We start from the raw sequence: 72,089 nt of genomic DNA, 5'->3' as shown, positions 1-72,089 counted from the left end.
GACTCACACTCATACTGCGGGACTTTGTCAACTCTCCAAAACCGAGAGAAGGGTGGTCCCTAGCCTGTGCTACCTGAATTGTGCCCAGGCATTATCTGGGAGGGTGTTTGATGCCAGAACCAGTACCAGAGAGCCAATTTAACTCTGTGGATGATTGGGTGACAGTAGTGGGTCTGTGTCCAGGCCTTGGTTAGTCTGCTGATATAGTCACTACCTTCTCCGTGATTACTACATACTTTACCTTCCTTGATAAAATATTTACTGAATAACAACAATAATAATAACAACAACCACAACAATAAACAACTATTACCTTAATAATTATCTGGGTAAAGTCAGGATGGCACTGGAACATGCAATTAGACAAAGCAGATAAGAAGACACTGCTTGGACTATGTAGGCATTCTGGTTTCGTGAATTAGCATGGTTTTGAACCACTTACCACCCGTAAGCTCATTTTGTGGAGTGATTTTCTTGACTGCAAGTTAGATTGCTTTTGAAGGACATTAAACTGGACCCTTGTCTCCCAGAGTGCACCACAAACTTTCCAACTCCTGCAGACAAGGTTCTAAAAAAAATTATGGTTTTTAATAGCTTCAAACCATTATTATTAAATGCAAACAAAAATTACAGCAATGAGTAAAAGCAATTGGTTTTTGGAAAACTCAAAGTGCAAAGATGCAAACATGGGAAAATGGTGAATACATACTGTGAGTGCTATAAATTAAAAAAAAAAAAAAAGGAAAAAGGAAAATAGGGTAAATACTATGATTTGAACTTATCAGTGACAGTGCAATGCAGACAGCTCCCACAGTTCTGAACATTACAGGCTACAGCTGTTTGTGGCTGTGGGTTTTCTGCCTGATGACCCTTCAGGAATCTGAAGAGCTAGAAGCAATATTGTTGCAGCAATAAAATCTTATTTGAGTTGGAGGGATCTGAGGTGGGCACTGCTGTGGTCAGTGCCTTGTGAGAAGGAGCTGTGTTTTGGGTCCTTGCTTTTCCAGTCTGACGACTCTTTGGAGGCCTGGGGATCCAGAGATAGAGCCACTTGAGGCTGCAGGATGGTGCCAAGGAAAGGAGAGAGTGGGAGGGAAGCTTCAGTGTAGCATGCTTTCCATAAGGGCTGCTTTTCTGTTCAGAATCACATTAATCTCCCTGTCCTTTCCCACTGACTCCTGGGTCATTGCAAGGTTTCTCAGTCAACTCCCTGCTCACAGAAAGACAGTTCTCTGCCAGTTCCTGGGCTGCATTTTCACATGTTTAGCTGCAGTTCTGAAAAGTTGTGAGTTCTCCAACCATTTCCTCACCCTCAGATTTTGCAAGACATTTTGATAAGGGAAATGTCTCTGAAAGCTGCTTTGTTAAATCCTGCTCATAGTTCAAAAAGTAACCAAGGGTTTGTTTTTCCCCCGGTTTCTATCACAAATAAACAATTCCCTCCTTAAAATGTCATCCTCATAATCTCTTGTCAGCCTCAGGAGACTGAAGGTAGTAAGTCCTTTCCAACCTATGTTCATATGCCTGGAAGTCCTGTTGCAATGAACGATCTTTGCATTCCAAAAGTCTGTGCAGTAAGCAGCCAACTGTTTCGAGTTGCTGATGATGTTTTTCCTATTGGTTTCTGTCACAGCAGTGGGTTGGCAAGAATAGACACCAGCTTTATCTTTATGTGCAGGAAATGTTGAGGTAGGATGAGGGCAGGACTATTTAGCCAAATAGGGAAGCAGGCGCTAGTTGTTCTGGGCAGATAAGTTAGTAACGGCACTGACATCTCTGCAGCTATAACTGAGTTATAATATTGGAGGATTATGTCACTGATCCATGGGCTCGGGGAGCAGGGAAAATGATTGCTTAGGAGGTCTAAGGGGAACAAAGCAAGATATTTTCTGTTGTTAGTCGCCTGCTGTTTTGAGTGACTGCAAAAGTTTAGCCATTCATTCTGGAGTAAGTGGAAGAGATGCAATACAGTGTTAGCTGAGCTTACATGTCCATTTTATAAACTTTTCAGGCACAAGGTTTGTAGTGAAATACATGAAGTTTGGAAATCCCTGCTGGGTCCATTTGCAGTTAATAAGACTTGAATACACTTTTGCCTGGTACCTGTGGTATAAAGAAAACACCTTCCATGGTCTTGCACTAATAGGAACTACAGGATGGAGTTTGAAAGCCCCTCCAAGGTACCTTAAAAGCACTGCAGTATATGACCAATGGAATGATTTTAAATGTTCTTCATCAACTCATTTATTCCTCGTTTGTGACATACTCAATGAAGGACACCATGGTAAAATTGCCTGTGTTGGATCCGGAGCTTTGGAGGGGAGCAGGGCAATGGAGGCAGAAGATCCTGCAGCAGGAGGAACATGAAGGGTCAAAGCACTGGCTGCGTAGCAGTGGCAGGAGAGTTGTTAAGGCCACTGGGTGCAACAGGGTAGTTATAGCACATCCCCAACTGAGTGCACAAAACAAGGGAGATGCGGGGAGGGTTGTAAACAGGGTGACAAGGAAGGGATGGAAATAACTAGGACTGAAACACATAAGTGTATGGTATAACCAATGGCAAAGTTTCAGATACTGTAGTCAAGGAGTCGTAAGATTTCCCTGAGCACACAAGGAGGCCATGGTAGGAGTGACTGGTCCCAGCCATACTCTTGTCATTCAGAAGTCTGTAACTGTTTTGCTGGGAAGTCATGTTGTTAAATCTGGCTTTCTGGACTAATTCCAGCAAGAAACATCTGTGTTTCAACCTATCTGCAGCTAATATTTAACTGTGAATTTTACAGGTATTTGAATTTATAATCAAGTATTTACAAGTCACAGACATTACGTAATACTTAATGCACAGTAGTAAGTGATGAAGATAGCAGGAACAGACTGGGATAATCTAGGCAGGCTATTTGAAAGCCATAGTGATATAGCCTGGGAAGTCAGACTTTGTCTTAATCTTATACTATGACATCTACCGTGATGACCAACTCTGTGCTGCTGCCAGGGTGCATTCTTGCCAAAATGCCCCTTGTTGCTTGTTGGAGAAGCCCATGCCCTGGGAACCTGGGATAAAATCAGGCAATGCCATTCTTCACTGGGATTGTGTATTATACTAGAATCGGACTCAGCACTACAGTGCTTGAGCTTCAGTTGCTAGAGGAAAATGACATAAGGACAGAAAGTATGTATGGAAGAAGTCCACCCGACAGCTCCAATATTACTCAGTTTCACTGTAGAAACCCCTTCCTATAATAAGGTTTTATTCAGAATAGCAAGGAGGTGTTTTCTTTTCAGTAGTGAGAACTTTAATGAAGAATGACTGGATGCAACAGTCCTACCTGTCTTCCTTTTCGTAGTATGTGATGGATGTCATGTGTACTTTTTCCCCACCCTTTAACGGTTTTCCTTTTGTGATGGGCTCTCCATTACAAGTGCAATATACTGGTGTTCAATTTAAAAAAAAAGACATTTTTTCACCCTAGGCCATAGCCTACCCCATTATAGTGAGTGCTCCTGATATGAACGTGTATCCAGACCCTACAGGTTGAGGTTTTTTAAAAGACGGAGATTATCCCCTCTTGCCTAGCAGAGAGGTGCTCTTTAGAAACAGAAACCAGAAGAAAATCTTAATCTTTCAATGCAGTATGTAATACCTAGAACCAGGTGCTCATTTTTTGGACTGCACCACTCTCCCTGCCCTGGCATTTTCCCATCTCTCTTCTGGATCACTTTCTCGCCATCAACTCACCATCCATCACTGCCTTTCTCCTAGCCTTCCAGCCATGGAAGCATGTCCTTGTAACTGCAGAACTAGTCTTTTGGACCTAGCAAGCAGAGTATCAAGGATTTCCAGTGAGAGGACAGGATCATATTTGCTCATTCCCCATTTTTGCAGTGTTTGGGCTTCTGAACTTCCTCTGGTTGCACATGATTAGAAAGAGTAGGTGAACTTTAAAAGAGATTCCTGTAGGCAAGCTGAGATCAGAGATTGCCATCTCCTTGTGGACAAAAGTGTGGTGTCTCAGTCCTAGAAAAGGAGTTGTGGAAGCACCATTTCTTCCTAAACATTTTAGGAGGACCTTTGTTTCTCATTGTGGTTTCTAGGTGTTTTGGGTTTGTGTGGAGGAGTTTTGGCAGTGGGGGAGATGCTGCAGGGCCGGCTTCTGTGAGAAGCTGCCAGAAGCTTCCCCGGCTCCAAGCCGGACCCGCCGCTGGCCCAGGCCGAGCCCGTCAGCGATGGCGGTAGCGCCTCTGGGAGAACAGAGTTAAGAGGGGAACCTGCGGTGAGTAGGGATTGGAGTGTGAGAGGAACCCCTGTGCAGACCCCGAGGGCAGTGAGGGAGGAGGAGGAGGAGGGGATGCCCCCGCAGCCCGCGGTGATGGCAGGCTGTCCCCCCCCAGCCCACGGAGGGGAGCGGGGGAGCAGATGCCCACCTGCAGCCCGGGGAGAGAGGAGCCCACGCCGGAGCAGGGGGGTGGATGCCCCCCAAGATGGCCGGGACTCCGTGGGGAAGCCCGCGCTAGAGCAGGCTGTGCCTGAAGGACTGCAGCCCGTGGGAAGGACCCACGCTGGAGCAGTTCACGAAGAACTGCAGCCTGTGGGAAGGACCCCACGGTGGAGCAGGGGAGGAGTGAGGAGTCCTCCCCCTGAGGAGGAAGGAGCGGCAGAGACAGCGTGTGAGGAACTGACCCCAACCCCCATTCCCCGTCCCCCTGCGCTGCCGGGGGGGAGGAGGGAGAGAAAACCGGGAGTGGAGTTGAGCAGGGAAAAGGGAGGGGTGGGGGGAAGGTGCTCTAAGGTTTGGTTTTACTTCTCATCATCCTTGTTTTGATTTGATTGGTAGTAAATTAAATTGATTTTCGTTTTTGCTCAAGTTGAGTCTGGTTTTTGCCCGTGACCATAAGCGGTGAGTGACCCCTCCCTGTCCTTGTCTCAACTCATGAGCCTTTCGTTGTATCTTCTCCTCCCCATCGCACTGGGGCAGGGGGGGGAGGAGTGAGCATGTGGCTTCGTGGTGCTTTGCTGCTGGCTAGGCTCAAACCACAACTCTAGGGATCTGAATTGTACGAACTTATTTTTTCTCATGCACTGCTTACATCTATACCAGAAGGGGAACTTGATCATCTGCTCATTTTTAGTTTTTAGAACAGTCTCTGGCAGATCTTCCCAAACAACCCCCAGCCACTGTTCAAAGCTTAGTAGGGACTGAAGACCACTCTTGGCAGGCAGTTTGGATGTACCTGCCATGCTTTGGAGGCTATGGGAATTCAATACTCTAGACATGGCCAGACAGTGTCTCAGAGCCAGAGGATGTGCTCTAGCACTGCTTAGTTCAGCTGTACAGAGAGATCTGACCTCTAGCAGTGGATCTTACCAGAGCTCAGTTAAAAGTGAATGATGCTGTGCACAGCACTGCAAAGCTGAACTGTTTCTCTTGGTCAGGAATGATGTGGCCCACAAAGGTCATGCAGGAAAATATGCAGAGAGTGAAAAACTGAACCCAGACTCTCCCAGCAATGCCCTGGCCAGCAGAGCCCCCTCAGAGCTTGGTGGTCTGAGCTCTCCTTTCCTGTCTTCCACTTTCCACCTCTGACCACAATCTCACCTGGTTCTCTGGGCTCTTACTGGGCACCCAAACGTAATTTGGTCCTGGATAAAAAACAGGAAGAAGGCAATGGGATACTAGCATTTCTGTTACATTACCAAAGTGTTACGATATTGCTGAAAGATGATCCATACCGCGTTGTGATCCATGACTAGAGTCTGCCAATGGTCATTTTACAAACAAACAAACAAAAAAAATTTAAAATAATTTTAAAATTTGACCTAACTACATGTTAATACAGTTTTGGAGCCAGTTACTATCTTTTGTCCTAGCATAAATTACTTTGCCGTGCCATATGTGAGTAGGGCTCTTTAGTGATATCATAATGAAAATAGCAGTAGTGTCACTGTAGTCCAGGGAATTGCTGAAGACAATAGGAAATGTTTTAACAGAGGAAGACAGCCAAGGAAAAGCTAGGTATGTGCACTGTTATGCAGAAAATGTTCCCATCTCAGCAAAATCCATGGCAGCAAAAAAACCACCCAAAACACCCAACCCCCCAAAAAACACCACCCAAAACCCCAAGCAAAACTAGGAAGCACTGAGGACTAAAACTTGCAGTAGGCTGAGGAAGGAAAAAGAGAAATGGAAGGTTTTAGTCAGAGCATCCCTTTGTAGCAGCATAGTACTCTGGAGAGAAAAAAGAAAAAAAAAGAAAACCAACCAAGTTTTTCATTGAGATTTTTAGTATTGTATTTTAGCTCAGATTTTCAGGGACAAAGTTCAATAACTTGTGGAATTCTTTGGATTATTATATAATCTGCATGTATCTGCATTATTATTAACAAGGAGCCAGCCACCAGTAGCAAATACTAGGAATCCCTGAATCCAGGTAAAGCCTATAGATAAAAGCTATCAGAGGAAACACTATAATAATGTTGTTGATCACAATAACAAGGGGACTACAGAGAGCTACAAATTTCTACATTTGGGATGGTCCAGCATGGAGGGGTGTTGATGAGGACCACACAGGACATGCCGGAGTGCTGCTCTCTGGTGTACAACAGGGGCACAGCAGAAAGTGGGGGATGAGAGCAGGAGGGACATCCCTGTACACATCCATGAAGAGCAGTTTTACTTTTTTTTCATTTCTGGCCAGAACACTTCACAGTTTTCATAACTGGAAAGATATAGCCTTGGAAATAATATGTATTTTCCAATTTATCCACAGTACAAGGCTGAAGACTAATGATGAAGGAAAACACATACCCATGGATGAGTCTCTTTTGGAATGCTTTCAGGAGGATCCTTTGCTAAGCCAGCTCCAGACACCAATCTCTTGGAGGCTGTGGACTGGAAGTTTGCTTCGCATCAATGTGAAGGTATCAGGCATTCCTCATGACAATGAACATGGCAAAGGCGTATTGCTTTATTGATGCTTATCTCACAAGGAAGGTTAACAAAAGTTTTCTCTAACCCAATACTGCTAAATTTCCGTTCATTACAATGAATTCTGCTCTGGGGTATTCTCACAATTTGGTTATTAACAGAGATGATAATAAAGCTATTGTGACTGTCTAAACCAATTCCTTCTTTATGTTCTGCCCACCATAAGTCTTCAACCATGATACAAGTCCTCTGTAAGTGTACCCATGTGGGTGTATAACTGTCACATTCCCAGTGTACAAATGGGACACAGGCCAACCAACGGGTGTCCTAGCTTGTCCAGCATCACACGGGAAAAGAAAACACCAAAATAAAAATAAAAACTTAAGCCAGCTATGTTCATCCTGAACTACATCTCAGTACTTATAAATGCAACAGCATCTTTTTTTTGGCAGCTGCCTCACCAGTGTGTAACCGAAGTCCATAATCTTCAAGTCCATATTAACATTCCCCAGGTGCCTCAGCTTTGGTTTTGGCAGCACTGGGCAACTCCGTGGTTAAATCATCCCTGTGCCCTGACAGAAGGCACAACTTAAACACTCCTCTGCTCAACCTGCTCTCAGCCCACACCCTACAGAATGGGCTCCAGGCAAAATGCGGTCATTCCCTGTCTTTTATCCAACACCACTGTCACTTTAGTGCTTACAGAAGATGTGGAGGCCCCTGAGAGTAGTACGCCAGCCACCAGGCCTTAGCGTGTTTTGAAGGTTATGTGGGAGGATGGAGGGGATGGAAGGAGGGCTAGCTGTGCTCCGACGGCATACAGGCAAAACCAGCTACATGAACTGAAGAGGGAGCACAAGGGGATTCTCCTGGAAGGGCTATTTTTAGCTTCATCTGGATCATGTTAAGTATTCACTGGCATCCGAGACTCCCTTTCTCCCACTCAGTGATGTTACAGGGCCATATTTGATCCTTCCAAAAGTCCTACGCAGAAGAAAGACTTGAGCAGTGATAGCCTTGATTTCAAACAATTACTGTAACTAATGTCTCGTCAGTAGTGACAAATGAGGAGGAAATGATATTTTCCTAGCTGTGAAAAAAAGACTGGTCTAGATTCAATGTTGAACTGAGCCCTGGCTCCCCAGGTCCACAGCAGCGTTTAGAAATGTGAATCCTAAATAGGAGGGATGTTCTGGTTCCAGAGGAGCAGGATTTTAGCCACATCCCCCCCTTGTTCACCCATTTTCTATTTAGCCATATCAGTCAGTTTTCTATTAAAGTGGCGTGGATTTGACAAATCATTCTGTTCTTGTGCATCGCTGGGACTGAACTGCCTTTTCCAATAGTGCAGGCCAGTGTTTTTCTGCAAACCTGTCTTCCTTCACTGAGGAGGAATCTTTCCTGTCTCTCTATAAATACTTTTGCCACCATACTAGTCTGTATTAATTAAGAATTCTGGATGATCCTGAATGGAGCTTGGCAGGATGAACCTGGATTTAGCAGACGCAGAATGACTACAGAGTAAATCAGAAAGAAAACACCCTTTTCTAGTACAGTCAGATATTACTTGTTTCCTCATGAAAAGGTAATGTGTAATTTATTTCCAGTGATGCAGGAGAAAAAAGGAACAAAAAAAGGTACTTTTTTTTTTTTTTAAATAGTTTAAAAAAACCCAAAATTGTTCCCTGGGCACTGGCAGGTCACACATTTTAGTTTACTACGTTGCTGCTCCCATACCTGATAAAGTGCAAATAGATCAAGGAAGAGAAAGGTGCTTCACAGCATAAATATTTTCTGAAGCAGGAACTTTAGATGCTGCGAACAGACTGTGACTCGTATAACACTCCTGCAGGTTTCTAGAAGCCTGGATACTCTATACTTTTTTGTAATACACCATGTTTCCATAACACAAAGTGCTGAAAAGTACAATTACTGCAGTGATTTGTATTTACATAGTTTGGACTATGAGTGGGGCTGAAAAAGAGTGGTAGATGAACTCCTTTTCCAGTATCTGTAAAGTGGGGTTATTTGGCACTTGCTAGGGATGAATATTCCATACTGAGAATTTAAAACTTTCCGTAATTCTTACATATATAAATTGAAATTTTGACACCTGCCCTGTAAAGTGCAAGTGCAAGGAAAGGACTCACAGGCATAATCATCTTCCATATATTTTTGAACATTCGTATGACTTTTCCAAATAATTGCTCTCTGAATTTTATACATTGTTATACCAGGTGGCAAACTGCAATGGAATAAACTGTGTAGTACCTTGTCATGTAATGGGAAAGCGTGCAATACCTAGCGATAAATCCAATAAACTCTACACCTATCACCTCCTGCTTTTGAGTGGGTTATTTACTAGACTATCTGGACTGGGTTTGTGTTTTCTGTCTGCAGGCTTCATAGGCTCTGTCTTCATTGTGCGCAGCAATTTGTAGCATTCTGTCATGCCAAGATACTTGTGTATGGTTTTATCAAGGGTGACAGTGATTTATTCAAAGAAAAATTTCTGCCTACATTTCGTGGTGGGTTTGGCAATCCTCTCTTTTCCAAACTTGCCATATCCTCCAAGAAAGAGGAATTAGGTTTAAGAGGCTCTGCAGCTGTTTGGCATCTGATATTCAGAGCTTATTATTATTAGCGATTTGTGATCTCTAACCAGTCAGATCACTCCTTTCTCTAAACATTTTTTACTTTATTTTTTTCACAGGGAATGTAAAACTTTCCTCCTTTAAAGTCCAATGAAGGGAGGTGAAGACATTTATTTTTCAAATGTTAATAAAATGAACTTTATATTATTATTTCAATGACTGATTAAAAATATTATTTATACCATACGAGTGCTTCTATGCATATTATAGGGTGTTTCATTTGTGATCCAGTTGAGATAGAACAGCTTCATTTCACTTAACAGTCCTACAGAACGAATCCAAATTATTCACAGAACCCTATGCAATATAAACAGAAGTACCTCCGAGTAATGTATACATTTATGGTTTTCCATTCTATGGAAAAGAGAGATTTGTGTTTGCAAGGATTCAGGGAAGCCCTGTGACTTGTATTAAGCAGGAGGTCAAAATAACTGATCACAGTGGTCTCGTTGGTCTTATACTCCATGAACCTATAATGAGTTACACCTTGCATAACTCATGCAGGCCCCATTCCATTGGCTCCAGTGGTAGTGAACCCACGTAAACTGGTGGAGGACTTTGCCCAATATTGTCTCTTTCTCTCCATTTACCAAAATGGGCAAGTAAATCTTGCTTATTGAATTACCATGGGTAGGTTCTGAGCAAGTTTCCCCATAGATTTTGTTAATGCGAATCAACTGTTTTTTTCTGCTCATGCAGAACAACCCCCGTGTGCTGAGCTGTGCCATGCTCAGCACTGGCCATAAGCCACCAACGGGTAATGTAGTCATGGAATTGAACAGAGGTCAGCAAGCTCAGTTTTCTAGGTAAACATTTGTACAGATCTCCAGCTCCAAAGGTCAGTGTCATTAACTGCGTTATTTGAAATCACAGCTCATTCAAACTTTTTTTCTCAATATGGATCTGAAGTAAAGTTTCCTTTGCCATGTGCTTCCTTGGAACATGCTTATGCTGGAGCCTCGAGTTGGTACTGGGGTCATCTGGATTACATATTGAGTGATATTTACTGCTGCAGATAATTGCAGTACTTTGCTTTTTAACTCATCTTTCATCTGGAAATCCTTCAGGAACTATACAAATGTTAGTGAGGTATGAAAAGGCTCCTGAGAGGTAGGGGACCATTAATTTAAGTATTCTACAGATGAATAAATATTGCAGACCCCAGGGTTATGAAGCAGTCTCAATTCCTAGTCTCTTGCCATATCCGCTAGATAATATTATGGAAAAGACACCAGGTTAAACTAAAAAGTCTCTACTAAAAAGTCTTTTTGGTTGCTTTTACATCATTGTGATGCTGATGACTTCAGTAAGCTTTCACTGGAGTCTTTTGGTTGGTTGCATCAGTGGGTCCTAAACAATGATCATTGTGTTAAAAATCCTCATGGAAAACTGATTTTTCTATCTGGTTCTTTGGCTGTTTCACTTCTTTTCCAGGACACTCTGTTCTGTACAACGCAGAGGTGCTTCCAAGATGACTCTCATGCTCAGAGGTACTCACGGTGCTCCCAGTTTGCCGCCAGTGGGTTTTTGGCCAGTTGTCCCAGCCCACAGAACTGGCAGAGTATGCTCAGAGCTATTGGCCAGGAACCCAGAGCCATTCCCAATGTAGAAAAATAGTCCTTAAAAAACAGTCATCTGGCCCCTACATCTGAGCAACAGTTTCAGTGCCATGCTTGTAAGAAGTAATTCTCATTTCCATCAAAAAGTTTTCTAGCTAAAACTAATTAGATTATGGTTGCAATAGGGTTTGTACCAACTGCTCAAAGACAGCCTAGCATGGCCCATTAGATATGGTCTGGGAATCCAGCAAACTGATTGCTACTACTGGCATATGAGTGTTCATGGGAAAAAATAGTCCGAGTTTTTTGTTCTTTTAACTCCTGTGTCTGTCCAAAGCGAGTAATTACATGGACACCATTTATAAAGCACCTTGAGATCTGCAGAGTACTATTCTAACAGCTGGGTGTTATTATTAGTCTGTTCGGTTGATGTTTTATACTATAGCCATGGCAATGGTATATCTGAATGACTTCCAAAGGTAAAAATAAACAATGTGGTTATTTAAACATTATTTCTCCCATAAAGGGAGATGTGTATTTATTTTTAGTTCAGTATTAACAAATACTAGCAAAATCCAGACTGGAAGGATATGCAAAAAGGAAAGTGCAGGGAAAAAGGTTGGATTTGGACTGAAAAGTGATGGTGAGAATTGTATAGTTCCCAGTGGAACTAATTTTATCATTCTGATTTATAAACCTTACCTTATGTAAATGAGTTTCACTGATTGAAAAGTTTCCAGAGAAAGGAGCTCTTAACAATGGATAATATTTTGATAGGGTGAGAGTCCACCACATACTTTAATCTTTGTATGCAAAAAGAATAACGAGGTTTTATCTTTTATGTATCATTAATAAATGCTTAATATTGTGGGGAAGGCACCCAACTTCAAGAACTAAAAGTACTTAGTAGGAAGGCTTGACATTTGACCAAGGACAGCTGCAAACTCTTTTCCTCCTGTGTTATGAAAAACAGAAAGGTTTGTCTGAGACTGCAGACCAGTGCTTTGGCAGGTTTTTAACAACACTTCAGACTAAGGTATAGTTATACATTTATTCTCTTGTACTATGTTGCCTCAGCATCAGTTTTAAAGATTCCTGGAAATACTGCTTGAAGAGTCACCTCCATCTCTAGGTCTATCAGGCTTAAAAAAAACAAGTCATGAAGTACATGATGTCCCTAGTGATGTATCCAATTTCTCTAGTTGTTGTACTTTCATAGCTCCCTTGCTGTCCATCTTATCCCATGAAAATTCACAATACAGGCATAGCTCTGCAAAAACCCTTTGAAGGAAGGATGAGGAACTAAGCCACAGAAGCTGCTTCTGTTGCTATTCTATATGCTAAAAGCATTTGCCCCAGGGAGCGATTCAAGCCCAAGTTGTGCAGTCCAGTCACATCCAGACTGTCCAGAGCAGACTGACCATACCCACACAAGATAGCACTTGGCCATGAGTCTCCTCTGTCCCTGTGTGGTATCTCTGTGGCCCTGAGCCTTGATTATTTTATAACTTTTATCAGTTTATAGTGTTAAACATAATTTCTGGGCTGTCCTGCAGTCCACTAGAACAGTACTTTTACGGCATGAGACAGACGTAATATGTTGTATACCTTGGCGCACAGCATGACAGCATGTGGCAGTGCTTGAAGTCTCCAAGCAGGCTGCTGGGAGAGGGATAGAGGCAGTGCAGAGCAAAGAGTTCCAAGCCTGGTGCACCTATCTGTTCTGTCTACTGGGAGCAGTGTGGGAGCAAAATTTCCCCAAGAAATGCACCTGATGGTTTCTACGGGAGCTAACTACCCCACTCCAGAAGGAAGCCCAGAAGTGAACTGCATTACATTTACACAGCATAGACTGCCAGGGGACCACGATGGATGAAGGAAGTGCAGACATAATCATTTGAGAGTACAGACATATGCAGATGAAAAATTATATGTACTCATGAGCTGAGCTAAGTTATGAATGTAATTAACAAATTCTGTCTGTCCTTCAGAAGAGTCCATAGAGACAGCTCAAACATAGCTCCCTAAAGCAGCCGGTGGGACTATCCCAAAGAGTCTGTGGAAATACAAGAACTTGAACTAAATGAGAGAACAATGCCAAAGCACCCACTTTTTCTTTGTTTCTTCTTCTACACAAATGCGACTGCTTTTTTTCTTATTACCACTGATGTCTCAAGTGTCAAACACCAGGAACTCAGTTTCCATAAACAGTCATTTTGGAAGATGAAATATGTGTGGTCAGTTTTGTCTATGAAAAGTTCTTTTGATGTGCAGCTAAAGCAGGGAGCAGGAATCTGCAGCTGCAAGCGGGAAAGCAGAAAGGGAAGATCCAGATTTTACAGATTTATTTATTTAAATCAAATCATTTAATTCAGAATTGCAGTCAGCTCTGTCAGATGTGCAATTCATACTATGTGAGTGAAGGCTGAAGAGCTGATTCTTGCTTAGAGTTATTGTACAGCCTATTGACACTTCTGCCACTTCAGGACACTAGCTTCTCCCAGCTGTCATACTCTAGGAGGGAGGTAAATCCAACCAGATTCATCCAATCCATGGCAAAATGAAAATTGCAGGGATATCCTTTGTGAAAGATTCAGTTATTGCTCATCTTTAAATACAGGACATAGGATACAATACAAAGTTTTAATAACAAAGCCTATAGAAGCTCTACCTCGAAATACCATATAATACAATGACCACTAACTATTTAGTTTAAACACTCACCTAGCTGGAAATCTGCCTGTAAATCTCATCTCCAAAACGGGCAGAGCCTCAGTCTGAACTGTCTAACCATTTGGGTATCATAAAGGGTTATCCTTTTCAGGCGTTTACACCCAAGGTTGTCTGGGTTTAGACACCTAACTCCAAGAAATAGTTAATAATCATTAAAACAGCATATGGGATGGACTCAGTTCTGCACAGGACAGCTGAGAGTCAGCTCAGCCTCTTCAGCATTTCCTCCTGGCTACTGCTGGTGGCTTTCCACTCTGGTTGCTGAGCTCTGGGATCTCACTCTTTGGAGCTCAAGTCTTTCTATCAATTGTGCAGGGAGACTGGACAGATCACTTTTGTCTTCTGATTTTTGTAGCCTGGGCCATATCTTAAAGTAAAGCTTTGCAACACTGAGAGTCTGTCCATGCAGCTGAGTAGCACCCTGATATGCATGCTAGCCACAGGTAATCAGTCAAGGGGACATCTAGCGTGAAGTCAACCAGAAGTACACCCTTCTGTGCCAGAGGATTGGCATGGGCTCTTTTCCTCTGACTAGCCATGCGTTCCTAAGGATGCATGGCCACCATGGAGAGCACGGTTCCCATCAGCACAGTGTCTAGCAGGTGAGAAGTGCAGTTTCTCAAATGGTCTCTTACCTGGTGTGCTGTCAGTGCAACGTCTGGAGAAGTGAGGTTAAATCACAGCTGAAAGTACTCAAAGAATGATTAGAGGTACTGGTAACTTTATCAAGTTTCTTACCACCTCTCAAGCATCAGTTAGTGGCTCTCGAATGAGAACAGAAGCCTGCCCTGTAAGCATTTCTAATCCACCTCTGGGTACTGTTGTGGTTTAACCCCAGCTGGCAGCTAAGCACCACACAGCATCTTGCTCACTCCCTCCAGTTGGGATAGGGGGAGAGAATTGGAAGGGTAAAAGTGAGAACACTCGTGGGTTGAGATAAAAACAGTTTAACAGGTAAAGCAGAAGCTGCACACACAAGTGAAGCGAAACAAGGAATTCATTCACCACTTCCCATGGGCAGGCAGGTGTTCAGCCATCTCCAGGACAGCAGGGCTCCATCACACCTAACGGTGACTTGGGAAGACAAACACCATCACTCCGAACGTCCCCCCTTCCTTCTTCTTCCCCCAGCTTTATATGCTGAGCATGACGTCGTATGGTCTGGAATCTCCCTGTGGTCAGTCGGGGTCAGCTGTCCCGGCTGTGTCCCCTCCCAACTCCTTGCGCCCCCCCAGGCTCCTCGCTGGTGGGGTGGGGGGAGAAGCAGAAAAGGCCTTGGCTCTGTGTGAGCACTGCTCAGCAATAATGAAAACATCTCAGCTTTATCAACACTGTTTCCAGCACAAATCTACTGTACCCCAGCCCAAACCAGCACAGTACTCATTTAATGTCCCTTGTTTGCCTTTGCCCTGAATGTGGAGTGCCCAGACGGTTGGTTAGGGATCAAAGGCAATTTAAGGAACCACCAGCTCCAAGTTAGGCAGGTCTTTGTCTGTAGCAGCATCCTCGGCGTTAGCGCACGCCATCACACTGAACATGCCAAGACAGAAATGGAAGTTTGAGTGAGCTAGTGCTGCGACATGTACACACCTTAACTTGCAAAACTACAGGTTTGATGCCCAAATACCTCTTGAGATACAGCCCTGATGACTTCTTTGTGAGGTTGTATTAATTTTTTCACAGTGCACAGCATGCAGACAATAGGATGTGTGGGATCAGGGCAAATCACTCAGTGACCTTGCCTTGATCACCTTTTGTTTCACGCTAAATAAATCTGAAATAGGCAGACATTCACTTATAAACATATATTATATTCCTAGTGTTTCAAGGAAACATTACATTACTGCATATGCACTGCTAAACTTTCTGTATTCTAATGAATAAGGAAAACAATATTCCACAACATGGCTTACTTAGCAGGAAGGTCTATGCTCAGCCAGTGTAGCTGAATTATACTTGACTAGTAAAAGTGTAAAGCACCAAACTAAACAGCAGTTTCTTCTAAATAATGACACCACAATTAACACAAGTGTTTCTCCATTCCTCTACAATATAGCTGCTTGTGAAGTCTGCTTATAATGATGACATCTGATGACTTGCAGGCCAAACACAAAATAGTTACTCCATTGTTTTATATGAAGTAGAGGATAATTCTTTTTGGAATTCTTATTAACAGACCTAGAAGCTGCAGTGGTTTATGATTCCACCAGCTCAAATATATCTGAGGCATCAATAATGGTGGATAAAGGAGCAGTTCGGTTTACATTTTCTTTCCACTCTGCTACTGCACAGAGCTGGAGAGAGCTGAGTCCCACTGTTCCTACAAAGTGATGTTATCCTTACAGCTACTTGTGTCAGCCAAGCCATATGGACCATGCATTTGAAGGCTGACCTCTGCTCGGGTTATATTTTCACAAAATTTTAAAAACAACAGGATCATTTCCTTTTGTTTATCTATTCCCTTGTTCAAATAAAAGAAGTTGAAATAATATGAAACATGTCGAGTTTTGCTATCAGTTGGACTAACTTACATAGGCATAGAACTATTCTAAGTATTTAGAGGCTTTAATTAGTATGTTTTCATAAACGGACATTTCTAATCTCTTTGGACTTTCAAGCAGATGTTTTTGAATTAAAATCATTCTATTTCAAAAGACATCACTAGCCTTATTATAATATTTAAATAATGCATTCCTTTTGATCACGGTATTGTGACATACCTCAGACATCTTCATTGTTTGTGCTATTTCTTCAGAGCACCAAGGAAAGATGATATTGTGTTGGCACTGAATCAACTGGTTATGCTGGGCACTGCTCTATGCTATGCAGTGTTTATTAAAATCAACCCTATAAACAATTTAAAGCTATTATTATTACACAGAAGGCCTTTAAATTAATTTGTGCTGACAGAAAAACTACAAACTCTGACCTGCTTCAGCAGTTTGCCTGAGAAAGCAAGAGCAATTTTTCAAATATCATACATAAAAGAAAAGATTCTACACTTTATAGTACCTGTTCTAGAAATGACATTTGACTGAAGAAAATATTCAACCAGAATAGCAAGTGTGACCAGAAAGAAGGTACCAAGAACATTACAAAGGGACTGGCCAGTTCACTTTGGTTTTACTTCTGCTCACATCTACCTTATACGTAACATATTACACACTCTTATAGATGTGAGATTCTTCATCACTGTTGCAATACCATTTTGAATAGAGTTATTGGCACAACTGGGCTAAAATGGAAGTGCCATTCCTGAGCTGCCATTTGGATGTCTCCATTTTCCAGGGGAAGCAAATCTATTTTCTGAGGAAGAGGAGAAGCAAACCTTTGTAAAAGAAAAATGTTTTGTTTGTTAGCTACTGTCTCTTGATTTGAGTCAAAATTCTTATGTGATAACAAATATATGAAAGGGTAATTTTCATTTGAAATAAGCTTAACTCTGTCCCAAGTAGTCTGAGCCTTAATTCAATAAACACTTATGTGTTTGGTCAACTTCAGAGGAATTTAGACACGTGTGTCAGTACCCTGCTGAAAAAGGTTGCTGTCCTGAATCTCTAGATATGGGTTTTTTCCTGTCTTGTTTAGCAGCATTGCCAAAGCTGTAGGTTTCAGATCTCAGGGCTACAATGGTCAGAATGTGCACATAGTAAATTTAGTCAAAGAGGGTATTTCACTGCAATAGTCCATACATCAGCTTGCAAATAGAGCAATGTCTTCTAAGATGTGAAGGCACCAGTGGTATCTGGCCTCTGTCACATGTATTTCTGTTTGCTAATGTATTTTACACAAAATGTATAATTAACCCTTCAAGACATACAGGACATTACACTTTCAATTTCTCCCTGCCTTTTTAAAATGTAGAAGAAAGGTCTGAACATACTCTTTTTTTCTGCTCTCTCTAAACTTTAGCAATGTCAGAAACAGGACACTTTACTGGAAAATAAGTTAAGTATATTTGTTTAACAAGAAGTTAAACATAAAACTTCTTTTACTCAAAATGTTCATTTGTTCAGTCTTTGGTAACAACACATTTTAAGCAGGCTGATTAACATCCTTTACTTTGAAAATCTCCCAGCCTCCAGTTATTCCTCAAGCCCTCATTTCATTGCCTCTCCGTTCATTTATCAAGTTTTCTAGGCAACAGAAGACCTAAATTTCTTACCAGTGAAAAGGGTGTAGAAAAATAAAAACATATTTTATGCAACACATTTGGCAAAAAAAACCCACAGATAACTCCACAGGGTGGGTTTTTTTGCTGGTTACCTTCAGAGGCTGATTATGATTATCAGAGTTCAGCAGTCATGGCAAATAGATATGAAATTGTTTCATTTCTTCCTTGAAGTCTCACTGGATCCTGAACTGACATCAAACTCAGGATGAATTCATAGGGAGTAATGAAAAGCAATTTTGTAATTTATGAACAGAGATCAGATCCATCCTTGAAGCATATGTACAAACACATGGCCATGCCCCAGTGCAAATTTCAAACAAACAGTATGTTTCATAAGAAACAGTCAGTTTGCTCATTTCTAGAGAACTGGCAGCCACTTTGACTTGCTGAAAGATCCAAAAAACATAATTTAAGTACTGTGTTTAAAGTTAATCTAGCTAACAAAAAACAGGGATAAACTTTCCTAGACTAAAATTGTAAATTAGATGCAAATTGACAATAGGAGTGGAACTTTAATGAAGTACGGTATTCCCCACTGCTGAAGAAGTTAATCTGACGGTTAATGCCATTCATTTACACATGGGTTCATTTGCTGACTTCCTCCACTGCAATGGCACTAGCTACGCTGTTGGTAGTTAGCAATCAGGAAGGAGGGTTTTTTTAAAAAACTCATCTAACAGAATTAAGAACAAACAAACAAAAAAAGGAAAATCAATGGGACTGACACTTCTGAATCTCCCCCAGTGAGCAGCGGAAAGTGTTAAGCAGAAAGACTGAAACTTGAGAAAGTATTTCTCTAAGGCAGATGGAAGTCAATTTATGATGCTCTAAGGGTACACAGTGGCCTGCCTAGCGGGATGCCGCATGGGCATATGGGGTCTATCAGTGAAGTACATTCAATCCATTGGAGTAAGCCTGGCACAATTTGGAGGAGTTGACGAACAAAGAGGAGGAGTCTGACCTTTACAGTCAGAAATTCCCAGGCTTTTCCCAAACCAGCCCAACCATGACCTGCCCATTACCATTTTCTTCCAGTCATTCTACACAAGCCCTTACAACGCATTCAACAAAGCTGTGACCAAGCTCTTAGCTCTCTCTTGGCAGAGATCAAATCAATAGCACAGCAATAAATTACTGAGTCAACAATGTAAATGGATTTCTCACTATATTAACTGCCTGACTATTGACCGTGCCCTGCTTTATGCTATTTCATCATCTTCAGGCAATGAAGCTCCAACTTGCTTAGCTGCTCGGTTTCCCTACCAAAAAAGAAAGCATGGTTTATTAATATCTCTGTAAGTTACATTGGATTTTGGACTGTTTTCCATGCTATATTATTTACTGTGCATAGGGTGAACAGGAACCTACTGGAATGGAGTTCCAGCATTTTAACAGCAGCAGCTGAGGAGAATTTAGTTTTTTTACAGATGGTAAAATACATGTTTTCTATTTTTTTTTATTTGAACAAAACAAAGGGAAGATTGAGAGAGAGGAAAAACTAAAAATTAGAAAGAAAAAGACTTTTATTAGAGTCTTATGAAAACAGTTTGCCATGCATATTTTGTTTCAAAATATAACTGTAGTCTACCAAGATCAGATCAAACTACAGCATAAAAAGAGTGCATTTGTTTTCTCTGTACTCGGCAGGATTATTCATATTTGTTGTTTCATCAGACATTGTTAACATAATAAATTGCACATGTTACACTAACTGGCCTTTGCCAACATTCCTAAATTAGTCTTCAAAGAAACATCTAAATGATCTTCCACTATAAAGGCAAGAAAATGTTGAATGTACAGTGCATTAAAAATAACAGAGCGGCATCATAAATGTCTCCATGCACATTCATTTTTGCTAGCCCAGTCTGCCCAGAGGCCTTTCATTGCCAGGGCTCTGTAGAGCCAAACTAGACCAACGGTGATATATTTGCCCAGGAAGTCCTTGTCTTAAGTAATCTCACCACTTTGATCAGCTGCAAAAGTGCCAATCTAAAATCAACAGTGGCAGAACAAACTTTAGAGAACAAAGGCTAGCCAGATGGGCAGGTGCTGAGAAATATTAGACTGCTGTTGTAATGTTGAACCCCCTTACACGGTGATGAAAGAAACACTGTATGTGTCACTGAAGGCGATGATAATAAAACCTAATGAAAGTAATAATGAATCCCTCCTGTATGTCTGCAACAGGCTTTGCTCTGGCTCACTCCAAATCAGCTACCATTTCAAATTATTCCTGAACACAGGTGATTTTTGAGGTAAGAATAGCAATTTACACTTTTTCTATGTTCACACAAGTTAATATTAAAGCTGGTTTATAAGTGAGAAGAAACTCAAGGCTCCTATTCATGTTTGCTGGTAGATCTACCTCGGGTGACTGAAACAGTTCTTATACCTGCCATCCCTTCCGCTCTTCCTGAAGAGTTACTGTCTTGTACCAAGGACAGCTGAACAGAGCAGGAATTTGGTCCCAAACCACCACAATTCACAGCCCAGTCTACAGCCGAAACCGGTGACAGTCTCTGAATATGAGTCTCATATTCACAAGTTGAATATGCTGTGCTCAGTGCTCCTTGCTTCACAAGCACCTGTCTCTTGGAGAAGGTGAAGATCAGTTGCAAGAACCACCCATAGCTCTTACCTAACCAGATGCGGGCACGAATGAAAGCCCTTTATGTTGTCTACAGCCTCCATTTGACAAGACATTAATGCAAACTGTATTTCAAAAAGCATGTCTACAGTGTTGAGTAAAAAGGTCAGCCTTGGTCTCGACCAAATAGTGCAGACTAGCTCTCCCTAGACTGGATGTAGACAGTGTGATTTTACAGCATTAACTGTAGCTATAAACTCTAAGATGCAGAATGGGAACAAGCAGAAACATTTAAGGATGCACAACTTGCTGGAATAATGTTGGAAGACTGCATCAGTCAGCTTCCAAGTCTTGTCCACCCATCCTGTCTGGAGACAGCTAACCCCACCTCACGGCACGGAGGAAGAATTTAGATTCAAAACAGTCAAGGTACATGCTGAAAATGAGCCAGGGTGGACAATCAGTGAGACGAAGTTATGATTTTGCTCATCACTTAGTACTGTTGCCACGGGGTCTGCACCATTTTAAATACACTCCTTTAGTATAACACCTCCAAATTAGCGTGACTGAATACAAACAAAACAGTGACAAATTAAAAGTCCAAGATATACCTTTGATGCAAATACCCCTACAAAGCAAACTAGCTATGCTCGAACATATAGGCAAGGAGTTTACTAATGAAAATGGACTTAGGTGTATACTGAAAATATTTTGCTGCATCTGATCTTAACCTCCCGTAAGTAAGAAAAGAGATGTAGCAGGTTTTTTCCATTTCAGACACCAGAACAACGGGATCTTTTGAAACTATTCCGGGAGCTCTGAGGTTGGGAACTGACACCACTAAAATGGTGAAACCCTTCAGCATATTTCAAGTGTTTTTATTGTTTTAGATTGGAAGAGAAAATAATTAACACACCCATCCTGTCTGAGGTTTAAGGACATGGGCACAAACAATCCTCCTTACTCAGTGCTCCTCATAACCTTTTCTGGGAGGAAGGAGGTGGGAGCAAAGAGTCTTGATCAGCAAAACATCTACACCATGAAGACACAGGTTAGTCTTGGGACCAGCAAATGTAGGATCTGTTGATTATTTCTTGTGTTGCTGTATCATAGGAAGCACATTAAAAGGAGGGTCAAAACCAGTGTTTGAATTTTGAAAACTCAGGGTAGGTGGTTTTATTTCATGTTCAATTCCTACAGTAGAAGTCAGAGAAAATTAAAAGTCTGTTTATCATATCCATGCAAATATATTATACCTATGGGTAATATTTTTACAAAAAAATACTTCTGTGATTTAGATGCGTAAGTGCCATGGATAGGAGTCATCTCCATAGGAGTAGGAGTCATCGCACAAAAGTGAAGCAGAGTAGGAGTTATTCCACCTAAGTCTTGTCATGAAAAGTTAGACTTGGGTTCTTAATCCTCCAAGTACCCTTTATCATCAGTAGTGAGGTGGGGAGTAAGAAATCCTACCAGACAGAGAATCTGTTCAAAAATAAGCATCTAAGAGAAATGGAGTGAATGAAAATCAGGAGATGCTTATCTCTAACTTGACTATGTCTTCACCTAACCAAGGTGACCAGTTGAGCCCACATACCAGACTCTTAGGTTCTTAAAGCAAATAAGAGAAACATGTCTTTTTTTAATACTTTCACTGAAGCTAAAACTTTCAGTGATGCTTTGAGCATAACTAAAAACTCTTAGACTACACTACTGAACTAAAAAGGGCCAGGAAATGTTCCTAGGCATTAGTCCTTGCGGTTATTTTCGTCCTTGGCATGATTTTGGCCTCTGCCAGCATTTTCCCAGATAATTCCCAACAACAGCCGAAGTGTCAGGAATTGACGGGAAGCAGTCCCGAAAAGTAGTTCGGATGCAGACACCCTGTCATGGAAGATAAAGAGCATTCAAGAGTACAGATGCAGACTGTGATATTCCAGCTGGCCTCAGTGCCAGGGAGCAGCCCCAGACACATTTAAATTAGCAACTGCCTTAGAGCAACAGAGGAAAAGCATTGAGAAATACTAGGATTGCCTACAAATGGACTCATGCTGGAGTATTACATCCAGTTCTTGCTTCCTCATTTCACAGAAGAGGTAAAAAATTGGATAGGATGTGGAGGAGAACCACAGAAATTATCAGAAACCTTGGAAAAGGGCCTTGCAGTAAGAGATTAAAGGGGTTCAGTCTGTTGAGTTTAATAAAAACATCTAGCGATGATTTCAGTGATTACAATGTGCAAGTATCAACACAGGGAGAAAATACTGAGCAGTAACAGCAGCACTCTCATCTCACAAAAGAAGGCATAATGAGAGGTGATAGCTAGAAGTGAAAGCCAGACAAATCCAGGCAAGAATCAAAACACGCATTTTTAAGAGTGAGGGTGATAACCATTGGACTGCACTGCCAAAGGAAGTGATGGATTCTCCAACTACCGATGGCTTCAGATCTAGACTGGACGTCTTTCTAGAAGATAAACCTTAGCCAAACACAAATTGCTGGACTTGATGCAAGGCTAACTGGGTTAAATTAAATGGCTTGTGTCATTCAGGAAGTCAGACTAAATAATCTAAGGGTCTTTTCTGGCTTTAAAAAATCGATGGATCTATAAAGTGCAACTGTGTAACTGTGAATTCTAGTCCAAGAATAACACGTTTTGATAAAATAAGATTTCCATAGTCCAGTGCTATGTTAGCAGACAGAATTCCAAGAGATCAGACTATAGTTATAAAATTGGAAATGAATAAAGCATGATGACACGGTGATATTAATAACAATACCAATTCACCATGTGTTTACAGGGTCAGTCAATAGAAATTGCAGCAAAGTCAGTGGAATTTTAGTGCTATAAAATTAGTAAAAGAAAATATGCTTCAGTTTTCCAGAACGATCTCTGAATGTCATGGAAGTAAATTGAAAAATCACATCTATTCTGTTAACACTTGAGGGAGGAAGGGGGCATTTTTTGGCTGTGCTTATTCCACTTAATTAAGAAGTGACAGGGCGCCAGCCCAGGCACTGAAATTCGATCATCTGCGCCATTTAATAGTTAGGGCAGTTCCTGGCACAGTTTTGGCTCTGGCCAGCTAATGCTTTTCGAAACAACTCTTTGCATCATTCAGGAGTCAGCATGAGCCAAGACCACTCCTAGCAAGCAGTTTGGATGTACCGTGCCTCTTCTGGGATAGAATAGGATATGGTAACATGAATATTGCCCCACTATCCCATTCAGCCTGTGGTTTAGAAAACAGGTCCTGGCATTAAATGCTTAGCAATACAGATGCAACCCGTGAGTTCAAAGTGTCAGCTGCTCTGCAGGAAAAGAGCTGAGCTCTCAATTCCTTCCCAATCTCTGCTACAAAATTATCCACACTGTATATATTTTAATTTTACATATGAATTATATTGACCTATCTCTGAAGAAAATCAGCACTTTCAAAACTGTTCAACTGTCCTTAAAATCAAAAAGTCAGACAATTCCAAATTGAACTTTTTGAAGCATTAAGTTTTTGAAGTTACCTATCAAGGCCAGATCCAATTAAAAACCAGAAGTGGCTACAAATAAGGCACAGTCAATACTCAAATTTTAGATCTTTAGACCTCAGAGTGGAATTTGAAGCCAAAATAACAGACCTATTAGGCACACAGAGTTAGGCACTGTGGAAAAATCACTCAAAAAGCCCACACATTGAGAAGAGAGCCATTACACTGTCTTGAGCATAGAAGAGCATCAGAATACCAACCCCTCTCTAGAATTTAAATACAAAGATATGAGTGAGTCACTCCATCTACTCATAGCTTGGGATCTGCTCCTCAAGGCATAATCCTCTAATTATTTTGCTTCCCAAAATAAGCACTCAAGGCTCTTTCTTTCCCATTACAGCAAGAGGAGGCAGCCTAACATTAATATAATAATGTAGCAGCTAGATCTTTTGCCTGATAAATGGGAATATCCTGATCTGGAGACAATTTTGGCTCAGGTTAGGAACTGGGAGAGTTCCTTAACCACAAAGCTACTGGTTACAGCATACAGCTGTCCTGCTGAAGCAGCCTTACTTCCCAGCAGGACTACAAGTTTCATGAGGTTGGGAAGGGACCTTGCAGGAGCAAACAGTTATCATCAGGGCAAGGATTTCAACCTAGGGATGGATGCCCAGTGCTCTGGTCCCATCTGAGCTTTGAGACTACATATAAGTGTTGAATTCAATGGGCTAAAGCCCAAGTAGGACTGGAGTGAATAAAACCATGAAGAGAATGAAAAGGAAACATCAAGCTTAGTCCGGGTAAGCAAAATGCTTAATAAAGGTAAAGGCATGATGAATTTGGCATATCCCTTTCCTTAATTCTGTTCTAATTTTAAACAGCCTATTGTACTGTGCTGTTGATAGCCTTGTGTGAGCCATCTAAGGTTCAGCCAACTCAGCTGCATGATCAGTAAAGAGACAATGCTACCACACACAGGGTTATTTGGATTAGTGAATACCATACGCAAGTAAATCATCTGCCAGATGGCATCAGAAGAAAGCTGCAACTCTCTCACTTTCATTTCCACAGCAGCAAACAATGTTCCGTGTTTAAAATAAACTCTTCCAGATGAGTAAAAGATAAACTTCGTGGTGCTTTTTCTTGGTCTTCTCTTTGACTTCAGCTTTTTTCTTAAAAAAAACCCAACACAAAACCAGAAAAAACCCCCCACCTACTCTGATTGGTTACATTAATGAAAAATCCCAGTTTAGACCACCACAGTACAAAGCTGTCCCTCTAGGCAGCATCAAAATTCCATGCTATTTACTGCACAAAAGGCAAAAATGAAATACAATATTTTCACTCATCAACTTCTGTCAACAGAACCCTTAAAAATGAACACCTACCACATTAAGCCATTTCCTGTCATTTTATGGGTTTTCCACAGTGAAGAACTGTGCCGCTTTGTTGAAACATGGCTGTTTTCACATTTTCTGCAGTTTTTTTTTTTTTTTAAAAAGCAAGTATCAAGAATGAAACAAACAAAAAAAACCACCTCAGAAACAGAAACAAAATAACTGTCATTGAAGCTTTTTAATTATTCCTTTTGAGTTTTCAGGTTGCCTCTCTTGCATCTACAGATGACAGCTCATTAGGTCTTATTCTGTTGTAACGTCCCAGGACCCCAGTCTTAGCTGTGCTTCTGATACAATTAGTTCATAATATCATCTGGCTACTGTATAAAATGAGAAATTATGATTTTTGAAATTTTCCACTTACAGCAAAATTTTATGGACAAATACCTCCATAAAGCAGGCTTACAATTTTTTCAGTATCTGCAGAGATGCGTCTGAGACACATTTAGACCTCTGAAGATTTGCAGGAAGGGAGACTGAATATAAGGAAAATGATGCTCTGGTCTCTTCCTCCTCCCAAGTGTTTTCAAAGCCAGGTGAAGTGTCAAACAACTAGAACTACCAGTGACTTCAACTGGACCTGTAGGATCTCGGCCCTTCAGAATAGCAAATGGGTGGTACTGAAGCACTTTTCAGTCTGCTATGTTTTATACTTGGGCTACATCTACAGTACTGTATACGCAGGCCTTCGGGGCAGGCTGAAGTCTAAAATACCTATCCATATACACTGGAGAAGGTGTTCCTGTCTGTAAATGTGTATATAAAATGATACCAAACCTACTTGTTGTAGTGCATGTAGGTTCTGCGCCTCCAGGCGTGTCACTTGTCTTTTTGCAGATCCTGTTCGTGACCCCTTTCTTGAAGCATCTAGAAAGACCCTGACATTGCTTGTCTCAAGGGCAGATGGGATTCGGAGAGTGGATGGTCATGCAATGACTTAGGAGGACCCAGGACACTGACCTACTGTTGGGGAAGGTTGCAAAAGGACTTACTTAGATAAACTGAAATAACATCACTCATCACCGAACTGCAGTCCAGGTGGCAAACTGACAAACATCTCAACGACTGCAGAGATGGGCTGACAGTTCTTTGGGGAAAAAACACACACATTTCTGGAGAATGTTGCAGGATATTTAATATACACATAACACCACTACCACCGCTACCACCCCACCCCCGTAACTTGTGAAGTATGTTTTTAAAAATGCCACACATACACAGAACTGCATAAAGCCTCATTCATCAAGCCTGAAAGAATCATCATCCAACTGGCTGTAATAGTCCTACTGCCCAAACCTAAAGCCAGGAGATCAAGATCAGCAAAAATATTTCGGTGTCTGACTCCCAACACTTTTAGTGGGATCACGATTTCAGACTGCTTGCTTTGGCCATGAAGCAGACAGTGAGAAATGCTCGGTACCTTGCTAAAGTAATTATTATAGATTTCAAGCATGTGACACCCTCCTGAATCTTTCACGACAAATAAGCAGTTTGTTCCTTTCCCTAACCAGATTAAGTTTCTTTCAAATTACCTGAAAAGAAGTGATCATTCTTAAATGTAGAAAGAAAGGGCTATCAACCTTGCTAGGAGGTCAGTGTGCCAGCCTTCCCCCCCAAAGAGCAATTAGGAAAGCACTCCTTTCTCCACGTTACATTGGACATTTGGAATTAATTAAATATTCAAATTAATTTCTCTGATCCGAATCCAGTCACGACAGGTGTGAGGCTGCTAGTGGTAGCTAAAGCGCTAAGTAAAAAGTCTAGAGGGAGGTCGTCATTTTCTGTTATGAGAAATAGCAGCACTGTTCTGGGACAGATCAAAAATAGCAATTCAACTGTGGAGGCCTCCCGGATCGTTTTGCAAGTCAATTACTCTCTAAGTGATTAGTTTGGAAAAAGTTATGTGAAAAAGGGAACAGGCCTCCCATTTTAAAATTATTTGTATGACTCTTGCAAGTTGTTTATTTTCTTTATAGCCTTAGGTGGAAAGAAATTAAGTCTGCTTGAAGTGGGAATTATCCACATTTTTCAGCAAAAGCATAATCACACTGCACATTCACAGGGCTCAGGCTTTGAAGCCTGTGAAGCATTCACTTAGTAGGAAGCTTAGGCAAACCAGGCAACCACTGAAGAAAGAGAGGAGAGTTTAAATATTTCTGGTTTTATTGCATCATGGAAAAACTGATCATTTATCTCATTAAGATGGAGAATTTTTACTGGAGAACCCCCGCTGGGTTTATAAGCTTGCCTGCTGTATTGACTGTAGTAACTGAAAGAGCAGCGTTGTCCCTTTGCCTGGGGATAGATGTTGGCCTTTGTGGCAAGGTAAGGAAGGTAAATTGGTGACAGATTCAGAGTATTTTTTTTAAAAAGTACATAGGTCTCCCTTGACTGAAACAGATGGGGCATATAAAATAAATACATGCAACTGCAATTTAGTTCACTTGCAGAAACCTCAGCTATAATAGCTACATGTGTGCAGGGAGGACTGGCTTATAGCTAGGGCCTGGGACTGAGAATCAAAAGAAAGAAATAAATTTTAAAAAAAGGAAATTATTTCTTTCTTAAACCCTTGGTCTATCCATGAGGGAAGTTGGTTACAGGGCACTTTGAAAAGCACCATAGCCAAAGATGAATAAATTGTACTGAAGCAGTTAAAAAATACTCCCCTTAAGACACTAGAAGCCTGTTTCTCTCGACCATTACACGGAGAGGTTTCCTCCCCTCGGCCGTGCCTGTGCGCTCTCCAGCTGCAGAAGCAGGCGGTGGGTATGTCTGCCTGGATGCAACTTTAAGCAGCTGAGCTCAACGCTGAGCTCAAGCCCGACAGATCTGCCCCAAGCCCAATGTCTCACCACGTACCAAAGCAGCGCAGGCGGCCGGTGACACTCCCGTGCTAAGAACCCGCTCTCCTCTCCCCTCAGCTCCTCCGCACGTCGTTGACAGCTCGTCCCGTCCGTCTTTTAAAATGAGGGATTAAATTGCACCTGCACACACGTCTGCACGCACACACTCTCATGCACCAATTTTAAAATAACCCTTTTAGAGTACAGTTAGTCTGCAATGTTGTTGCCGTACAAAATGCGACCATTGAGAGATGGGACCACTTAGAAGCATTTTCACTCATTGCTGAGACTGGCCGAAGGCTCCAGCAGGGAAAGTTTGCAAATAGCCAAAGTTAATTGCTGCGGTGGCCCTCCGCCTCTTGGCTATGGCAGGGCAGAGGCATTCCCCCCGTGAAAGGCAAAAGGGCAGGGGCTACATTCTCAGGAGTCACTGTGCCCTGTACACATCCCAGCCAGTTTTTAAATCGCCAGGGCACAAGTGCTGAGCGCTGGCCCAACGTTGCTGGTGGACCCAAAATCAAACGCTGAAATTCTAACAATTTATGCAAGATAGCTGAAAGTACATTTTGGCTTTGGAAAGAGTTGCCTCGTAACATTTACGTTTATGACAGACTTCGACAAGATCTTAACCTCAGCTGTGGCTTCCTTGCATATCTGTAATGTACTTGCCAGCAATGTGATCAGTGTCTGTACCTGCCAATGAAAGCTGCATTTCCATTGGCTTTACATGCTATCCCTGGTCACTGCCTCTTTCACCCTCATTTTTAAAAAGTTTAATTCTTCATGGGAAATAAGTTTAATTTGAGGGTGGTGGTGGTCATATGGTGGTGATGGTGGAAGGAGGCATCTGGAATCGATCCCGGTTTTGGCTGCATGCTCTTGATATAAAATGTTTATACAGTAGTAATATACAGAGCTTGCCACATCTTTCTGGAGACGCTGTTACACTGGGGTGAAGTGTGAAGGTGCTGGTCTCCTCTTATGAGCATCCTCTACCAGCTCCAACAGGCGACATTCAGCAGGCAGTCCTCAAAACATACAAATATAATCTGAGCTTACTAAGGTACTGCAGAGTAGAGTAGAGTAGAGTAGAGTAGAGTAGAGATACTTCCTTAGCCAAAATGCATGGTTCTAACCTAGACTGAGTCAGCATTACTGCTTGTTAAAATAAGGGCTCTTCTTTGGTTTTGCACTTACATTTTGCAAGACTGGTTGACCTATGAGGTCTCCAGTTCCTAGATGCTACTAGAATAACAAAAGCATCACATAAACAAACATTAACAACAGTCTCAAGAGAGTAATCAAAGCTTTCTGGTCCACAGAGGCTAAATTACATTCAACCTCGAAAGTGAAAAATTTTACTTATTTCAGATGTTGAAAAAAGCTTACCTTTTGGTAAGTTCCTAACAATCCACCCTTTCAAATTGTTTTCAGGCAATATTAATTCATTAATATTCCATTAAGGTTATCACGTGATCACTCTCCTACTCTGGAACGAGGGCTGCAATTTAGTTATGATTGCAGGAATGTAATCCCTTTCTGACAATGGCTCTTATTTCCAGGATGTTTCAAAAGAAAATAAAACCAAGCACGTAGTAGATGTATGAAGCATTACACGTTACGCAGCCATACCACGACTGGGACTTCTTCCACACCTCTTATTTCAGTACAAATCCACCTTTGCTGTTCTGAAGGCAAGTGCACACCCTATGTTGGTCATTCAGTCTGAAAAATTATACATTTCTCTGCTCTTCAGCCAGTTTCAGTGCAGTTCTTTACCACAGTATTTTCAGACTAGCCATCTCCATTCTCCACCTTTGCATCCAAGGCTTTCCTTGCAACAGGTATAGACGTGTTTCAGCACTGAAACAATACAGTAGTGTTCCTTTAGTATTGCTACAGCAGTATTGAAAACACAAACCTGAGTTTGGTTCAGCTTCTCTCTCTCTCTCTTTACAGAGAAGTTAATGAACTTTTAATTCTTTAGCTAGCTGTTTAAAGGTGCTGCGTGCAGCTATTTGCAAGTATTTGGAATGAGAATGTGAAATGCAACACTGAAGATCAAAGCAGAACTTCTCCTAGCATGTTACACACCTCCCTCTGGCATTACTTAGAGAACTTTGTTCGATGCTCAGAGTATGCTTTAACAACACACCCATCTCTACACCTTGCCTTACAGTGAGCAGTGCAAAACTCAACATGTTACAAGATCTCAAAAACCTGTTCTGTTTTGTAGCTTGCCTTGTGATTTTCTGGAATGCCACCTTCCGTCCCCACCCAAGTCACTCACCCAGAACACAATTTTGCTGGTGAAGGGCAAGGCTAGATCAGGTCTACGCCACTGTGCAAAAGTTAAAATATGCTGAGAGTCTGAGTAAACAGTCAGAGAAAGAAGCTCAGAAATTTGGCTGGTTGCTACCTGAAGTGCAGAACTAATACCTATTTAGAAGTAGATAATAAGGTTCTACTGAATACATCAGTTATTGTTGATACTCCTTCCCTTGAGTAATATTTCTTAAGATAGATCACTCTAAATCATTCTTCCATATTTATTCTATATATCTTAACTGCTAGAATATTTTATTACAGTAGAGCAAAACAAGAAGTCATAAATGTCAATATGAACCCATTAGTTATATGAATTAAAAAAAATAAATCAGCACATCTCACGTAATACCCATGTAGTTATTTGGAGCCCATTTTATTCCTACCAACCCTACGTGACAGGGTCCCTAAACCAATACAGGTGAATCTTCTGGTTTGAAACAAGGCTACCGTGTCAAGACCGCTGGTTTCCGATATATCTTCCACAGCGAAAGAATGAACGCTCTGTCTTTTTTAAAAAGATTTTTATTAAAGAATATTCAGTAAGCTGTATTAGACAGACTTATCTAATCTCATTACTGAGTTAAAGTGCCATCAGTCAAGCCAAACACACACTGAAAAGCATTCTCTTCCGTCTAATCTGGGCAGTGTCTCGTGAACTTCGTGTGCACACAATTCGTGACATGCAAAGCCCTATCAAGACCATAATACATCCATCAACTATGTTTTTAATGAAACCCAAGGTGTCTGCGTATCAATAAATAGCAAGTTCAGCACACATGAAATTAAAAATACAGCTTGCACAACCAAGTGTATATACTCATCGAATAGCAGCGACATCACTCAAAAAAGTTGACTTTGTGCTTCACAGCTAAACTGTATACGACTCAACAGTTTTGTTCACTGAACCATGGGGCTGACAACAAGTCTTTGAATAGCACTCAGAGGCCTAAATGATTACAGTGTAAGATACCGGTAAAACTGTTTATTCCATTTTTCATTGTGATGGCTTAAAAAAAGACAACAATCCTATTATTATTATTATTAGGATCTATTTTCAAAACCTTTTTACAGGAGAAGTGTTTCACCATCAGTACCCTGCATTGTCCAGCCCAACTACAAATAGTGGAACATGACAAATATGCATATATATTGCAAAACACAGTTGTTCAATTTTTATTTGTAAAACATGAGTTTCCAAGCAGATTTAACCAGAAATTATATTCACACCCTCAAACTCTATTTCAGACTTGTTTTGAATGCCTGCGTCTATTAAATAAAGATTGTCCTTTATTTCAAAACAGAGTTCCAGCATAAATCACTCCTCTATTTAATACCTATTGAGCAGAGTAATCTGTATTCCCACAGCACTTAAAGTGAGAATCACACTCTTGCAAATATGTGTTGCATAGTTATCTGCATTCTATTTGCAGATACCCCCTGGCACTTATTTCAATAAGCCAACCATCACTTCACTGATATCCCACAACTTTCTTGCAACCAAATCATCCATGGCTTTGGGCAGGAGTTCCTCCTCTTTGCAGTCCCCAAAATATTTTCCTGACACGCCTTCGACATCAGGAGAAGAAGCCAAATAAATAGAAGTCTGGGCTCCTTCCAGAGGTGTTTTGAAGAAAGCCCATGACACCAAGTTGAACAGGGGTTTTGCCAGCAAAGGAATATTCACGTATCTGCCTAGATTTGTTCTGACAATCCCAGGATGAAGTGAATTGACAGTGACTCCTGTCCCTTCTAATCGACGGGCTAGCTCCCTTGCAAATAATATGTTAGCCAGTTTACTCCGACTGTAACAAAAGCTTTTATTGTAACTTATTTCACTGTTCAAGTCTTCAAAGTTGATCTCTCCATATTTGTAAAGCTTTGAGGATACTACCACAATCCTACTGGGAGCAGAATTTTTGAGGAGGCCCAGAAGAAGGTTGGTGAGCAAGAAGTGACCCAAGTGGTTTACACCAAATTGCATCTCAAAACCATCCTCTGTCTTCATGTATGGACACTGGAATATGCCTGCATTATTTATCAGAACATCCAGCCTTGGCTCTTCCTTTAAACAGGAAAGAAAAAAATAATTCAGTTTTATCATTGTCATACAAAACATACTATTATGCTTAATATTTCTCATTGGCCCTTGTTAAAAATAATTTCATTCCTAGTCTTCTGAACTCTAACTTCCTGATATTCTCTTAAAGCATTGCTGAAAAAAACCCGTTAAGTTGATCTACCACTAAACTTAGTACCTGACCCCAGTAGGATGCAGGTACACGAGAGCAGGTCTGTATCTACTTTTAATGCAGGCAGAGAACATTATCATCTGCTTCTCCAGGAGCAGCTTTTTCTATAGCGATTCAGTGATAATTTACCTTTGTGATGAGTTTTGTTTTCCTCTAAAAAGTAACCTCTTTATTGCACTGCAAAAGCAGACACGTTAATTTATGGCAAACCTCACCCATAGGCAAGGGCTCTACTGTGCAAAAGATGTGCAAACATGCAACAAAAAGAGCTAGCTTACAGAACTAACCTCATGGTTGAAGAAAAAGTGTCAAACTGTAGACCCATTACCTCACTGGGGAGATGTCATGAAAACTTTGCAAAACAATGTTCTCTTGATTTTAAACACCATCTTATTTTAAAATCGCTACACTTCACTGTGCAGCTTGGTGACAACTATAGAGCAGAATTCATTATAGAAAAGTAACAGTCATGATCCTAAATTGAGCAGGCTTCATACAACAATTGGGGTCTAATATGTGCACTCAAGAACTCAGGCATGTCTACAGGACCATGGCTTGAAATTTTTATGACGTGCTCAGGACGTGCTATTGATGATGGATCAGTATTCCAGTTCAGGTCAGGAGAAAACAGAGACTCAAAGAGCTATGTTACAGAATCAGGAAACATAGTTCATTAACAGAGTGGTATGGACAGTTTAAACATACGTATAATACATCATATACTTCATGTTTCAGCACCCACTCAAAAACTAAGAGCTCTCCAATTCACCCAAACCAGTAACTTTTTCAAAAAATACACATTAATGTAAGCTGCCTAAATAAGCTCTGAATTCAGCACTTTCACCCACCTCTGACAAAAGACTGTGAAAGGATCATAGGAAATTTATGCTTGCAAGAATCAGAAGCAAAATTATTTACTCTATAGAAAAAGCAGCATGAGTTTTCTTTGCTGCTAATTCTTTAAACCCCATGCACGGACTGTAAGGCAAGCTGAGATCATTTGGGGTCATTTTGATGATAAAAATAAAGAGAACCTCAGCATTAATCTTATACTATTTGCCTTTTATTTGACTGCCACTAGCAGCAAAGATACAAAGAGAGCAAAACCCAAATCTGCACTTGGCATTCACTTAATGATGCTGGCATCCAATCACACAAAACATCAAGTACTTTAACTTCAGACTGATTTCCATGAGACTTGGTTGCTCAGCGTGTCATATAATTGGGTCCCTGAGGCATGATCCAAAGAGCATCAAACTCGCTTCTCCTCTTCACCCAAAGGAACATAATGGTTACTATCACTGAACAAGGACAGGACTGAAGAAGTACTGCTCGCTGCAGTGGTACTCGTTTCTTCTCTAGAGAAAAACATTGCTTTAGAAGCTTTCTGTAGCATCTGACTGGAGGATTTATTTTGCAAGACTTAACACTTCAAGAAGCAAGACCTCTACTTGTGCTATTTTTTTGAGACTCCTAAATAGAATAATAATCTAGAGTAATGCAATCAGTGCCAAGCAGGCAGCTATGACCAAATGCAACAGAAAGCACAAAACATTGTTTTGACAGGCAATGCTATTCTTTGCAGCTTCTGAGCTCGCTTCCATTTTTCCATGGAGCCCTCCAACATGTCTAAATCTTTTACTTTTTGCAGTGAGGCTAAGGAGTGAAAGATGTAATCCCTTGCAGTTCTGGAAATGGAAAATCCCATAAACTGAGTTAGGCGGTGGGAGTGCATTGTTTCCCCATCCTGCCGATACTTAAGTTTTCATCTCAAATAAAACACACAAAAAACACCCCAAACAAATGGCTCCAAAAAAGAAGTCACAGGTTAGAGAAGACAACATGAACGTGGATGGAACAGCTTTTGAAAGTACTACTTGAACTCACATCCCTTGTCATTCAGCTGCTTTTAGAATTATTTTGAAAATGGAAGTTAGAACGCAGGTGTCGGCAGCACTCTGCAGATAGACGCACTCTTTTTCTCCACCCTCTTCACACTTAAAGTCAATTGTACTGGATTTACCAATAAAGAGAGGCTAATAAATTTACGTTTGGGGATATTTTGTACTATAAAAGCTATAATTGTAAAAATTTAGGCAGTATGTTTCTTTCTGGTGTTTACTCTGCATATCATTTTGTATACGCATATTTTCCCAAAACACTGAAGCAAGCTTAGACCTTACCACTGGATTTGTATGTATGAATGTACGTAACTACAGAGAGCCCCACTAGAGAACTTAGGACTTAGCTTTTCTAAAACTTAAACGTTTGGAATAAGTCATCTGAGATTTAATGTGCTAAAGTCCTTCTCTGTTTTTTTCCCCTCTCACAACAGCATCCGAGCATCTTTCAAGTACTTCACGAGCTCTGCTCTGAGCAGCAGCAGAACTTATTAAGCCTGGCTTCCCACGACTTCCAAACCCACTCATGGCTTGAGTGGCAAGATGAGAGTCCCAACTGACGGTGTTCATGGGAATGGAATAACGCCTCCAGTGGTGCCTCCCTCTGCTCGCTGGTGTCTAATAACGCAGCTGAACTCATCTAGTGGCATTTCTGTCAGGCAAATCAACTGGATGCCCCCGTTCTCCTTAAACTCAGGTTTTCAGGAAATCTGCAGAAACTTTAAAGATGTTTGTCTACTAAACTCAGCTAGCAGCGGGCAAGAAATTTAAAAAGGCGGGGGGGGGGGGGGGCAGGCTGAGGAGGTGGCAGAAGGGTGGCTGGAGCTGTGAGCAGCACACTCATGTCAACTTTCATTCCTTTGGAGAGAAGGCTGAGCTCTAACACTGATGTAAAATAACAAAGGCAGGTTACTGTAGAGTCGGAGAGAGGGAAAGGAAAGCAAACAATTGATGTCACACAGGAACAGGTGCTTCCTTTTCAGAATAAAGCGGTACTAGAACAGCTGGGACTACTGTAACAGCCCTAGCTAGTACGACACTTACGCTTCGAGGTGCCAATTTAAAATCGTGGCCAACTTACTCCCGCCCTCCTCCCGAGCCCCGCGGGGAGCTCCGCACCATCCCGTACCCCCAGATCGGACGGCGGCAGCAGGCAGCGGAGCCCCGAGGACGCCGCCGCCCCGTCAGCACCCGCCCACCACCTCAGGCACCCCGCGTCCCCTCCCGGGGACAGGCTAAGGCTGCCCGGTCCCTGCCGGCGACCCCGCGGGAGCCGGCAGGCCCCACGGGCCCCGGCAGGCCCCACGGGCTCCGGCAGGCCCCACGGGCCCCGCGCCCCGCCGCCGTACCTGGAGGACGCGGTGGCAGAAGGCGCGGACGGAGCGGAGCGAGGCCAGGTCCAGCTCGCGGACCACCAGCTCGCCGCCGCCCTCGCCCTCGGCCCGCTCGCCCAGCTCGGCCCGGATCTCGCGGGCCGCCCGCTCGGCCCGCGCCCGGTCGCGGCAGCCCATGATGACGCGGGCCCGCATCCGCAGCAGCTCGGCCGCCGCCGCCCGGCCCAGCCCGCTGTTGGCGCCCGTGATGATCACCGTCTTGCCCCGCATGGAGGCCCCGGCCCCGGCCCCGGCCCCGGCCGCGGCCCGGGCCTCGCCCCGCAGCCAGCGCCAGGCGGCCAGGACGAGCCCCCCGCCCAGCGCCAGCGCCGCCGCCACCGCGGCCGCGGCCATCCCGCTGGGCCGAGCGGCGCTCCGCCCGAAGTGGCCGCCCCCGCCTCGCCGCCCGCCCGCCGCCGGGGTGCGTTAGTATTGGCCAGGCGCGCCGCAGGGCTCTGTGGGGATTGTAGTCCTCTGAATGTAATTTAAACGTACCGCCGCTTGGCCCTGAGGCGAACTGGCGCGGAACGGCCTCGTAAACCCCGAAACGTCCAGGCTGGCTCTTGGTTTTCGTCCCGCGCTGACTCCCGAAGGGCGGATGGGCAGCGACAGGGAGAGAGCTGGCCCGGGCCAAAACCAAACCAGGGACCGCTCTAACAGTTCTAGAATTAGAAGGCAGCGGTAACAGCTTGATGGCAGAGATGGGCGAGTCCTAGGCCCCAAGAGCCTTTCCCGGCAGCGTTTAGTTTGCCAGTAGAGATTTTGCCAAAATGTTTTATTAACATTTACCAATCTCGCAGAGAAGACTCCATCAACAGAGAAAATAGATCTTAAGGGCACCTGTAGCATTTCATTCCCAGTCTTTGAGTCTCATGGCTGATTAAATGCTTCTGCAAAAGCCACGCTCAGTTGCGTCTGCCTTGGGTCTTCAGCTCGAGTCGCAGAGGCTGGAGCGGGAGGTGAGGCGGTGCCGGGAAGGCTGCCAGCACGGGGGCACAACATCCCTGCTCTTACACCGCGACAGCCGCCCGCGGCAGAGTTTTGGCCCAAGGCTGGGGGCTCGTTAGGGCTCTCCCACAGCTCGTGAGCTCCTGCTAGGCAGTTTGGAAGCAGACGTCGTGTTCTGGAGAGTTAGCGTGCACGTGGACTTTCCCATGCCAGCTGGCCTTTGTGCCGATGAAATGTTCTGGGAAAGTTGAGGGTGCTGGTGTAAGTGGAGCGAGAGAGCGTGTCAGAGCGGCGTGCCGAGACCTACCCCCATGCTGCCTTCGCAACCAGATTTCTTTCTTAGGTATTTCAGCAGGTTCTGTGGCTCTGGATCAAGTTGGATTGTGTGTTTGAGTCTACCAGAGATGTTAGTACATGGCCAAGCGTGTCTTGATAACCTGCCTGCGTGCTGCAAGCAGAAGTGACGGGATGGGGGGGGGGGGGGGGAGTGTTACAAAAGTCATTATGGCATGTCTGCTCTGACAGCTACTCTGGAGTCTAAACATACCAGTGAGCTGACAGTCAGACCTGCTGAACTCTTGCTTTGAGGACCAACTTCAGCTGAGTAATATTAGCTTAGAGGTAGCCTGTTTGAGGTAACCACATTTAGTGGACTTCAGGACCGAGGCGGTCTGTCCCATCCCAGTCTAGTGGAACGGAGGCTGCTTGCAGAACATATGCATACATCCACTCACTCACCTCACACGCTTACATTCACTGGTCTCTCAAATACTAGCATGCACCCTAAGTCCGTCCGATATCTATACCCAGAGACCCAGGCACCAGCTGAGACACTGGGTTTTCCCAGATGCTGGTCTCTTCCTGTTGTCCAGTTTGAAGTGTGCTAGTGGTTCACTTATGCACATAACGGGGGTCCCTTGAATAGCTGGTTTGTCTGGTACCTCGCACCCAGACTGGCTATCTCCAGTTGTTGGCACTGAGACCCTTGGGCCCCTGTCCTGGTATCGGCTGGGATAGAGTTAATTTTCTTTCTAGTAGCTGGTATAGTGTTATGTTTTGGATTTTGTATGAGCATAATGTTGATAACACACTGATGTTTTCAGTTGTTGCTAAGTAGTGTTTAGACTAAGTCAAGAATTTTTCAGCTTCTCATGCCCAGCCAGCAAGAAGGCTTGAGGAGCACACGAAGTTGGGAGGGGACACAGCCAGGGCAGCTGACCCAAACTGGCCAAAGGGATATTCCATACCATGTGACATCATGTCCAGTATATAAACTGAGGGGAGTTGGCTGGGCAGGGGTGGATCGCTGCTCGGGAACTAACTGGGCATCGGTCGGCAAGTGGTGAGCAACTGCATTGTGCGTCACTTGTTTTGTATATTCCAACTATTTTATTATTATTATTATCATCATTATTATTTTCTTCCTTTCTGTCCTACTAAACTGTTCTTATCTCAACCCATGAGTTTCACTTTTTTTCCCTCCCGATTCTCTACCTTATCCCACTCGGTAGGAGGGGAAGTGAGCAAGCAGCTGCATGGTACTTAGTTGCTGTCTGGGGTTAAACCACAACAGCCCCTCAGACCTGCCAACTTAGTTTTGAATCCTTAACCCAAAACTTGTTTTCAGCCATCATCTTCATGTCATGTCTCCAGATCTCCCCCTTTACTAATCCTAGACCTTGATGAACCAAGGCAACGTGAACCCATCCAGGGAGTCAGGAGTGGCCACTGAAGTTCACTTATTCAAAATCCTTTTCATCCTAGCCCTGGGAGAGTTGCTAGTAAAAATGTACCGAGAGACAATTAAAAGGTAACTGACTTTTGTCCAAGAGCAATGTAAGTTAAAAAAAGGTGTTTCACCAAAAAAAAAAAAAAAAAAAAAAAAGAAGAAAAAAAAGGCACTAATAGGGTTCAGTGCAGATTTAGCAATAAGATAGGGACAATGAGGATAGAACAACATGGATTAAGAGAAGTTCAGGATCAGGACTATAGGCCAGCATGCAGGCAGGTAGAGTCCAGGGAGACAACAGTCTGTGGGGGACACTAGAAACAAGCTTGGCTGATAATAAGCATGTCTGTCTTGAGTCAAGGCCTAGCACGTTTGGGGAAATGAGTAAGAAACCCAAGAGGAAACCCATGACCCTTCTGTCAGGTTTCTTGTGGCTGGTCTGGAGACAATAACAATTTGCAATAGTAACCTCCTCTTAACTGTCACATGTTGATGCTACCCACAGTCTGTTCACATTGCTGCAGTCTGTTCTGATGCTTCAGCTCATGTTATAGCTAAAGAAATGTGTCAGGTTTTTTTGGAGGTATCCTTACCATCTCTCCTCTGTCTGTCTGTCACACTTCTCAGGCAGTTTAAGGGCTGTATAGCTACCACATCTAAACACGCTGGATTCGCTGAGAGACCTCTTCTGTCTTTGTCTTCACCACAGAAAACTCTTTCACTCTTCATTCTTGGCTCTTCACTCCATTGTGAGACTCATGGCTACTCCAAAGGGTATTTTAACCAGGCCACACCATTGCATCTGCTTGTGATAGAGATGGCTTTGGGCATCCTTAACCCGATGTAAGAGCCGTAACCAGTTTGAGGTGTTCTTCCATATGCTCTGCTCATAGTAAGTCACATCTCTGGGAGGTGTTAGAGCCATGCCCACCTCTGCTGCCTAATAACCTTGCAGCCAAGGACCATGAGAAAGGGACAGTGGTTGCCAATGAGATGCCAGAATAAGAGAACTAGAAAATGCCCTGTTAGAGGAACAGCTTCATCCTGTAAGAATTTTTTCTGGTGGGGGGTAAAGAATCTGCTATTCAGCATCTGGCAGCAGGGACTCTGGCTGTCATCTCTGATATACCTACTACTTCAGATGACTGTGAATGTGTTAGAGGGCACTGCCTCAAGGATCCTGCCTGGGTTGATCGATGGTCAATCCAGCCTTCAGTGCAAGGAGCATGTGCACAGGAGCTCATGGGTGACAGAGATCAGAAGCTGCTCATCTAGGCAGGGATGACATATGTATTCAGATGTTGTTGGTCCCAGATACTACTGAGCAGGGTAACTGAAAATTACTTTTTCTCCTAAGACATTGACCTGCTTCACTGCTTTCTTTACCCAACTCAAGGAGATGGGTGTGTTCTCTTTAGCAATATTGCATGCCATTGGCAGAGGAGCCCAAGGGAGCGTACCTGAAGATCCTCCTCAGCATGTAGGAGCCCTCTGATTCCAGAGTCCTTAGAACAGATCACAGTCCAGGAACACAGGAGGACACATGTTGGAATGCATGCGATGATGACCATCTCCAAATCTTCATCTGAACTATTTTGTTTCCTCCAGATGGTTGTTTCACTATGCATGACATGCTAGCCTGGAAACTGAAAGGATGCTTTGGAGGTGCAAAGGAACTGAGGAACATGGGTTTATCATGTCTTGGTAGCTGGTGAGAGGCATCCAATGCACTCTGAGGATATGTTCTCCCGTAAAAAAAAAAAAAAAAAAAAAAAAAAAGCAAAGTCACCTTCAGGATCTTATTTCCAGTATTTTTGTCCATGGGGACTGGTAGCAGTAGGAGACATTCCCATTTGTCTTACCTAGACTCTTCCCTGTGATGTGGTGCACTAGCTTGGAAGCTAAGAGAACAAGGACTGGCTTTGCCTGACAAGGCTCTGTTTCAACACAGAATTCAATCTGTGTTACCATTAATCCTCTTCCAGGTTTTGGCTGGGATGACAGTTTCTCTTTCATGAGTTGGTCTTCCAGTGTTATAAACAGGCTGAGAGACAGGACAGTCCAGAACCATAGGACTCCTCTCTATTCCCCTACTGAAAATGTTATCTGTTGTAACTGTGACTGGCTTCGGGTTATGAGGTGCTAGGGCATAAACTCATGGTGTCCTCGTGAGCATGAGAAGCAAGACATTTTTTGTTGGGTTTTGTTGTTGTTGTTTGCTTGTTTTGTTTTGTGGATTGGAACGCTATTAAGAGACAATTCTGGTTTATGTCTACAAAAATAGAAAACCCTTTCCCTCAGCTCCTATCCCATTTCAGAGAATTTTCTTGAAAATTATTATTTGCTCCAGTAGCCAAGCCGTGCCTTGGAGCAGAAGACAATAATTTTAATGGGCAGAGACTACTTGGCAGGCCTGAGTCTCCCCAAACACCCAGATTAGTCCGGACGGCACTTGCATGAACGAATGAGGCTCCACTCACCCAACGTGCTGCCAGCTGGATATACAAAGCAGCAGCCATCAAGCCTGGGACAGTTGCCTGACAATTAAAAAGCAGTGTATAATCTAAACAAACATCTAAGGGTGTTTTGCTCAACTAACTTAGGAGAAGTGATTGTGGACCTTAACATCAACTTCTGGACTTTAATGTCAATTTGAATTCCGTAACTAAGCATGTAAATTCTACTATGTAAATTTAATATGGGAACTCTTTACTTCTCTTCACACATACCTTAGTGCTGTCAGGAATGACACTGCAAGAAGTAGTCCTCTAGTACTATGTGTGTATAGATCAAAAAAGATGTAAGAACTGGAAGCTCCTAACTATGTCCTGGCCAGTAGGTTTCACTTTTGCTGGAGGTGGATGGTTGATTGGAAATAAAGGTAAACATAATAGACCAGATGATTCGGTTTCCAATTTATTCACTGATTTACATGCTTACCCCGTCAGGCACAAGAAGCTCACCTCTGGAGTCCCACAGGGATCAAGGATCCCATTAGCCTTTTCCACTATCAAGCCTGAATTGCTATGTTCAGTGAGAATCAAGTTTATGTTCTCCTGCACCCAACCTCTACAGCTCTAACAACGCAGGGATGAAGAATGGCTGATCCATGTTCCACTTCATCAAGGCAGGACTGGTGTTCCTGAAATTTGCAGCCATGCTTTTGTGGTGAAGGTACACACACAATTTATATTCCACAGCTAAGGAATATTTTTGGATTCCTTGCTGATTCTGCGCTCTCACATATAAACATCTGCTAATAACATTTTTTATAATCTCCATTTGGCGAGGTAACTCTATCCCATCCTGGCAGACAATGACCAGGCCTTACTTATTCATGTCTTCCTCACCTCCTGGCTGGGCTGGGAAATGTGATACGTTTTGGGCACAAAGCCTTTAGCACTTACGAAATTCCAAGTACACCAGAAATCTGCAGTGCATCCCATCAACAACACATGCTGGTGTGAACACATAAAAACCTTTCTAATGGTCTTTATTCAAGTTTCAGGCAGGATCAAGGCTTTCGCCTTTGTTTTCAAAGAACTTTGTGGCTTGGACCCAGAACATTTAAAAGATTACCTACGTTTCTGGGAGGGAAACCACAACTAATGCAATGAAGCTTTCTGCAATAACAGGACAGTTCATCCAGACAGAAGAGAACAAACCTTCTCAGAGGCTAACGTGGGATTCTGGAGTAAATTCCCCCAGGAACCACAGATCATCACAAGCCTTCACCAACTTCTACTCCCACTGCAAAGCACTTTCTTTTGGTTTTGTCTCTTCTCGTATAAATTCACAACAACAATAAAAATAAAACAGGACACTTGTTCCACTAGGGAGAGAACAAACAACACCTGACAGATGTTAGTTGCGTCATTTGGACGACACTCAGGTACATGGATGACACTGAGATACAGGAACTTAGCATAAAAGAGGTAGAATAAACTTATAGTGTAAATCTGCATGAATTTATGTTGCAACAGGCACCTGTCCCCTGAAAACTCATATGAGTTTGCCAAACTGAGTTCACGCAGATCGCAAACCAGCTGTAAATCCTAAGTGAATTTAGTCAAGAAACAAGGAGTTCCATCAACAGCATTATTTAAGGTAGATTCTCTGCTGTTATAAAGGTATGTTCTAAAGCTTCTGTCTTTCTGCCAGTCAAAATACTCACGGCATGTCTGACTTCTGCCCAGCTCTATGAAATCTGTTGGGACTTAAGTGTCTTTGAGAATTCTAGCGCGCTCTCAAATTTGGCTGGAAGTGTTCACTTCTGGTTCTAAATATCCAAAGGAGGCAAGAGACACAGAGGCACTGATTACACAAACTCTGCATAGGAAATTATGCTAAAACTTCTACATAGAAAAATGACAACGTTCTGTAAAGCCAGCTTTATTAGAATAGGAAAACAATATAGAATAATAAAGGGTTCCTTTAAACACAAGATCAAATAAACTAACATTTCACTGGAAGCTGAAACCTTGTGATAACAAACCTACTGAACACATACTTAACAAGCAAACCACCAACAGGTAAACACTTACATGTAAACTGTGCTTTTGGTAATATCAGAAATAACCATCACGGACTAGCATTGCAGCATGATTTTTGTTATAAATAACCCGTCAACAGTTTTTTAGAGAAAATATAACTGTTCTCCCCATCTCGAGCTATAAAAACAGTACAAATCTTTCCCTAATATCAAAAACAGTGTTAGATCCAGACGGCTAAAAAGCCTAAACTGCTTAAGAATGCTATTAAAATAACTCTATTAAAAACTTACCTATATTAAAAATATTTCCTTTAAAGGCTGTTCTAGCCCAAAGTTAAATCTTTAAACATAGTGCTTACAATATAAAAATGTAGAGGTTTTCAGACATAACTATTGGTATGTTAGAGGCTGGCTGAGCTAAGAACCTTATTGTTAACGGTGCCATCCAGTCATGTGGATTTGTGGTATTTCTGAGCAATGCCATAGGGAACGTGCGCAGCTATGGTGCCTAATTTCTGTGCTCCTTCGATGTGAAACATCTGGTCATCAAAGAAAATGTGAGGGCGGATTTTCACCAGGATCGGTCCTTTAGGAGCTCCCGCTAGGAAAAGTGCCTCATCAACCTCCAGACCCCAGCTACGAAGAGTCTTCAGCACTCTGGCTCCAGAGCTTGCTGCACTTCTGGCTGTGACCAGGAAGGTCCTTATAGGACAATTTAATCGTTCATTTTTCGCATAGAACTTCTTCTGGAGTTTCCCTAGGTCTTCCAGAAAACCTTTCAAAGGACCCTGAGTATGAAATACCACAAGCATATTAGGTATTTGTCCACAGCTCCCAAAATCATTCTTTTGCTTTCTGTCACATTGCCAGTTACATACAGGATTCCTTCCCTAATGCTATGCTACTCAGCAAATTCTCTATGTAATGTGTCCAAAGGGGTCTGCACCCTCACTAGGAATTCACAAATTGGAAAAAAAGTTAAAACTGTAATCCTACATGGTATGATCAGTAGGAAACCAATTCTCATTAAGGCTTACATGATCTCTTACAATATGGAGTTATAACTATAGTCTTTAACTTTAATAAAATGTTCTTTAAAAACACTAAACTCTTTTTACTATGAACCATGAGCTGCAATTTTTTTTCCGTGCAAAAACTAGCAGACCTAATTACACAGGCATCACTGAACTCTTTCCAGATTAATGACAATATTAGAATTACACTCCGATTAGAAGTAAGTGATAGTTTGGGTCAAACTGCAATATATTGCACTGCCCAGCACTTTCATAAACCAAGCTTTTATTCTGAATTTATACCTTTTTTAACAATAGCAGAATTGGTCTTTCAGTTTTAAGCTAATGTTAAAATATTTGTGGTTTTTAGACAAATGGCATAGGTCTGCTTGGGAATAAGCACAGCGACTACCCTGTTTCAATAACCAGAATATCCCGGTGTTTGAAATTAACATAAATAATCAAGGAAATCAGTAGTAGCCTTTCATTTTTCTAATGATACAATTAAAATACAACTGTAAGTCACTGTCTTATACATGCGGTTCTCAGTGAAGTGGGAGATCTGGTGAAAGGACTGCAATGGTGGGCTTTTTTATGTCAAATGTGCATTTTAAAGATTATCCTTGAAAAAGGAAATAGGGCAATTACATACACACTGGGGGAACTGGAGAAAGATAGCAGCAGTGAAAATTATCACATGTTTTGAAAACTCACCGATTCAAAGAAGTACAAACCTGTGCAAGAGGCTTATTTTCATTCAGCTGTTCATGTTCAAAAAATCTATCTAATCCTTGCTCTTTGACAATCTGTTCTGATTCATCAGAAAAGAGAACCGCATCCCCATCAAATGCCACCCTCAACTGTGTATCCGAGTACGCAACATCTTTGTTGGCAGAGAACATCGTAGCTGATGCGATGCCTGAAAATGGATCAGAGAACCTCGGTTAGCATGTCCTGCAGAGTCATTCATTAAACTGTCAGCAGTTCAGTTCCGGCAACTTATTTGTGGTGACCTTTATATATGGTGTGCAGAAACGATCACTAAAGCTAATTACTAATGGCTGTTCTGTAATACATATGTATGGAAGCTGTCCCATTGACATAACTTCTTAGACATGCTTCCTTCCACTTATATGATAAGAATATATAAAAATGGTCCCCAAGGTGTGCTGAGACAAAGCAAGAAGTTCCAAGAAGACCATTGAATCAAACTATTTGCTTTTTTTCAACTCCTTACAAAACACAGAAGTTGGCTTTTGTTAAGTCATATCAAAGAGATTACTCTATTCAAACAGAAGTTGAACAGAGGTAAGGAGGTGTGTAAGGGAGTTCATTGCTTGTAGAAAGAGAAAAGAGAAGAAGAAAGAAAGAAAACAGAAAGGTGTGACAACAGTAGAGGGTGATTAAGTTGTCATTATCAGCAGGCTGAGGGGTCAGAGAGGAATAATACAGAGAAAAAACCTAATTTTATTTCAGTAAGTAAAAATAAGTGATAAGTTTGCACCATACAAAATTGTGACTTTCTGCATTTGATGCAGCAGCACTACTTTCTGTGAAAGACTCATAATATTCATCCTCTAACAAGCTCAACAGAGAGATAACAAAAGCAAGTCAATTCAAACCTGCTTCTATAGCTTCTTGCACTTTTTCAGAGTCTGCTGAGAGGTACAAGTTCGTAAGGTACGCAGTCAGGTAACCAATAGGACTTTTTCCTCCCGTCATACAGAAACGTTCAATTGTTAAGCCTAAAGTAAGAACAGCACAACAAGGTGTGACTCCGCCTTGACACTACAAACCTGTAAAAGGAACTCATTAAAAGGTACACTAGCCTACAGCTGACAGTAAACTTAAAAAAGAAAAATCTGTCCACCATAATTTCAACAAGTTGGACAACCTGACTACAATGTTTGATCAGCCCTTCCTCCTTGAGAATTTAAAAAAAAAAAAAAAAAAATCCTTCTAAGACAGCAGAATAACTGCTCTGAAGGTACATGTATAGGGGGCACAAATACCAAACAACAAAAAGTTTAAGGACTTCTCAGAAATTAAGATTCACACCTGACAAGTTAAATCTAGAGCTTTGGACCAAATACTGTTTAACACTTTCTCACTTATGCTGACACCCCAAAATAAGTATCATCCTCTGAGGAATGGGTGTCAGTACCAAAGAAGCTGCTTTTACCAAGGCAGAAATAGGAAAAATAAAATTAATTCATTTTATTATGTAACAGCAAGCAGTTCTACAAGGTAGTATTTATTTTACTTACCATAGTGATTGATGCTGTTTATCAGTCTCACTCCCACTTGGGCATGGTTATTAGTCATCAGAACAATATCAAATCGTTCTTCATCATCAGGGTACAGCTCAAGAAGCCGGGCATTGACATGCTCCAGCGCCTGCAGGTTAAAAATGTGGAAGTCAATAGACAAGTGGAATGTGCCTCCTTTCTTAATCACTGTGGTTTCAGTGATAGGACTGTCTTGAAGGGGAATGTGAAACACCTGATAGTTTAACTTGCCCAACTTGTTTTATTCCTTTCTGCTCTCCTGCTCCCACCAACCATTTGACTGTGTTCATTTGAAAGGAAGCAAGAAACTTCCTTTTGCCGAGTTACAGAATTTAACTTTATCATGGAAATCCTTTTTCTTGGGACACCATAATCATCCAGAATAAATCAATGCATTGCTGAACATTATCACAATACCTATTAATCTTTTTTTTTTCCTTGTCCACCTCAAACTTGGACTTCCTTGTCCACTTGAAAATTGTTCTTGTGAAATCAAGGAGAAAGTGTAAACTACTTGTTTTGCATGCACAAATGTGAATTGGGGCCACATACTTTTGCAAAGATTTACTGACACAGTTCAGGTGGTCAGGTGTCAAAGACTGTCGTTAAGTAATGAGTACAAAGTCATATCCTATCAAACATGATTACCTTGGCAATTTCTAATTGCAGTACTGAATGAGCCAGATTTTGATTCATTTGAGATCTCTTTAAAGATAATGGGCCAACATGTTACACGCACAGTTTGGCATTCTTATGTCCTTGGCCTTTCATCTGCTCATCTCTGTCTGTATCCATCTGTTCTCTCATCTTATTTAGAATCTTAACCCTTTGGGGTAAGATTTGCTTTTTGCTCTAGGTTTATTCACAGACCTCTGCTTTGGAATCTTGGCCATTGAATGGAATTCCTTGGGATTACGGCAACAAAGTCAACAATGAATCATCAGATGAATGCAAGATGGGTTGATTTTCATTAAGATGCTTTAAAAAGTCAGGCCAGTCATTAAGAATTAAAACACAGGTTTCATTACTAAATTCTGAGAATCTCACTTTAAAAAGCATGGCTATGTCATGTGGGACTGTGCCTAGGAAAACTCTAAGTGAAGGCCTGGTATAAGGCCTAGGAAAAAAATCTTAGAATGTGGTCATAACCCATTTCTATTGCTAATACTCTACTACACTGGCAATTTCTTAAAGTATTAGAGAATAGGGGGGAGTGGAGGAGGAGATGCCATTTTTTGTCCAATGCCTGTATACTTTGCAGCCCAAGGAGATCCTGGCCTGTGATGAAGATTCGTCAAGTTCTACAAGCATGAGATATAATACTTTTAAGTTAGTACCTTAAAGATTTCAATAAAGTTATCCAAACAAAAATACATTATTCCTTTTTGCTGCCTTTGTCTCCAAGTAGAAAGTATCACCCAACGAACCCACAGTTCTCTAGCCTAACAATTCCTGTGACTAAGCAGTTTATGAGTATCTTAAAAAATATAAAGAATTCAAACGCAAATAGCATACTGGAAGGGAACAGAGGTCAAGGTGCATTTAGCTAGGCACGGCTAACAGCTCTGATTTTCAAAGCGTGAGGAGTTAAAACAGTCAAACCTTGCTTATATTCAAAGTGAATTTGACACTGAACTCTAACAAATCTCTTGAAAACTGACTGTGCTAGCAGGGCTGCTATCTCTAGCTGCTACAGATAGGAAAAGATGCAGTAAATTCACTAGTCGGCCTAGCCTCACTGGTGTACAAAGTGAATTATTTTATGACCACGCTTTTATGTTAACAACACCTTTACAGTGCTTGTGCTATTAATGCCATTAACAGCTGTCTGTTATATTTACAACAGCGTGGGTATCGACATAAGTAATTTTTCCACCCTGTATTTCCAGAAAGTGATAAATGCGGAAAATGTTTTAAATTCCGGAGAGTAAAACTGAAGTAATGAAAATCTGCTTTTAAAACCTGGAGTAAGTGTTCTGCCACAACTCTGCTGTCAGCAAGTATGACTGCTAATTATGGTTTAATAAATTTTCTAAAATTGCTGCGGTAGAGCTTATCAAACAATTCTCAATGGACACGAACGCTGTAGATGGCATTTTTTCAAGTCAGTCCCACTAAAACCTGTGTTCCTCAAAACCATACATATTTTTCGTTTTTTTTCTTTTTTTCTTTTGTAATTTCACTTGCTTTCCATGCTGGAGGCTGTTTACCTTGGCCATTTCTCTTATCTTGTGCAATGAAAGCAAAACACTCCATTTCACCTCTGCTTAAACGCTGACTCCCAACTAGGTGGTCTAATTTCTTTTGCTGGTCCTCAAGAACAATTTCCAGGGTGAAAACGAAAGCAAAGAAAAATTAAAGCTGACCAAGAAAGAAAAAAAAGTATGTTCATTTCTGAATAAAGTCATTCGAATGATACTGAATCAACGCCATCTTTAATCATAGTAGTCCTATTACAAGTGCGGCATAAAAATGGAATGAGGAACTAAGATGTTTTGGTTCTGGGTTTTTGGGGAGGGGAAGAGGCTGCAACAAACTTAAAACGACCTGGGGGCCTAGCTTGGCTGAAAATAGTCTTAAAAGGAAAAGCGCTTCGTGCGCCCCGTGTCCAGCCGAAAACGCGGGCTGCTCTTCACCCGCACCGGGGGACACAACCCGTGACGCTGCGGGTACAACGCCGGTGCCGGTGACGCCGGCAGTACGTGACGTCCCGCAGGCGCTCAGCGTTCGTGCCGGCGGGGGGGAGAGGAGGGGTGCCCGGGGTGGCGGGGAGATGCGGAGATGATGCCGGGCTCCCCGGCCGCGGCGAGCCCCCCGCCGAGGGAACAAGTCCGCAGCACGTTTCCGCGGGGCAGGGTCATCCCCGCCCAAGGAGGCTTCGGGCTCTTCCTCTTCCCCAAATTTGGCCTCGCAGCATCCTCCGCAGCACCCCCCCCACCACCACCCTCGCCGGGCCAGCCCGCCCCGGTTCGCCCCGGGTACCTTGACGAAGTAGAAAGCCGGTCCGGGTTTGAGGGTGACGTTCTCGTTGTCCTGCTGGTATTCCACGTACTTCTCCAAGCCGTGCTCTTCGTAGATCCGCCGCTCCTCCACCAAGTCGAAGAGGGCTCGGGAGGAGACGGCCACCGTGATGGCGTGCTGGGGCTTGGGCTGCGGAGCGAGCGGAGGGTAGCGCCGGCCCGCAGCCCCCAGCCTCGGGGGTCTCCCCGGCCTCGGGGACCCCCCGTCCCCGTCCCGCCCGCCCGCACTCACTCACCGGCCGGGGTCTCTTGGAAGCCAGGTTGTCGTAGAAAGCCTTGGCGGCCGCCCAGTCCTGCTCGGCCTCCTGCAGCCGGACCTCCGCGCCGTCGCCGGGCTGGGTCGCCTCCGGGCCGGAGCCGCTCATCGTGGCGGGCTGCGGGGAGCGGGCTACCGGGAAGAGCTGCCGGCGGCGGCGGCCGCCCCGCCCCGCTGGGGCCGGGGGAAGTCACCCGGGCGCGGAGCTTTCCCGTTCGCTCTGCCGCGCCCGGGGCCGCCCTGCGCGGCCCGGCCCGGCCCTCCCCTCCCCTCCCCTCCCCTTCCCTCCCCCGGCGGCAGCACCGGCCCCGTGGGGCAGCGGGGCCGCGGCCTTTCCCCCGCGTCTGGCACGCCACGGGTCGGCAGGGCCGCAGCATCTCTCCTCATCGCGCGGGCCGGGGCCGGGGCCGGGGCCTTTCCCCGCGCCCTGTGAGGGACAGCGGGGCGCTGACCCGCCGCGTCCCCTTCCCAGCGCCCGCTGTCACCGCGACTGCTGCGCCCCGCAGCGCTTCCAGCTGCGGAATGCCAGGCAGCAGCCTCCAGCACTGGTTTTGTCTCCGGCATTGGAGAGCTGTTATTTAGATGCAGTGGCTTAGCTGATTTCACATTAACGGCAGCAAGTTTCCAGGAGACCTCCTACATAACATAGCAATAATGTCTCTAGCAGTCGAGATGGGCTGGGTGTGAGCTGGGGGTCCTTCGTTCCACGCAGCGACGCAGAAAGTGCCTTTGAGAAACGGTACTTTGGACGGTAGCGTTGAGGGCGTGCGCAGCACACGCAATAAACTGTTATTCTGGCATCTGGTTGGAGTGGTCCTGGACCCCAGAACCCCAGGTGGGCCTGTGGGCTACTTACCTAATACGCACCTCTCGGAAATCTGCAGATGTGCTTATCTCAACTGCAGCAAAGGTCGCCAAACTGATGAGCTAGAGGAGAGAATGGAAAGTGAGGAAAGAAGCAGATTTTTCTCCTGAGCTAGTATGGGGTCTGGTACAGCAGACCCACAGTCTTTGCTGTTGTTGGTAGCCAGTGACTCAGTGGTATCTGTATGTCATAGCACATGTAAGCACCAATATTTTGAAAGGACGCTCTAAACATTGCTTCTGACCCTGATCACTGCATAATCTTTATCAAATGGTCAAGCCTTTCTGCTTCCATCCAGTCTCCAAAAAGGAGCATAATTATTTTTGCTATTTTTGCCTTTTTCTTTTTTTTTTTTAATGTGGCTTCCCAGTGAAAGGAGGCTTATGTGATTATACCATCTGTCTGTCATTCCCCAGTGATGTCCAGTTCCAAATGAATTTGACAGAAGGATAAAGATCTCAAAGAGATTTAAATTCTTAAAACATTTAATGACAATCAACAGCAGCACATAATTTGTTGCCCTACTGGGGGAAAGACTCTAGTGCAAATGCAGCATATTTATCTGCTTGTTATTCTGCTACGTAATAGCAAATGAATACTCCCTGGCTGATCTGCCATCTCCAAATCTGCCACATTGCCTGTTACCCAGCTAACCAGGGAGGGATCTGGAAGCAGGGAAGTGGTGGAAACCGGGAGGTTAGAGTAAATGGGAAACGGGAGTTGATCATACTGGGGAAGGGGAACTGGAAATACGAGGTAAAAGGAGAGATACTGAGAGTAGTGTATTAGGAAGACAGATGCGAAAAGAGGAGTTAGGATCCCTGTGGTGGCTGTTGTCACGGGAAGATGTAAGAGTCATAAATCTGAACAAACCTGATTTTAGTGGCTCTGCTACTGCTAGATGTGCCAGTTTTCCTTGAATTTTGATCCTGAATATTTCACCCTAGCGGCTGTACTCAGAGCTGTAGCATGACATGCTGCTGAAAGCACCTGCTCCCCTTCCAGCAGTCAGGTCAGGCACATCCCCGCTTTCCAACCCTCTTCTCCATGAGCGGCTGCAAGCCTGGCACCAGGCTGAGCAGCCAGGATTGGGACAGCCTAGAAGAAGGGTTCAAGTCACAGAACAGCTGCTCCTGGTCCCAGTCACCACCACTGTCCTGCTCGGAGACTTTAGCATCAGTCTAAGAAGGTCAGCTCTAAGAAGAGGCTATTCCTGGTTAAATACGGCGGGTGGGTCTATTGCCCATGGAGAAGAGGGGAAAAGAAGAGGAGGAATCAGGAACCAATTCTCTGGTGGTTACAAAACTGAACTGTCATCTCTGTGTGAACCTGCGGCAATACATTTCGCAGAGCTGTGCCCAGGTTGAATGCTTGTCATGCTGTATTCCCCACCACCCTGCATCTACTCGAGAGCAAAATCAGAGCTGCTCAAGCATGTTCTTTATTTTTATTCCCCACCCGCCCAAGAAAAGAGTCATCGCTCAAGCGATGAAGACTCCTTTTAACCTTTGTAAGGCACCTGAAAACTTAAAAGATGGTAACTTGGTACTGGGCCGGAGCAGTGCTGTTGAAGTGCTGCTGCTGAAAGCAATGCTACGCTAACATAAATATTTTGCTCGCCAGACCCACATGGTATCTCTACGTAGCACTCAGCCGTGTGAACATATGCACTGAACTAAGATGTCTCTGTTCTGTGCTCGGTTGCTTGCTGCTGACATACCCTCCATTTCCTCTTTGCTGGAGATTGTGAACTGAGGGCCTACCATGAAAGCCTTCCAGCTTCAGCACTTTATAAATGAAATCTTGGCTTTCCAAATGCAGAGTGTAGCAGCCTTATCTACATCTAAAAAATGTAGTAATGCCCACGGGGTTCCAGGAAAGAGCTGTGTCTTGCTTTTACTAAATCTCCTGAGGAGTCTAAGAAATAGGAATGGATCCAAAATTGAATGACTTTGTGGTTTCTGAGCTAAGCTAGAAAGGAAAGGAATTTTCTGCTATCGCCCATTAATTTGTAGGGCATTTGCATTTAAACAAACAAAAAAGAATCTGTGTTACTATTTTTGTATGTACTTTATAGTAAGTGTGCAGCGAAAGTAAGTCATGCACATGCTCTGAAGCCTGTTATAAGTAGTCAAATGAAAAGCAAGTTCCCCTGCCTGAGCTGTCAATATTTTTCCTATGTTAAGAACAACCACTAAGTAAGATTGATATGTTCTTGTTCAAGAAGGAGCTCAAAGTGCATTACTAATGAAAAAAAAAAAGTGGTGTTTTTTCTTCTTTTGATAACTCCATCTATCTGGAAAGATGTGAAATATTTCCAAATATTTGAAATAGTGAGATCAGAAGTAAGGAAAAGACTCTCAATGGAAGGACTTTTTCTCCCTTTAGATGTATAGTTCCTAATACATATTGTGCATGATTATATCACAAACACGTAGTCTCCAGGGCCTAACTCTCAGAATCATATCAGGGTCACTTCAGAGTACGATTGCGCTGACTTTTACTTCATATATGCATTGTGATTTTTCATGCTGAGATCCCAATACCCATAGCATAAGTATGGTGTTCCCAGAAGGAAGGAACCCGAGAAGGGCTTTGATCTAGCTTAACCTGCTGTGGCAAAATGTGTGGCAACACTGTCACATCACATCTGACCTGCCAGATAAATAATTTGGAAAACCCTCCTTGTCTGTAGATAATATAAATACTTCTGATGCAATCCTAGAATTCAAGACCTGATTCTTTAAAACAGTTAACAACTGATTTTCTGTATGTTTCCACAAATCCTCAATGTGGATCTCAGGCAGTCTGTATTCCTTTGGTCGCCTGCCTCCTGTTGATCAAACTTCGTCTAACACGGGCGGAAATCACAAAAAAGCAGTTGGTTTGTGCCAAAGACGTGCATGATGAAGCTGCTTCATGCCTTTGAAGGCATATGTATTCACGCTGAAGAAATCTTCCCATTGCATCACAGTATTCACCTTCCCTTTTCATCTCATGATGCTTTCTAGTTCATCTAACAGTCGTTCAGGTTATTTTGGTCCCTCCTCAGCAGTATTTTCTCTTCTCTCTCTCTTCCTTCCTCTCCTTCCCTCCCTCTGGGTTTGTGCAGGGAAACAAGAATGCAAAAACCTGTGGCATCACATTGTAATCTATGGCAACCGCCTTGTGTCTTTTCCTGGCTTTGCTTTGCTGCTGGTCTGTCTTTAATAATATGTTCATTTGCAACAGCCACATAAATTACATAGTGACATAGATCTAAGGTGATCTATTCCCTCTCCATCATTTTGAGCATGACTCGTTCCAGTGTTCATGTGACAGGTTGGGTGACAAGCGAAGCTGAATCCAGCACAAGTGCAGAGGATTGCTACAGAGGAGCCATAAGGCTCACTGACCTGTGATCTCTTTTCCCTAAGCAATCCTGTTTAATTATTGCAAGGGAAGTTTCATTTTTCCTATCATTTAAGTTTTCTGTTCCTTAATCTTGTCCTGATGAAATCAGCAGCCAAGTTGTGTCTTTAGCTTTTTGGAGATTTCTTCTCTCTAGAGGACTTAATATAATTTTTCCGGGGAAAATATAATCCATAACAGATCTTTATAGAACTGAACTGTCTTCCTAACTCATCTGAGCTGAGCAACAAACTATTAGCTTACTTTACCGCAAGAAAGGCTCATCACAATTGCAAGGTTTCGAAACAAATCAAGAAGAATTCTGAAATTCAGATGAAGTACTATTTTTACCTAGATGTTAACTAAGAAGGTAGGAAAGCGGTGCCTTAGCTCCAATGCTGAATACGCCTGACCCATCTAGTAGTTTGCCACAAGGAGAACTGAGCAGCATTCAGTGACTTTTCTTACAATAGCGCAGGAGTCCAGCTTCAAGCAATCCTGGCCATCTCGCCAAGAACATGGAATATGACAGATAAGACAAGAATACAGTCTTGTTGAAAGCTGTGGTCAGAAAAGGCTCAACAAATGGCACATATGCTATCACAAAATAATTATACTGGTGGTTTTTGAGTTAGAAAAGAATCAGTAATAAAGTCATAACTTCTGTCTTTAAAAAAAAAGAAAACCAACAACAATAACAATAGCAATAGTAATAGTTTTAGCTGGTCAGGATTTGACTCTGCAATACTGGAATTGCTCTGTAGGCATTTACAGAACACAGGAAAAAAAAAAGAAATATGCGCTGCAGGAAGGTTTGTCGCTGTTCCAAGCTTAAACAGAAGAATATTTGCATTACAAAACAACCACGCATAAGATGGAAGGTGGATAAATTATACACGCAAACCCTATGGGGTTCCTAGCTCCTACTGAATAAAAAGTACAATATCATGAAAAATTTTAAATTCAGCTCTGTATAATAGAGACAGTTGTTTCAGTATTTTTCATTATGCACCAATTATCTCTTTAATAATAGAAATAAATGGAGGCTCCAGTCACGCAAGCAGCTCCACACAGGGACACGTCTGTGCAAGACCGAGACCTAAATTTTGAAACCCTATTGATTCATTTTACCATAACAAAAGAAGTTAAACTACTCTAAGATTCACTGTGGTAATTACATGTTCTATTCTGCATTAAATACCCATGATTTAGCTATTAGGTTGTGCTAGCTTCCACGAGGGTTCAACTTAAGTATTAAATTAGGTTAAAATCTTTAATGAGAAAATCACATTGAAAGAGATTCCTAGGTCATATTTTTGTGTGCTCGTACAAAAATACCACAGATATATCACTTAATCCCTGTTGCACTGTGCTAGTTATGGTTTTAAAAAAATGAGAGAACAAGCAAGACTGTTAGATGTGTTTCTCCTCCCCCCTCTCCAAGGCAGACATAGAAAACCCATTCAAGCAACGTGTAGTTTCCCACCCGTTTCCTGAATGGAACAAGGTATCCAACAATGTGCGCGCTCGAGTGACACTGATGGGGGCTACTGCACGGCCCCTGCTGCTCCAGCTGAGCAGTCCCACGGGCTTTGGGCAGCAGGAGCAATGGCAAAGCAGAACCATCAGAGCAAAAACGTCCACTGATTGCGTTACGGCACCGACTGCCTTTCGCACATACATTGGGAAAAACAAATCCACTGTTTTCCTACAACAGGACATCTGCCTTTCCTCTTTACGTACATAGCAAGTCTCATTCTAGCCTTACCCCATGGTGTAACTCATGAATAATGGGACCTACGCAGCAGGCTGGGAGACGGGATTTTTGTTTACATAGCCAACCCTCCTGCTACTGTCCTTGAGGACAAAGCCTTTTTGTTTGTTTCTTATGAGTATGTGAAAAAAATACACTTTCTACACACTCCTAGGCAATGAAGGATAGGGATATAGTTTGAAAATGTACAAATTGCTCCAGGCAAGGGGTGTGGGACAGTGTGATTATACCTATTAATAAAGGAGACAATCTTTAATTGCAGCGAGAGTGCTTTTGACTGCCCAGTTACCACCCAGTTCCAAGAAGAGGATTGTACGTGATTAGTGCAGCGCTCCTGAGGGGGAAAGAGGAGCCAGAAGTGTAAATACAAGAGGAGATTTAGGGCTTCTCTAAGCTATGGCTTCAAACCTGTCAGCAACCTGCACACAACATCTCTGTTATTTTAGTTAGGATGCGATTCTGTTTTGCAAGGAATGTGTATCCCATTTCTGGTTCAGGTCCCCTCCCTCCTTTTGGCGAGTTAAGCATTTGGGAGAAAACGAGTAAAGACCAAAAGTGATGATAATATATTATTGTTTGTGTTATGCTGGTTTCCAAGGGCCTCAAAAAGCACCAGGGAGCTGTTGTGTTTGATGCTGTAGGAACACACAGGAAGGCACTCCCCATACGACATCCCTCCTCCCTTCTTGAGTCCTCTCAGTAGGTGGAAGATTATTTTTGCAGACCTCTCCAAGCTCAAGCATTAAGTATGAGGCTCGTACGGTTGCCTTTCTCTGTCTGCTTTCCCACAGCTGGGCTGCGGTCTCATGCATTTGCAAAGCAGTGCTTCAATCCCTCTCCAGCACTTCGCCTCCACACGGCCAAGAAAACTGGGCTGACCTAGTTGGTGTGATTGCTAACGGGAATTAGCTGGTGCAGAGGGTCATGAGACGAGGTTATGGGACTCAGCTGCAGCCAAAGCTGAGAGCCACACTCAAAAGCTCCTTGCGCTATGGCATCTCCATTCATCGTGTAACTCAAATGTTCCTCGGATGTGTTCGTCAGTTCACACGGTGCATGCATCAGGGTAGAAAATAGTCCAGAAGTCTGCTTTTAGTTCCCTTGAAAGCGACTTTCAAGTTGTATTACTTACATCAAAGCAGTATTTACATTTCTCTGTTTTCAATATTTTTCTTTAGGGCATGGAAAGATAACAATATGAGCAGTAATGGCAAAAGTAACAACAGTAATAACACAAAAGCAATGTTTCTGGTAGGAAAAAATGATGTATAGTTCCGTAAGTGTCTACATCACAAAATCCAACCCTCATTTTATGTGGTGCTATAAAATCACAGAACAAAAAGAGAAACTCAATGGGATTTCAGTAGGCCATGGATCATATAACTGGGTGATCTGAGTTATATTATCAGCTCCAGCTCCTCACCTTGAACAAAACACATCAACTGTCCTGCTTTCATCCTATTTTCCTTCCCGTACAAAAATTTCCACATTGGATGCAGTCATTATGGTCTTTCTCTGTAAAGAAAAAGGTATGTGTAGAAGGCAGTTCATTCCACTGAAGGTTTAACTTGCACCCTGGATGCTCTTCTCTTTCATATGGAGACCTTAAGCCAACTGCATTGCCGAGGCCAATGCCTTGGGTAAATGTGTGTGTAATGCTGGCGCAGTGCGGGGGAATGAATCCAGACCTCTGAATCTAAGACATTTGAACAAGATTAATGTTCAGGCTCTCCAAAGGTACTGCAGGCTTTTTAACCTGCCTGGCAAGCCCTGTGTGGGACTCAAAAGCTGGAAGCTACAGGTCTACCAAAAGATGGAAGGTCTGCGAGAAGTGCAGTCAAAGGTAACCCAAGGATCTCCAAAGTAGCTATGGTGGGTACTGGTGTGTCAATGTGGCAGCAGTAAAGAGGACAGCACAACTAGCCAGCGTTTTTACAACCTAGCCTGGCCCAGTGCTGCTGTGCCTGTTTCTGTGTCAGATAATTTGATTTTGTCCTCATGGGCTGGAGTCGCAACCTTGACAACCTCGTGCTGTGTCAGCATAGCTCAACAAGTTATTTCTGTTCTACTGAAATACTTATTCTGTGGTTTTGTTGGGCTTGTATGTGTATTACTGTGTGAAATTCAGTGGTCTGCGGCATGAGGGAGGTTATACGGGTTGATAGGAAGGGTTGTTCATATGTTTAAACTCAGTGAATCACTGTGAGATGGGATTGAGCAGAGTTTTTAGAGAGACTCGGACTGAGAGACTGTGAACGTGCAGAGAGCAGGGCTCTGACAGTTCCCAATGGCCTGGTCAGATTTGCCGGTTCTCTGGTGACAGTGCCTACCACTGCCTGCGTTTGGTTTTAATTAAATTGCATTGAGTGTTTTTGTGACCTGCAGCCATGTCCTTTTATACTGCCCTGTCTGCTCGCAGAGGCTGAAAAGATTACTGTAAATCAGGAATTAATGTGATGCTGGGGTGAGTCAGAAGGCTGAGCTGGTCCTGAACTCAGCCTCTAACAACATCATTGCAATACCCACTGCTAGGCACTAGTCACAAAATTGAAGCTGAAAGTCTGGTGCCTGGCTATATTGTGATTTGGGTAACTAAATATTATAATATCCTGTGTAGAAAGTAGAAAAAGCAATGAAGAGTAAGAAAAGATTTCCCAAGTCTATTTCCTTGATTTCACAATAATGTGACTATATACACCAATGTATGTATTAAAACCAATTAGATTTCTTTTGTTCTCTGTTGAAGTTGGAAAGCTGTTATAGAGTCTCTCAGACATATTTTCTCTACTTCCCAGGCTGAAGCTAATAGATAAGTCTGTCATACCAGAGCTTTTCATGATGTTACCCTTGTCTCCATGGTGGTGTATCTTCACAGCCTTTATTTTGGTGAGGTGTTCTCCCCACTAACTCCAGGTGTCCTTCTCTGCATCTGTTCCAATTCCAATAAGCCTTCCACGAACCACAAAACCCAACATTTCATTGAATATACCAATGTCTTACCAGGACTTCTTGGAATTACATTTACCAGAATACTGAACATGTCACTTGGATTGCTGCAAGTAATTCATGGATTATGAACTACCCATTCTTTAAGGCTCTGTACAAACAGACATAAGCCAAATGCTGTGCCTCAAAAAGCTGCTGGTAAGCAATTGAACAGGAATAAGAAATTTGGGCACCTTCTAAGCCTTAACTTGTGTGTCACACAGTATATACTCATTGTATTTTGGCCATATTTACTAATTATCGTGTCTCATTATTAACAGCTTTTGTTAACCATGGAGATGCTAGTTTTCTTGTTCTTTTTGTTAAGCTCCTGATCGTGTACCTTGTACCATTGCATTTAATCTCATTTTTAATCTGCTAGTTTACAAGACCATTCAACTTTACTAAACAAATAAAAGCAAATCTGATAAAATTTGCTGACTTCTTAAAATCAGGAAAGATATTGACGAACAACTAAGGTTATTAACAAAAATTAAGTAAAATCAGATTAATGAATGACTCAGGAGGAAATAACAGAGCCAATGAGTTTCCACATGTCCCATTTAGTAGTTCCTTCCCCACCCTAAAATTCTTTTAATAACATCTGGGTTTATATGTAATATGAAAATTATTCAGTAATAAGTCATAAAATATGGTGTCATATCACATAACCAAAATAAACTTTTCTATAGACCTTCAAGAAGATTAGTTCTGAAGTACTTCCTCTGTATAAAAATCAGATATTAATGAAAAAAATGTTTATTTGTGCATGATCTGCCTTTGTTATGTAAATGAATGCAATTTTTCTTTCTTTCTAGTTTTGACTTAAAGCTTTGAATACTATTTAGTATCTTCAATTTATTTTCAGCTGACTCAGTTAATAGTTGTTTGATAAAAGCTATCTATAGCTATCTCTGTAGATATTGCTTCTCTAATATCCTCACCATTTATACTAATCAAGTAAAAATAACATTACTTCTTATCCAGACAGGAGGTATGTGATGAAATCTGTTGTTTATCAAATCCAGAAGTAATTAGCGCTTATCGTTACTGGTACCATTTGTTCATCCATTCATCCCTACCAAAATGACACAGTTCCTGTTGATACTTATATCTCTAATAATATCACAGATATTTGGATATGGTATTTCTCACTGTCTTCTCTAATCAGTTTTATAGTTTTGTGCCTTATGCATGACTCTCTTCCACATGACATCTTTCAATTAAGGTCTATGGTCAAAATTCTGTCTTTCCTGCCCATAGTGAGATATTTTCATCAGAAAAATTTTGCTCTTCCAGAAACTGGCTTCTCTGTCCTGGAAGAGGCTCAAATGAGCCACAGCAGACCTCCAGTGACAAAGGTCCCATACAGCCCCCACAGAAGTTAAATCTTTAACACTTAATAGACCATCTCAGAAATTGAAAATGGCATAGGAATAACCCTGTGTGTAAGTCCCTTAGATCTCCAGTTCAGCTGAATTTCATCAAATTATAAATCCTCGCCAGTCATGAACGTCAAGAAAGTACCACTGAGAGCAAGGGAAAAAAAAACCCCAACCTGTATTTTGTTGTAGTTTCCCCCACCATAATAGCTTCTGAGTAGTACAAAAGCATTAGTTGAAAAGCTCTTGATACTCTAGAATAGATTTTGCTTATTTTTTTTCTGTAAGTTACAGCATGTTGGCAGGAGGCTTTGGGGCATCCAAGTGAGAACGGAATATGCTCAGTGCAGATTACATCTTCAATGGATTCTTGCCTAATTCAAGTATATCTCTCCTGAGCATGTGTAAACAGATTTTCTAAAGCCTCAGAACTTGGCAAATTTAAGTTGATTTTCAGAAGCACGGCAAAAGTTACTTTAAAATATTAATGTGAGCCAAACAATATATTGTTCCCAAACTGCATTATAGGAAGCAGAAGAACAAATTTTGCTGAAATAACTTTTCTCAGTCCAGGTTGAATTTAGAATAATAATAATAAAAAAAATCGCAAAGAATTAAAGTTTGGCAAAGTGGAAAATATTAGTCAGCTTAAACTATAGCTTTTAATACATATTCTGCCAACAATGTATTCACTCCAAAATGGGAGAACTCTTTGCAGCTGAACAAAAAGTTGTGAAATAACTGGTAGCCACATTCTTGGGTTTTATTTAGTGCCAAGAAAAAGACTCTAAATAGCAGACCATGCACCGCATATGATTTTGATGAAATGCAAAAGAAGGTAAGCGGTCAATTAAATTGTAGTACAAAAACGTAGATAAAATGAATCTTTCAGAGGATTTGGACACCAGTTTCATAGTATGTCCCAATAAAGATAAGCGATATTGCAAAAATATGTGAAAACAGCAACCATTAAGTTTGTCATACTAACCACTCTGATATCTTACAAAAAAATAATAAGCTATAATAGGCTCATGTTTTCCTATAAGCCACTCTAAGGCATTTTTTGTGAGGTGGTCTCACGGTGCGTTGCATCAGTAAAGAGTTCAAATCCTGTTACCATTTCAAAATAGTTCTTCCTATTTCAATCTGTACAATTGCACTGTGGTCATCAAGATTCCTCACAGATTCAGCTATTTAAAAAAGAAAAAAAAGATAAATATCACTTCTTATCCCAAACAAAATTTTTGCAGTTTGTCCTAAAAGTCCCTCTTTTTTAAAAAACAAACAAACAAACCAACAAACAAACCAAACAAAAACCAAACCCCAAACTAGTCCAAATGCCCCTGAAATGACACAACTCCAGGTTTGATTCTTGACATAGGGTTTCAGGGCAGCATCAAATGGCATTTTCCCCAGCAAATAAGCTACCCCATTCAGTTCATAATTCTGGTGAGGGTCTACAAATGAAGTAGTTTATTCAATTAGCACAGAACAGTAATGATTTGCTTGCATAGGATCCTCTCCATCTTCCAATAAAATCACAGAGGTGCTCCAAGCCTCCATTTCTCCCTCTGCAGCTGCCAGGGGCACTCCAGCTCCAAAGCACCCATGTTGTGCTGGGGCAGCAGCTCCTCATCCCGTGATGCCACCAAGAGGAGCCTGGCATCAGGACCTCCAGGACACCTGATTCCAGCTTTTGTAACTGTTTGCAATGCAGTGGCTGCTCTCTGTTTGGGGGGAGGCATGTCAAGTGCTAGGTAATGTGTATGTAATACGTAAGAATGCTAGAAAGTTTCTGGCACTTCAGCTCCTTTCCAGTATAGCCATCTCCTTTCTGTTAGGGGTGAGACTGAAAATCCTCCTCACTCGTGCCATTGGATTTTAGAGTCTTATTGCATGACCTTATGGAGAATAAATGAAAAAGGCATCTAAGACCTTTTAAAGTGTGTTTTTCTACACCCAGCCACTGCTTAAATAGTAATTACATGTTTTGAGTTTCAAATTTCCTGCCAGTGACTTTCCTACTATTCTAGGACTGGCTTGGCCTTTTACTCTATTTATTTTGAAAGGTTGCAACATGCTTAAAGAAAAGAAAAAAAAAGCAAAAATATTTATATTATAAAGTAATAAGTGTGTAAAATACGATATGTGTGATATAAATCATGAAGATGAGATGAATGATTATTGTTTCTCTGAAAAAAATGTAGCATTAGAAAATGCAAACAAATCTGTTGAGGAAGGCATATATGTTAAAATGGCTTGCTCACATTCAGAAGAAAAGAATGTGCACATTGGATCACTAATGTAGAATTCTGTCTTTGTGTGCTTTTTTTCCCATTTGTTTTCAAATGTAGACATATGAAATAGCTGGAATATAACTGTGAACAGAAGGTAAACTGATGAAAGGAGTCCAAGCGCAGAGCTGGGTGCAACTCTGCGAGGCCATGGCCATGTTAAATATATTAGAGAATGATCTTGCAGCTGGTGCTAATGAGAAAAGAGAAGAAAGTAAAGCCTTCATAAACCTGTCCATAAAGAAATGCTCTTGTAGCACATGACATACAATACAAGCCATGCTACTTCTGCTTACATTGACTGGGTGGTAAAGCCCAAACTGAACAGTTTGGAGGTGCTCCGTTTTCTGGTCCTTATGTATTTTACTGCTGATGGCCATGGGAATACTCATTTACTGCTATTTGCTAAAAAGCTTAATTTGAATAGTCTACTCATGCCAGGATCAAAGCTTTTGGGCAGAAGATTTCTGCTTTCAGGTCTCTGGAGACACCTTTGCCTGTGCGGCCTCAGTAGTTAACAATATCAGGGTGGATATGGAAGAGGAGCAATACGGAGCAATATTAATATATTGTTAGTGATATCTCTATCATTTAGCAAAGGTAGCTTCAGACTCTTTGACATATCTCCCCTTTCCCAACACGTCCAGTAACATCTTTTCAGTATTTATTCCTGGGAAAGAATATGGAGATAACAAGGTGGTATTATGTGACTTTTTGGCTATATTTCTTCCTAATCTCCTGACAATGAAATACATCATCTGAGTTTTCCACTTCAACAGAAACATTTTTTCTAACAGGGTGTTTTACTCCTCCATAACGTGGAGATGATCAGAGTCCTGGCAGGGCAGTGGTCTGTCCAAGTGCCAGCAGAGAAGCTCCAGCCTGATAGCAGACTCAGAACTTCTGGTCTAATGGATGATGGTGGTGCCAGCACGTGTGTCTTCCAGGAGATAGGAATGTCGATCTCACACCACACCAGGATTTCTTTCCCTTTACAACGGCTGTGAGGAGCAGCAGTGGTGGCATTGATTCCAGCTGCTGCCGCCCAGTTGAATGCCAAGACAGATAAACTGTGGGATGTTCTTAGCAGCTCCTCCATGAGGCAGTAAGATAAACACAAGAAACATAAGGCGATATTAAAGAGTAGATGATAATCCATTTTCAGGAAACAGCATTTCTCTAGCAAAAAAAGCTGAACTTTATCAAAGGGAAAACTTCTCCTGGAGGACTTGCCAAAGTAAATCTCTTTGATGCAAATGGTTTAAGCAAAGACATTCACCTTAATCTACTGTGCTGTGACCTGGTCTTCTGATACAGAGAATAATTATGGGTGTTTTCAGAATTGCTGTGGTCTGCAAATCCTCCAAACCTGAAATAAGTACTTATACTGTTCCCATTTTACCACTCTGATCTTAAAGTCACCTACATTTCTCTTGAATTTAATAATACATAGTGCCTTTAGACTTTGCTACTTAAAAGGACTTCACTGCCTTGTGAAGGACAGATTAAAAAAATGCAAGTCCTCATTAACAAGTTTCTTTCAGCTTTACAGTTTTATTATTGTGCCTGTGCTAAAAGGGATAACATCTAATAAAATGAATGACCCAGAAATAACTTGCCCAAAGGGTAGTACAAAATGGAGAGGAAAAGATGAGTGTTTAGCTGTTGAAATTATTATTTTCATGCAGATTGATCTTTGTGCTAGTTTGCCACCCCGGACAATTTCAGTTTAGTTTATTTGTGTTACAGTAGTAGTGACAATGTAGTTAAATATAGCCTCTGAAAACAGGATCTCTGCCTGTTTCATTTGTATTCTACTGTTCTTTCATTAAACATTTCTTCATCTTTGCAGAGCCAAATTCTTACAATAATAAATCAGAGACACCTAAGGTTCTTGCCAAGTCAAATATCTACAGTTTCTGGCAATTATGTAATTTCCAGATTTGCTACAATGGCTCTTGCTGATAAGTCAATTGTCATAAAAAGAAATGTTCCAGACCAATCTTTATTAGGGTGTCCTTCACTGATCTGTGTAAAATAATCCCTCTCCTGCCCCACTCTCTTTTAGAAAAGGGAAACATAATTACAGCTTTTTCCCTTGCTTTGAATGACTCTTCATCATAACAATTTATATCTGGAAAATGTCACAAGAAAATGTGAAAAAGGTAAGTTTAAACCAAAGAAATCAGGCACTGCTGTTATTAATAGAACAGCTCAAAAATGTTTCCCATGATGTGTTATAATGGCTCTGTCTTATAATAAAATTTAACAGTGATGTATTTCCCTTGTTCTCAAGCTGATTTTGTACTAGAAGTCCAGACAAAAGTAATTTGTAGCAAAGGTCCCTGATCCAATGTCTGTATATGAAAAAGACTCAAAGGACTTCATGCCCATTTAAAAGCCCTTTAAAATGATTAATGGCTAAATGCATTACAAATTATCAAGTATTTCACACTGACAAAACAGAGGACTTGTTAGGAGTTTTGGCCAAATTTTCCTTCCTTAGTACTTAGAGTATAATATCACATAAACAGTAATTGTGAGCACCCATTCAGAGTAGTGATGAGGTAAGGACAGATTAAAAAAAGCCCTGCATTTTTTGCCCATTTTTTCATTTTTTAATGTGGTTGTTTTATGTTTAAAGGAGTGCTTGCAATCCTCATTGCCACTTCTACTGCAAAGCATTCTCTGAGTCCTTCATCATTTTGATGGCAAATGAGGAAGAACAAAATGAAATCCCAGGATTTAGCTGTAAGTTCCCAATTTCTGGTCATACCTGGAAGTGATTCTGGCACCAACTCTGAAAAAGAAGCCTGTCCCTTTCTGCACTTGAAACCTAATGATTTATTTTCCAGCTCTCGTCATAGTTTTTTCTTGAGTAAAAAGGCAAAGCTGGGATATATAGAAGTGGGGCCTGTCCTGGCTAGTGGGGTTGGCCAATCTCATTCCCCATAGTTCATTTAAAATAAAGCCCTGAAATATCATTGTTGGTTTTGCACAAGCAGAATTGTATAGTATTAACACAAACCCAAACACGAACCCCATGTCTTTCAGCAAAAAAAGAAAACTCTCATTGCAATTTGCGTGCCTTGTAACTACCGTGTTTGCCTCTGACGGCATTTTGGACTCCTCGGTGCTGGTGACGGCCACGCAGCAAAGCAGAGCTATCTTCACATTCAGCAAGCCCAAACACAGCAGTTCATTGATTCGCGTGGCTACGCTGGCATCCCCAGAGGGCATGCTCAGGGCATCACTCACTTCGCCTCTGAAAAGCTCCCGCTTCTATCAGCAGCCAGCACTCAGCGAGCTGGCAGCGCGCCTTCCAGGGATCTGCTGGCCGCCACCTCCACTTGAACTGCCATGTAGGAACACCCAGAACCCAGGCCAAAACCTGTTGACAGCTAAGAATATATCGAATTATAATAGCTATTACATATATCTAATGACAGTATGTTTACACAACTTTATTAGGTCATACGCTTACTTTGTGCAGAGAGCTGCTAGCTGTTAGCAAGTACGCGAAACTGCTGATCTTACATATAAGATCACTGGTATCTTTTCTTGCAGTTGCAAGAGGTTTGAAACACACACAGGAAAAGCAAAGAGAACGGAATTGTCTACCATCTCAGAAACATTGTGGACTAACATGGAGGAGACTAATTAATCATTCACGAGACACGACCAGCCTGTGAAATATCACAGAACAGAAAAAGGGACCTCTGTATGTCTGTTTATCCATTAACATATTATTTTCCAGTTTCTGTCTCTTTCTACAAAACATTGTTTTTTTCCTCCATGTGTGTCGTGCCTTAATACTGTGCATATAACTCAATAACTGCTGTGAAGTTTGGCAGGTTTCCAACTGCCCTCATGTCATCTTTATGAAATTTGAAAACATTAGGGTTGTACATATTATCTTTTGAAGTGATGATGTGATTCATTATCCTGCAGCTCTCATTAGCCACAAGGGGCTAAGAAACTTATATCATGTGCAAACTCAACTGTTTAGTGGTTTGTCCAGGGGCGATGCTAGGGTCAAAATTAAAAATGCTGAACCTCTCTCTTCCATCTTTCATGCTCCCTGTCATCTCTTTATTAGCAAGTTCTCTGTAAGAAATAAATAAATCAATCAATCATTTTTGCTTTTAGGTATTTATAGACTCAAGGAAAAGTCTCAGCCAATAGGAAAAAAAAAATTCCAGTATTCATTCAAGCAGGCTGAAATTCATTACAGTGCTAATATTTTAGGAAGTATGTGAAATAATTCCATTCAAGTCTTCCACGATACCAATGCCAACAAAATAGCACACCGCCATCAAACTTTGCTATACGTTGTAAATGAGGGCTTAGTGAGCTTTCGAGGAGGCTGCTGATAAGGGTAGGGCTGGTTCTCCACTCACTGATCCCCCACCCTCCAGTTGGTCAGGGACTTGTCTCTGGGGCTTAACCTCCAGGCTGGCATCTGCTATACTCGTGCCAGTAAGTCTTTCTCTGCTGGCTGGGGGTCCTGGAAGCTTTTTCCGGCGATATTTTCTTTCTTCCCACCCTTGCTAGGATGCGGGGCTGGACGGGTAGGTTCACACCAGTAGGTAATACCAGGCTGGGGAAGGACTCGGGCACCATCCCATGATTGCCTGTAATGCTGTGCTGCCCGCGTGCTCCTGGGCACGATGGAGCTGTGCCAGGCTGGGCTCTTCCCAACCATACCCAGACCTGCTGTGGGGATTTCATGCAGCAAATGTGGCTTCCAGTAAAGTATTTCAACACAGGCACTCTGCTTTTGGAGAGAAGAAATTTTACCCTTGCAGACATGAGTTGTGCCATGCCAGCTGTCCTCAGAATACAAGATTAGCACCTGAACTGTTTCTTGTTGTAGATATGCCCTAAAATCCCACTGAAGGCTACTCTCCTCTGCTGTAGCATCACGCTTGGGAAAGAGAGGAGCACACCCAGCTGGGGGAAAGAAATAGAGTACGTGGTCCCTCTTCAGCTCTTCCCACACCCAAGTGCTGGAGCAGAGGAGGAATTCAAGCAGTCTTATCTGTGCTCTGAGACAGCAACCAAGGCAGGAACAAACAGGTCCCAAAGGGACTTGGAATAGGACACAAAATTAGCAGAGTGAATACAGCAGGTCTATTAACATCTAATAATTCTGGCATTGTTTGGAACAGGGGATATTTAAGACCATTTCCATGGTATTAGTGCATCTCCCATCACTATATTCAAGTATTAAAATATGGATTATAGCTAACATTAAAATTGCCCGTATGGGACCCAAGAGACCCTTTGCACTTTGGTGAATTACAGGAAGGCTTTCAGTGAAGTAGATTCATTGATGCAAATAGGGGAAAATCTACTCTTAAATTATGGCTAACACCATAATACAAGCTAGATCTGAGGGATTTTTGTGTGCGTGTGTGCGTAAAACTATATATCTACAGTTATCCTAGCAAGTAAAAACATTGGTTTTGCAGAACAGTTATCTTTTGGGTCTGTGGAACTGACATAAAGTATCTCAGCAAAAGCAGTCTTACAGTTGCAGTAGAGCCAATATCTTACAGCTGTGACTGTGCTAGGAGAACTGCCATCAGTATGGTAGTAAAAAAGAAACAGGCAGGAAATAGGTTTCACATTCTGGCCAAATGTAACTGTATGGAAAAATGTTTATGTCCTGAATCAGGACAAAGAAGTCAAAATCTAAAAACATCATGGGCTGTAAATCCTGAAGATATGGTTTTGGTTCAGATCAGCTGTAACATTTTGCTTTGGCAATGTGAAACATTTTGGTTGTTTTCAATATATACTTTGTGATTTAAGTTGCTTATCTTTCTCTGTGAAAAGTAATTTTGAGCCATGGAATGGTCATTTCTGGAGACAAAGTCTCAGTTACTTCAAAAAACATTTGCAAATGTTTTTCAACCCATTTCCCAAAACCAACATTTCCCCTTGAAAAAATGTTGTATGAAGTAATCAATATGTTCTAATTTGAAAAGTAGAACAAAAACGTTCCTGACCAACTTACTGATGTATCCATAATGACAGCAATTTTCCTTGGTAAATGAGGCTTGGAACAATTCATATAAATTAGACTCATGTATGTGGGTGCTGCAGGACTGGCAGTGATAGTTTTATATGTTTTGATAGTTTTATAAGCTCTGTCTTCATTTGCTGGAGTTGATTGTTATTTTTTATTTTCTGACAGTATTGGGGATTCTTTCTGCCACACTCACAGACATCAGTGAGCAGTGCTATTCCCACTACTTAATAATGATTTTGGATTGGCTTTAGGTTTGAACTGGGCAATTACAGCATCCTAAATACTAAGAGAAGGAATTTAAGGAGGTAGGGCTCTTCAGAAATAAAAACGGGAATGGGAACTGTAAACATTTTTGCAAAGTTGTATCCCCTTTTTGTGGCTTGCAATATTTAAGAAAAACGCATCTGAGGAGGCATTTTGGCAGAACTTTCTGATGTATATTCATTTTGCTCTGGAGGATGACATATTCTCTCATTAATACATGTGCAAAACACCCACAAGTCTGCACGCAAGACGTACGCTGATGTTCACAGCAGAATTAATATTAGCTGAACAAAGTGCCATGTAATTAATAGAGAAGAAATTATTAACAAATGTGATAACAAAGACTAACTCTGTGATAACAAAGGCTGACTCTGGGCACAGCACACTGGTCGTCTTAGGTTTCCTCCATGGTTGGCGGAGAGCGGTGGATTCTTCTAGGGGATGATTCAAAGCAGAAACTTCCATAGGGGCTCTTTGGCTGAGCCAACATGAAAGGAGTGACAGGTCCTACAGCGAAACCTTGCAGGCTCGGTTCGCGCGGCACCGTGGCCTCGTTCCAGCTCCATGAGGGGAGTAAACGGGTTTGTGTTTCATTCACTTGTGCGTCAGGATTTCCTTCCAAAGGAAATGCAGGTCCACAGGTAGAGAGAATATCACATATCATTCCACTTTATTCCCTGATGGGAAAAATTGTGGGGAAAACAGCAGAGCATATCTTTCCCGCTGTGTGGATGCACCTGGGGTGCACATCCCGGGATCGGGATTGCGAGGGGCACTGTGGAATGCCCTCATGGTATCGCAGAGTAGCCTCTTGCTCTCCAGGACCTCTAACTCCTTCAGTCAGCTGCAGATGAAGTGTAGGGTGAATAACTACTTACTTCTGAAGTTATGATCTGGAATTTCTCTCCCTCCAAACTCTGAAATGCATAAGCTGTGAACCCAGTTATTGTTTCTTTATCATCTGGAATGAAATCCAAGTGCCGTTGAGCAAAGTCTTGCCTCTTAATTTTGACAAGGCATATCCTTTAAAATATGTTATCTCCTGGAAGTAAATTATGGAATTGTTTGCTGATGCTTTTTAAAGACCAGCTTTAATGATGACTATGTCAAAATAGACCTTCATTGGAGACTGCAGATATGTAAAACTATGATAGTGCTGATCAAACTGTTTTTCTTGATCTGGAAATACTAGACCTCCCCCTTTGTAGCTATCTGTGAAATGCTTGTTTTTATACACACATTAGTAGAGTTTCTGGAGTATTACTTAAATAGTGTTATTATTCAGCTTAGTTTACCCCTATCATAATTTTCACTGTATGGTCCTTTGCTGCTGTGCTGTAACAGCTAGAAGCAAATGACTTTGCAAAAACGAAGAGAGAATCTTGAGGCCATTATGCTTTCTTATTCCAAATGTTATTTTATATACCTATAGAAATTATATGTTAGCTAAACCATCTGCTAAAGTCATGCACAAGCTGTTATTTAACAGGGTCTGCAAATGATCAGATACAGCCTCACGAGCAGGTCACTCAGTCGCAGCAAATTACAAATGCGTTTCAAATAGGATAATTTGACCAGCTGAAAGATATATAGAAATATTTTCTGAGGAGAAAAACACTAGAAACTTCTTGCCCGTTACTAGGTTTTAACTTTGAAAATATCTCTAGAAAGAGACTGGTGTCCAAACCACAAAATAGAGAGCTGGATTTTAAAATCCTTGAATTTGGGGGATCTGGTCTGAAGCTTTAGTTCTGCTTATTGTTGAGGGGGATCTCATTTGTGAAATTCAGAGCTGCAACTGGGTTTGGGTTGGAAATTAATGTAAGAATGGGGTTATTTGCTTCCAAGAATCTTGGTTCAGACCCCACTTCTAATTATTGTCCCAACTGAGGAAGCACTGATCGCTAATGCACATCATTCAGGAACTCTGTACAAGTATACTTGCACAAAAGCTTCACTTTACTCAGTTGGAAGCAAATGTAGTGGTTGCAGCCAGACCTGGTTTGGCCATGAGTAAAAACTGCTTACAGCTCTGCAGAATGCAAAATTGAATCTTTAAGGTTAGCAGATTATGGTTTCTACAAGCAGTCTAAAGGACATCACTTGTCTTGGACTTACTTTGACTATGAGAAAATAGTCTGCTCTGAGTCCCTTTTCCACCAAACCTCATTAAAAAGTGAACCAAAACTCAGGAAGTTCCTTGAAAAGTTATTATTTTGGGTTTGTTTGTTTGTTTGTGGGGTTTTTTTTGAATTGGTTTTCTATTTGTTTCGTATAGAAGCAAACACTATGGGATGACATGTTTGTGTGTCTGAAAGCTTTTGAAATCCTTGGCTAATTTCAGATAGACCTACTAAAGATACCAGGTTCCTACAGGTTTCAGGTAGGGGCTGTTTGAGAGTCCTCTCTGAGGAGAAGGCTGGAATGTGATTGTTAAAGGATTTACCTCATGAGTAAAAACATGATGAATGAAAGTGTCAGTCATTGTTAACACTTTCCAAGGTACTGGAGAATCTATCCCTGAAATCCCAAGTCATAGGAAATCAGACTGAATTGGCTTTGTTGCTTTGAGGACTATTACTTTTTTTCTTCAGGTTTATGTAACTATTATGTTCTGTTTTGAACCTTATTCTTTGCACCTCTCAAGCTTCACATGATATTTTTACCATGAAAAAACTCCTAAAGCTGTACAGCAAACTCCACTTCTTAGGTGGGTTCACAACAGATCAGGAGCTGATTGAATAAGGAAGATCAATATTTGTGAACAGGTTGCTAAGACTCTGAACTTGTTCCTGAGAATGATGCTGCCACTTGATTTGTTTATAGATGTATGTATATATAAAATATAAGCTTTTTCAAGAACAACTGCTTTAATTCATTCAGCTGTTTGTGGAAGGAGAATTCACTCATGTGAATGGGAAAGGGGATTCAACTTCTGGGAGGACCTCTTTGAGTTTTGTGAAGCAAATAGTACTATCTTACCTACTAGGAATATCACAGGAGAAAAAAAAATAAAGGCAGTGTGTTTCAATTAATAGTAAACATAGTTTATCTCTTCCTTTTCAGAGGAGGTTTTTCAGTTTGAAAACTCTCCTTAACATACTTTGGGAAGAAGGCTATAGGAACTGCCACAATGGATCAGATC

At 42.0% G+C, this 72,089-nt stretch overlaps 2 protein-coding genes across 2 annotated transcripts; both read right to left on the bottom strand.

Moving 5' to 3' along the window:
* Window positions 1-31,188: 31,188 nt before the first annotated feature.
* RDH14 (retinol dehydrogenase 14) lies at window positions 31,189-36,608 on the bottom strand. Its single transcript, XM_030037420.1, has 2 exons — window positions 36,184-36,608; window positions 31,189-32,746 (listed from the first exon to the last, which is right to left on the bottom strand). Exons 1-2 carry the CDS (start codon window positions 36,559-36,561, stop codon window positions 32,129-32,131), a joined length of 996 nt encoding a protein of 331 aa, XP_029893280.1. The 5' UTR covers window positions 36,562-36,608; the 3' UTR covers window positions 31,189-32,128.
* Window positions 36,609-43,260: 6,652 nt separating this feature from the next.
* Window positions 43,261-50,212, bottom strand: LOC115351084 (cytosolic 5'-nucleotidase 1B-like). The gene is made up of 6 exons (XM_030037419.1): window positions 49,934-50,212; window positions 49,660-49,827; window positions 46,657-46,786; window positions 46,012-46,134; window positions 45,124-45,308; window positions 43,261-44,164 (listed from the first exon to the last, which is right to left on the bottom strand). Exons 1-6 carry the CDS (start codon window positions 50,060-50,062, stop codon window positions 43,826-43,828), a joined length of 1,074 nt encoding a protein of 357 aa, XP_029893279.1. The 5' UTR covers window positions 50,063-50,212; the 3' UTR covers window positions 43,261-43,825.
* Window positions 50,213-72,089: the final 21,877 nt, after the last annotated feature.

This window comes from Aquila chrysaetos, chromosome 15 (genome assembly GCF_900496995.4).
Source record: "Aquila chrysaetos chrysaetos chromosome 15, bAquChr1.4, whole genome shotgun sequence".
Lineage (NCBI taxonomy): Eukaryota > Metazoa > Chordata > Aves > Accipitriformes > Accipitridae > Aquila > Aquila chrysaetos.
This window is presented reverse-complemented; position numbering and strand designations above follow the sequence as displayed.

Excerpts from the sequence above, each read along its gene's own strand:
- RDH14 (XM_030037420.1), bottom strand. The coding sequence starts at position 36,561 with ATGGCCGCGGCCGCGGTGGCGGCGGCGCTGGCGCTGGGCGGGGGGCTC. Across the intron at positions 32,747-36,183 it reads TCTGCCACCGCGTCCTCCAG|GAAGAGCCAAGGCTGGATGT; the intron begins GTACGGCGGCGG and ends TCCTGTTTAAAG.
- LOC115351084 (XM_030037419.1), bottom strand. The coding sequence starts at position 50,062 with ATGAGCGGCTCCGGCCCGGAGGCGACCCAGCCCGGCGACGGCGCGGAG. Across the intron at positions 46,787-49,659 it reads CGGCTTTCTACTTCGTCAAG|GCGCTGGAGCATGTCAATGC; the intron begins GTACCCGGGGCG and ends TTTAACCTGCAG. Across the intron at positions 46,135-46,656 it reads AAACAGCATCAATCACTATG|GCTTAACAATTGAACGTTTC; the intron begins GTAAGTAAAATA and ends TTCTTACTTTAG.